We start from the raw sequence: 72,089 nt of genomic DNA on the forward strand, positions 1-72,089 counted from the left end.
ATAAAAGTACTTTATATAAAAATATACCGTTTTTTACTTTCTTCGGATAAAAAGGTTTGATTCTTTTTAAAATATAATAAAAGTTTTTCTTTATAAACTTTTAAAGTTTCGTAGTCGCCCATCGAATGAAGCAGAAGCTTTAATAATAATAATAATAAATAAATAAATCGTAAAAAATATAATAATTACAAGTCCTTCATAAATTATAATAAACGAAACAAATAATATAAAAAGAAATAATTTTATAATAAACTAAAAATATTAATAATATTTTATTTGCCCAAATTTTTAAAAGATTAGTAAATAATAATTATAATAAACGAAAAAAAAATAATAAATATTTTTTTAACTTCTTTAAGTTTTCTAATAATTAGTATTAATATAATAAAAGATAAAGAATATATTTATTATTGTTATAACCATTAACAATAATATTTTTTTATTTGCATAAGTATAAATATTATTATAATATAAATAAATTAAAAATGTAAAAAGTTTAATAATAATAATTTTATCAAATTGCTTAAATTTTTATTATAGAATAAAAAGCGTAATAATAATATATAAAAATAATAATAATAAAAAGAAAAAAATATATAATTAATATATTAATAATTGCAAAATATAAATTAGAATTGTAAAAAGTTTTATAATAATAACTTTAACTTTATTAATAATTTTATCAAATTGCTTAAATTTTTATTATACAAAACGTGTAATAATAATAATAATAACTTGAACTTCACTATGAACACTGAATCGTTTCAAAGCCGCCCAACCCATTACAATCATTTCTACGTCAACCAATGGATGATCTTCATCAAAAACTTCAACGCCAAATTGAAAGAACTAATAATAATAATAATAATATATTTAATAATAATAAACAGAAATCATATAACAGATAATAATTATTATTATTAAAAAAATAATAGTAATAAATTGATAAAGAAAAAACAACAATATTTATTAATATTATATATTATTTATAATTACTATTACATTTTATTATTTTGTATAAACTTTAATGTTATTATTTTTTTTGTTCATTATTAATTTTCAACAATATTTATAACTATTTTTTATGAACTTTTATGTAATAATGATATTTTTTGTTCATAATTAATTTTCCTGTAATATTTAATGCTATTCTTTATAGCTTTATTAATAATTTTTATTCATTATTAATTTTTCAATAACCTTTATTATTATTATTTTTATTAACATTTATGTAATATTATAATTTTATGTTATAACCAATTTTTCAAAAATTTAGACTATTCTTAAAATCTTTTATATAATAATAAAAATAGTTTATATAATTTTTATTATAGACCTTTTTTTATTATGTTAACTTTTATATTCTTCATTATGATTATAAACTTCTTTTTTTATTTATACCTTAATATTTTCTTACTTTTTATAATAAACTTTTCTTACAAACGTTTATATAATAATAAAATATTTAACTTTTTATTCGTTATAATTGACTTTTCTATATAACATTACTATTTTTGGTAAACTTTACATAATAAGAAAATATATATACTTTTTTATTTGTTACTATAAACTTTTCCAATTTATAAAGTACTTTTTTTATAAACTTTTATATATTAATGATAATATTTATATTTTTTTAATCACTATTAACTTTTCTATATCATTTATTACTATTTTTTTTATAAATAATTTTTTTAATATAATAATAATATATATTTTTTTGCTTGTTATAATTAACTTTTCTATATTAATTATTATTTTTATAGTTTATATATTATGAAATTTATTTACTTCTATTTATTATAATAAAACTTTATTTATAATCTTTATTATTTGTTATAATAACTTTTCTGAGTTATTTAATTTTAAAAAAATTTTATATGATTATTTATAATTTTATTTAATAATATTAACTTTTCTACATTATTTATTATTTTTTTTATAGTTTTTTTATTTTAATAATATTTACATTATTTTGATTATTATAATAACTTTCTTATATATAATAATAAAATTATTTTATTTTTTTTTATGCTATAAAAACTTTTCTATATTACTAATTATAATTTTTTATATTTTTTTTTATTACATTAAAATTTTTTTTCAAATATTTTTTAATTTATAACAAATTTTCTAAATTATTTATTTCCTATAAACTTTTTTTATAAAATAATATTTATAATTTCTCATTTAGTATAGACTTTTTTCTATGTACTTTATTACTACTTTTTATAACTTTTCTATAATATTAATAATGTTTATGTGTTTTTATTTGTTATTATTAATTTTTCTAAATTATTTATTACTATTATTTATAATATTCTAATACTATTATATTTTATTTCTCCTTATTCTTTTGTATTTTTTAATAAAATATTGAAAAGTTATATTTATATTTTGCTACTATAAACCTTTTATTTACAATTTTTTAAAAAAAATTTATAATAATAAAAATCTTAATAATAACCTTCTCATATTATTTTTTATGCTTTTCAAAATTTTTTATACTAAATATATTTTTTTATCGCGTTACTATTATATTTTTACTTATATATAATTTTTGATTACTACGCGTATATAAAAATTCACAAAATATAAAAATAAGCAAAAAGTTATAATAAAAATAAATAAGTAAAACATTTTATATCAAGAATTACTTGTCTAAATCTTCCACGTTGCGGTTTTTCTATACGAAACATGGGACCTTCATAGAAAAATCTTTTACTATAGTTTTTTTATATTAAAAAAAAAAATAAGAAAATTTTATTAAGTATAAAAAAGATGTCTATAGTCTTTATATATATAAAAATATATACAAAAAATGTAGTAAAAGTATAAAAAAGTAAAAAATATAAAGTTTTTTAAATTATAAGAAATATATAAAATTAAGAAAAAGTATAAGAAAAAGTCAAAAAAATTATACTTTTTGAATATATAATATAAATAGTTAGAAAAAAAAAGTTTTTTAAATTATAAAATATATACAAAAAATAAGTAAAGTATAAGAAAAAGTGAAAAGTCATACTTTTTGATGCATAATATAAATAGTTAGACAAAAAGTTTTTCAAATAAAAAATAAGTAGACGTATACGGAAAAGGAAAAATAATAAAACCTTTCTAATATATAATATAAAAAGTTATAAAATATATATAAATAATAAGTAAAAGTAAAAAAATTAAAAATTTGCTAATATAAAATATATGAAATGTAATAAAAATTTATTAAAAATATGTAAAAGTATATAAAAAAAATAATTTTCCAAATATAAAGTATAATAAAAGTAATAAAAAGTAAAAATAATAATATTTTTAATATAAACACAATAATAATAAACAATGAGTTTTTTGTATAATAAAAATTATATAAAAAATATATAATAGTATATAAAATATAAAAAATTATTTTTTTTCAATATTTTCTATTTAAAAAAGATAATAACAAGTAAAAAAAGTTTTATTATTGGTACTATAATAATAAATTAATAATAATAAAAGTTTCAGTATTTAATATTTTGAAAAAGTAATAAATAGTAAAAATATATATTTTTATTTTTATAACTAAAAATAATAAAAATTAAAATAAAAAAGTTCAAATATTAAAATTTTTTTAAACTAAAATTAATTATAAAAAATAATATATTTTATTACTAGTAATAAAAAAAGTATTAGAAGTATAATTTTATTTTATTTTTTAATAACAAAAGAAAAAGAAAAAAGTTATTATGTTAATACCGAAAATAAAAGTAAGAAAATAGTTCATATTTTTATTAATATTAATAATTTTTATAATATTGCATAATATATAATAATGAATTTATTTTATTAATAAAAAAATTAAAAAATTAAAAAAGTTCGTGAAATATTTTTTTTGTAATAATAAAAATAATAATAAACTAAAAAAAAAAGATATAAATTTTTATATAAAATAATATTATTATTATTTTTTATTAAATAAAAAAAGAGTAAAAAAGTTTGTGTTATTTAATATAATTATAATAATAAAACTAAAAAAAAAGTATAAGCTTTAATATTAAGTAATAATAGTAAAAAGAAAAAAAAAGAGTAAAATAAAGTTTATAATATTTCATCGATACCAAAAAAAAAGAGTTAATACTTTTATTTAATAATGAAAATAGAAAAAGTTTATAAATTTGAATATAAAATATGAATAAAAAAATTTTAATTTAATAAAAGAAAAAGAAAAAGTAAGTTTTTTAAAATTTTTTAATACCAAAAGATAAGAAATTAAATTATCAATAAATTTTAATTATTAATAAAAATAATAATAATTTTTTATTTAATAACAAAAAAAAAGATGGAAAAAGTTAATGTTTTTTTATACCAAAAAAAATTAATACAGCTATTATATTTTATTTAACAACAATAAAATTGGTAATAATAAAAGTATAAAAAATATTCCAAATATAAAATAATATAAAATATAATAAATAAATAAAAAAATAAAAATAAATATCACAAACTTGAATGATAATAATATATAAAAAAAACTCTTTAATAAAAGTATAAACTTGAAAATAATACAAAAATATAATAATAAAGAATATAGATATTAATATTAATTAAAAATAATATAAAATATAATAAAAAAATAGAACTAATATTGACCATAAAAAGAATTATCGTAAAACTTTTAAATAGCAAACAAAAATTCTTTAAAGTATATTAATATAAATATATAATAATATTAATAAAAATATAAAATATTATTCACATATTATTAAATATAATAATAATAATAAGTATAATTATTTAGTAATGAATAATAATTATTAAAAAACTTATAAAACATCCTTAAAAAAAATTGAAAATTTTACATAATAATAAATATAACAATAATAAAATATTATATATACATAATAAAAAATATAATAATAATGAAAAGTAAAATTTATTAATAATAGATTATTATTATAATAAATCTTTTAAAGTGTTGAAAAAAATTTTTACTTAAAAATTAACTTAAAATATAACAAAATATATAAATATTAAAAATAAACATTATAAATAAAAATAATAATATAAACTATAATTGTTTAATAATAAAAAATTTTAAAATTTATAAAACATTGAAAATTTAAATATAAATAATACAAAATTTTAAAACTTTTACCTAAAAATTAATTTAAAATATATTAAAAATATATAATAATAATTAAACATAAATAATATTAAAAATAATAAAAATAAAGTAATATTCAATATAAGAAATTTAAATAAATAATGCAAACTTGAATGAACAATGTATATTATAATATTTTTTTGATATATATTGAAACAATGAAATAAAATATAATACTAATAAAAATATTATAAATATAATAAAATAGTGAAAACAAGAAATAATAATTATTATAAAACTTTTAATATAAGAAGCAGAAAAAAATATTATAAATAAAAATTCTGAAATCTAAAATACTTTTTTTCTTTTATTATAAAAAAAAGTATGAAATCACAATAAAAAGTTTGTCACGACGTTATTTATGATTTTTTTTGAGAAAAAATATTTTTTAAAAAAAAGTAATAATTTTTTAGAAAAGCAGTACGCCGCTAGCGAGGCGGTGTAAACTGCTTAACAAAAAAAATATAAATATATTAATAATAATAATAATAAAATAATTATAATAATAGTTATAGTAGTAGGTAGCAATATTAAGAGTAAATAAATAATAATAGTACTTTAAGCGAATATTTGAGGGCGACTCACTAAGCAAAGCTCGTAAAATACCTTAAAAAACAATTTTTATTATAAAAGCGGAATGAAAAACGTTGAAAATTTTGTAAATAATAAAAATAATGCTGACGTTTGGCCCCAGACGAGGGCGGTGCAACAGGGCATATTTATAATAAATCCCACGCAAAAAATATACAAAAAAAATTGTTGTGTACAGCAATCATTTTAAAGGGAAAAATATAAAAATTTAACGAATAATAATAGTATAATAACTAACTAAATATATATATATATAGTAATACTATATATAAATTCTATTATAAATATATAAATATTACAATAAATAATTAGAAAAATAAATTTGTATTGCGTAAAAGCAACAAATGAAAGCACCGAAAAAATAAATAAAATAATGCAGCGTCCAATTACAAAAGGGATTCTAGCTAAATTATAGTTTATTATTATTATTAACTAGATAATAATAAAATTTTAACTTTATTACTTATAAATATAAAACATCAATTTATTTTCTATAGTAAAACAAATTTTTTTTATAAATATATTAATTAGAAACTTTATAATTTTTTTTAAAATTAATACTAATATTAATAAAAAATTTATATTACCTTTTAAAAATAATAATTCTTTAAAAAGTTTCACATAAACAAAAATATTTTTTCTACTAAAAAAAGTTATATTTAATAACCATACACAAAAAGTTTATATAAACTTGTGATAAAATAAAGAAAAATTATATAAAAAAGTAAAATAAAATTTTATACATAAAAATATTATTTACAATTATTATACTAATAGTTAATAATTTTGTAATATATTTAATAGAATATAAAAATGAATAAAAACTTTTATAAATACTTTTTTTAAAGTAAACTTTGATTATTTTATATAAGTAAATTATATAACTTTTTAATATTTGTATAAATAAAGTTATAAATAAGCACACCCTTTTCTATAAACTTTAATATTTATATAAAAAATACAACTTTATACATAAAAATATAAAAAAGTAAACTTTTATTTTCTTATTTAAGTAAATATCATAAGAACTTTTCAAAATTTGTATAAACTTTTTTATAAATACTTTATATTAAAAAAGGTAAAAATAGCAACCCTGTCCAAGTTTTTATACCAAAAAATAGTAAAAAAGTAAAAAAAAAAGTAAATTTTTAAGCGAAAACTCTAGAATTAATATAAAATAATAAAATATTTAATAAAAATACAATATATATATTTGAAGATAAAGCAAACTTAATAATATTTAATAAATAAAACAATAAAGAAATAGAAGTATATAAATTTATTTAAAAAAAAATAAAAGTTTTTATTTCCTAAAACCAAAAAATTTTTGTAAATAGTTTATTTAAAGTGAAAATAACGTTAAACTTGTAATATTTTTTATGAAACGAATATAAGAATAATAATGAAGTAATAAAAATAAAGGTAATAATATTACAATAAAAGACTAGCAGATGGCCGGAACATAATGCCACAAATTATTTTTATCTATACAAATTGATGCAATAAAACCCATTTCTGGCGCAATATAGAAATAATATTTTTTTAAAAATAAAATTTTTTTAAAGCTCACTAAAAAATTCTTTAAACATTTTATAATAAAAAAACTTATACTAAAAAATTTTTAACGTTTCATATAAACAAATAGCAAATAAAATATAATAAGAGCAGCCAATACAAGCGGTTCCTTCTGGTCGTAAGCAAATCATTTTGTTTTCATTATCAATCGACGGGAAGGAAAAAAGTTCTTTTTTAATTATATCGTCGTTGCCTAGCGACCTAAAAAGTTTTATGTAAGAAGTTTTATTGTTATTATTATATTATTATGATAACTTTAAAAATTATATTGTTTTCATTATAAACATTATACTAATATATAAATAATACCATTACTATTACTGTTAATAAGAGTTTTTATAAATTTTTTTTTTATAAACATTATTATAGTATAAATATTAATACTATGGTTTTTTATAGTTTTAATTATTATTATAAAAACAATCAATAAAAATTCTTGGAAATTAATTTTTCAAACATTTTCATAATTAATAATACCATAATTATATTAAAGTTACCCCTTTTATAATTATGATTATCAATAAAGTTTCTTATATATTTATAAAGCTTCTTATAAAGTTATAATAATAATTTTTCTTAATACTTTTTTTTATGAACATTATTAATATTATTTTGATAATAATTAATAATATATATATTCATTAATAGTAAAATACACCCATAAACATTTTATTACAACTATTATAGTTTTCTTTTATATAAAAGTTTTTCAAAATTACTATTACTAAGTTTAATAAAATAAAAATTTATAAAAATTTATAAAAATTATTGTTACATAAATTGTTTATTAAATATTAGTCTAAATAGACTATTATGATATTTATTAGTAGCAAGCCAATACTTGTTTATTAAAAATAAAATAATTTTAAAATATAAACAAATTTCTTTATAACAACTCTAATCATATTATTATTACTGTTTTGCATTTTTATTACCAGTATTATTATAAAATTCTCAACTTTCAGGGCAAACTTCCTCACTTTACTTATGATAAGCTGCAATAGACTCTTCTGGTTTATAATATTTTCTTTATATATTAATTCTTATCAAATTTACGTAGAAACTTTTTAATTTATAATAGCTTTATATAGTAAATAGTTTGGCAAGATGCTTTTTAAAAAGATGAGAATATACACAGATATCTGAATCCACTAAGCTTTATTTCATTTTATTTTATCTGGTTTACTATAAGTTTTTCAGTTATAAACTTTTAGCTAATCAAAAAAGCGCTAAATTTTTAAAGAAATAATATACTTAAATGAAGTTAAAAAAAATAAAGCAAAAAGCATTAAAGACCTTTCGAATAGTTCCCTTTTTTCTATAATGGGAGTAGCAATAGATTCGCAATTAAATTTAGAACAAACCGCTCTAGCCTAAAATTCGTAAGTAAACATTTTATTTTATAGTAAGTACAATAAAAGTAAGTATGGTTTTATAATAACCTTTTCTATAATCTCTTGATGTAGTATATAATCCTCTCCAAATAAATCGTAAGTACCTTTTATTCTCTAAAGAAAATAATTTGTTTATTAAGTTACTGAGTTTTTTTTAACTATAAAAACTTTATTCAATTTTTAACTGTCTTCTTTTATCTCTGTATTAGCTATTTTATAAAATAAAATCTACTAAGTAATTTTAGTTAAAAGGATATATATTTTACAGGTTACATATTTATTAGCTATTAAATTAAAATATATTTACGTGCATTAAATTATTAGTAAAAGTGCTAAACAACTATATTGTGAGTCGACCTCCGTTCTTCCTTTTTTATATAAATTAAAAGTTTCCTTAAGATTTTCATCAAAAGTTTGAGTAGTAAATTGAAAACTAAAAACTTTAATATTCTGTATATATATATAAAATTTGCTGTTACTAAAAAAAAAAAAAGCAAACTTCTGGCGTTTACTTTGTATTTTTTATAAAATAATTGAATGGTCGCTGTACTGATAGGAGCAAATATTGTCGTAATATTTTTCCAAGTCATCTATTAAAAAGCAAATAAAACGCTATTTTAAGTATTAGGAGTCGTCTTAGATTATAGATATAATGTAGTAAGAATTTGAGTTAAAAGAATCTACAGTGGATAAATAAAGTTAATAAAGTAAAATAAAGCTAAAAGTAAAAAATTAAAGTCACATTTATAATAGATATAAATACTTAAAGTTTAGTCATTCAAAGTTTAAAGAGACTTGAAAAAAAAAGTAAAAAAGACTTCGTAGAAAATATTTATAATTAAAAAACATAAAAGTATACTAGAGATACATACACGTTTTTTATATATATAAATATACGCCTTTAATGCGTAGTCTATAAAAAACGGGAACGTTAAACTTTTAAGGAAAGCTAAAAATTTTGCGAAATTCAATAGGGCTCGTGAGGGTCAGTATATTATAAAAATCATTTTTTCAATTTTTATAATATCATAGTATAATTTTAATAATAATAACTGCCATTGCTCCATTAAACATTTTAATTTCTACACAAATTTATAATTGTATGACTTTTACTTGCATATTCGATACCTACGAGAACTCGATTTTTACATTAAACAAAAATCATTTTATGTGCACAAAAAGAAAATAGAGTTACAATTTTTTTTTTTTCATAGTTTTTTCAGTATTTCTACTAAATTTAAGAATTAACGAAAAAATATTTAGTACAATGCATTTGTATATTTCCGGAAAACTAAGTAAGCCTGTAGCATAAATAAGAGTATTAAACTTTCTCTTAAAAAAGCATACTATTAGTTTGTAAAATAAATATTTTTTTAAACGTAAGTTGGTTTTTTTTCCTTACGCAACTCTACCAATGCGTAAAAAAACTGTCTACAACTTTTTTTTCACTACACTTTTATTGTAAAATTGTAGTTTTTACTTATTAAACCTGCTTCTTATCACTCTTTGCTATCTGCCTTCGACATACACAATTGCAAAAATTATTTTTTTATAAAACACTTAATTTTAGATTTTATAGTAGGATAAATTTTATTGTAAAAAATAAAAACTTAAATCAGTTCGTTATCCAATTATTAAAGCTACTTATACATATTCTTGAAAAGATTAATTTTTTTTTGTTTCCTGTTAAAATTTATATACCCTTTAAATTTGTGCACCTGTCTATCAATTTATTCTATTAAGGTATTCTAGCTACATATAACTCAATTTTACGAAATTTTATTAAATTAAGCTTGAAGTTTTGATAAAAGATTAGACAATTTCTGAACTGTTTCCTCTAAGTTATTTAAATTATAATCCATTTGAAGTTCGCCTTTGCTTGATTGAAATAAATAACTATTTAAATTATAATCCATAAATCCTATTGATGGATAAAAGTTATGTTATATACAGAAGTTTAAAAAAAAAAGTTATTTAACCATTATTATTTGTATCGGCGAAATCTGAGAAAGATTTCGTCCTAAGTTTGGGTTTTTCTTGTTGGAGAAGTCCCTACTCGCGGAAAATCAGTATTTTTTTTATTTCTTTAAAGAGAATACAATAGAGAAATTTATTGAGACAAAGCAAAGTCAATGTCGGCCAAACTAGCATCTTGTAAGTTTCCATTAAAAACTATTAGTTACTAATTTGTTTTACATGTCTAATACACAGTGACTTCGGTACAAGTATAAAACTAATTTACTTCCAGACTTAAACGTTTACCAAGTTAACCACATTATTAGAAATTTTCATAAAAGGGCCTTCGTCAATAAAAAATAGTTGAAAAGTAATAGCTATTAGCCTTCTTAGTAGAGATCGGTTAAGTTTTTTTCGCCTTGAAATACCTTTTTGAAACTGTAAATAGGTAGATGCATCTTTTAATTTATAGAGCGTTAATCCGAAAAGAATTACCTTTATTGTAAAAAGAGCATAAAATCTCGAAATGGCAGAGATCAAATTATGAAAGAGGCTTGACTTCTTATTGTATTATAAAAATAAAAGGATAACAGCAAAAAATTAATACAACAAAGTAGTAAATACTTATTTTTCAAAACTTATGGATCAGGTAAAAATAAAAGGTTACCATAGAGCGGGAGCTTAGCAATTTTAAAAACAATTAGAATTTACAGGAAAAAATGCTTATTTTTATTATTATATCGTAAATATAACTTTATTTCTTAATCTTTTTTTAGAATAAATAGCTATTCTTTAGTTATTTATAGAAAGGTTCACCCGCCACTGACTAGATACAAAAAAGAAACCTTTTATTAGCAGACCTCAATTGTTAGATGTAAAGGTAAAAAGTTTTAAATAGAAAAAAAAAATTTTTTTCGATTAACTTGAGAAACATAAAGAGTATCAAATTTCTTATTGTAGTTGGCAGCTACTTCTCACACAGAAGAAAATTTATAAAGACTACAATTTCGAATTATTATCAATAACCAACCTTTAATAAAAAGCATTCTGTTTTTAGTATATTGAAGTGTGATAAAAATTTTAAATAAAACAAGATAGTAAGTATGTACTTTAAATTACTTTAAAAAAAATTAAAAAAAAAACTTCTGTATTATGATTAACGACTACTTTTAACACAGAAAATCTTATTTTTTATTAAAAAAACTTCGATTTATTAATAATAACCACACTCTTTAACAAAAAGTATTTTTTTCGTAAACTATTGTATTAAGATATAAACTTTAATAAAGTATAATTTTATAATACTAAAATCAAAGTTATCAGTAAAACAATCATTTAATAATTTTTTTTAAAAAGCTATTAAAACTATTTCAACTTTTCAATGAGTAAATTAATTGCAAAAAACTTTGCTACTACTACTATCTTTTAATATATGTTAACATTATCAAATTCGAATACATACAATTTAGCTATTATTCTCATTCAATGTATTATACTAAGGGTTTTGAGGATCACCTTGATGCCTTAATCGGAATAGTTTTAGATAAGATGTATAGACGCCATAAATACGTTTAAAATTTTTCTTTAAATAAAGCAGAAAACCTAACTTATAGTATTGTAGTTTAACAGTTATAATAGATATTTTTCTGAGAAAGGTTAAAAGTAACCTTTTCACTGAAAAAATTAATTTTTAGTAATAAATTTTGAAGCTTGGACAAATTTACAAATTTTATATACTTATATTCTCTAACAATGTTAGATGCCCCCAAGTATAGAACGAGTTTTGTTCTCACAATTTTTCTACCTTTAATAAAAGTTGTTCTTTCTCCGGACTTTTACTTAATATTTTTAAAATTAACATTGCAACTTTTCGGTAGAGGAATGAAAACAGTATTCACCAACCGTCACGCGGACGGCGGTTTCTTGCCTCTACTCACGGTTAGTGTGCTTAGCTATTATTTTTCTTAATGGGATGGTATTTCTATAAAAAGTGTTACTACAATGGAGAGCTACGTTTTAAATAAATCACAAAGTTTTAGTGATAATGTTAGTTTAGCGAGTTCGGACGCCAGGCAACCCTTTACCTATATCACCTGCAACTTCTACGGTCGATCATGTTTATGGGAGCAGCACAATTTTTTAGTCATTTGTCCTTTTTGCGCTGCGTTGCACCTTTCAGCAAACGTTTGGAATTTAGCTGCAGTTACCGGCTTGGGATTGCGATGATAGAAAACAAGGTGGGTGCACACGGAAAATATGAGAAGAAATATACTTGCGGTGCGCCCACTAACAGCTGTCGTAGTGGCGATGGGACAGTGCCTACTAACACGCTGAAAACGTATATAGCTATAACATAAGCACTTTTAATAAACAGTAAAGCATACGATTAACAATATTTTTTAAGCAAAGTACAAGAAAAACACAATCTTTTGTGTTCTACAAGTATAATATCTTTAAGAAATACATTCCATTAAAAAGTACTTAGTTTTTGATAAAATAAAAATTTAAGCTAATACAAATCACAAACAAAAACAAAAATAAAAATTAAGAATAGCCAAACAGAATGACCACAGGAATGGGGTTATTGGATGAGAAAAATTAATTCTGTAAAAAAATATTAAATAATCACAAAACTAAAAAGCTCATTGGCCAAGATTTAGAAGTTCATTGGTCCACAGTACCCGAACTTTTAGTATATAAAGGAAGGGGTAACTAACTAATAAGTAGATCTCTTTAGTAGTTCTTCTTAATTTAATTTTATTAGTTTTAATAAGATCGGAAGAAATATAAAGTAGATACTCTTACTGGACAGAAAGATTACCTAATGAGACCAAATTTTTAAAATAACTAAAAAAAAATACTGTATATATAAATAGCCATATCGCTTTACGTCATAAGCATTCTTTAAGTTACCAGTTTTAACAAATATACAAAGATTTTTTGGACTAACTAATCACACTTCTTGAAGGTCAAGCTAGATGACTTGGGTGTGCAGCTTCAAGAGCAGACCTTCAAGCTACACTAAGTAAGTTGGACAACTGGGGAAAAAATACAAGGCAGAAAAACACACGATAAGGGGACAAAGCGTTTTTATTAAACAGCTGGTTTGACTAATTTTTATTAACGCATTAAAAACATTAATAGTGTTATTTTATTGTTCGTATGCAGCTAAATATCTTAAAAAATAACTATTTATTGGTGTCAAGTTTGGAGGTCAAAGGTTTCATTTTTTATTTATTTTAGTGTTCGTTACTTATTTTTTTTTTCACTACACCCCGGTGAATCATAGAAGCTGCTTATTCTTTGATATCCTTGCCGAAGTTGAGAGTTACCCTGGTATGGAGTCACATGCGTTAAAGAGAGCCTTTAAGCTCTTCAGAAGAGTTTTTTGACCGCTTTGCCTGCTAGCGGTTCATGTATTTACTTAACTTAGCTGCAGGTCGTTATATCCTCTATAGCATAACAAATAATTACCCTTTCCATTGCGCCGGAACGCCGAGTAGCCAGAGCAGCATCGATCAGCCGTAACCACTGTGGATGTATATTTTAGCATTTCACAAGATATACCACCAGATCTTGGTGCCTTTCTCCTCGTTAGCGCCTTGACGCGCGTGTATCGATAGACACTAGCAGCTCATTTATATTAATTTTAATATAAGCTCGGATTTTTGCTAAGCGCGTTAGTAATAGACAATAGAGTGCACTGGGCATCATCAAGATAAGGTAGAGAATGTCAGCCCACCTTTCTCGGCTAAAATATAGCCTTTTTGCAGTGGTGATCGTTAGTTATCAGAAGAGGTTTGCTGTTTCATCCACCTTCATCCCATTGGTCAACTTGGATTCGGACTGGTAATAAGTGTACTCCATCAACTTCTACTTTACGCAAAGATGCGCACTACAAAGCCATGACAACTCGGTTAAACGCTTTTAGCTCGCCGAAACTTGACGTGTAGTCATTGCGATGGTAAGATTTACGGCTATGACACATTCGCGCTCGAAAACAATAAAAGTGACATCCGGAAAAGTAGTGTGGAGCCTATTTACCTTTATAACAGATTGCTCCATTCAACTTGGGTACGTTACTTTTGATAGTTGCGGTAAACTTGACAGAGCAGACGTGGTAGCAGTTCCAGATATGGCCGGCAGGTTTGGAGGGGAGGAAAAGGGGCATACACCCAAGACCACTAGGCGATCCGATAAAGTTAATTAAGTGTCTAATGGTCAGTGTGATATTTCCTTTCACCTGAAAAGGTAATATCACGCCTTGTACAAGCAAGTTCTACTTTTTACTTTGTCATTTTAACTTTTATTAATGTTAATAGCATTAAAAGTTATACCCTTTATTTTATTTTGGCTTTGATTCGACAAATTATCACATAGAATCACCTGCTTATGTACGAATGAAGATATCGAGTCCTAACAGGCCTAGCCTACCGCTCCCGACTTCCTCAGTACACCCTGAGGAACGAGCACTCTAAGCTCTGTGGGCCTCAAGGAGGCAGCTATTATTAAATTGTAACTATTGTAAGCAACCCTTTAACAAACTGAACCTACTTATTTTGTGCGTAACTGCACGTGCACTATTATTTTTACACCAAACAAAATTTGAATTTAATTTTCTGTCCCAGCTGTTTTCTTTCTTGTTTCTTGTTTCTTGTTTATATGTAATCATTCTTTTTTTGTTAATAGCCATAGAGTAATGATTAAGGAGCTTATAAACTATAAGATAGGGTTAAGCCTGGATCCTTGACCTCTTGAACAATAACAAATTTCTTCCGTTAAGCAATGTCAGAAAAATTAAACTAAGATTTAATTTTTGTATATTTTTGTCCTTGAATTCTTTTTTATTATTATAAAAACTGGTGAGCAACACCGTTGTTTACTAGTTTATGCTTAACAGGATTTGTGATTATCTTAAAATGCAGTAACTTCTAGATTAGTAAACAAATTTTTTGAATTAAGATTTTATTGCAAAAGAAAATTTTTAAATTTAGAAAAACCGCTTATATGCAACCTTTTGCATCATAGTAATTAAAACTTCCCTATTGCAATATCTTGTTGTCTTTTATAGAAGGAAAAATTTAGTCTCCTTTCACTTTTTTCTTTCGTATTTACTTGTAATAGAGAGTTTTTGGTAACAAATTCCATTTTTTACAATAAATATATTAAATTATTGCTGCTGAAAGAGCATTTTGCCGAACTCAGCAACCCATTTGTAAAGCAAAACAAGTTCTGTTTTCCCTCTTGCTTTAATTTTTAATTTTTGATTTTTTTAGATTGATATATGAAGTGCGAAGTTAGGTTTTCTTAAAATGTAACGATTTTAAATTTTTGCTAACGTTTTTCCTTTAGCAATTATTTAAAAGTCTTGCCTTTCTACCAGAGATAGTAAGTAAAATATTTTTATTAAATCAATGTCCGTTTCGTCTTGTGATTCCCAAGTTGCCTGAATCACTTCCCGCAGATTTTTTAATTTTTTCGGATAATTTTGTTTCTCATTTCCTTTTTTTTATAATAAAGATTATAAGAGTACATCATGGCACGTTAAAGCAAGCTTGACAACAATTAGTTTTTCACGAATTTGTGAAGGTTCCCAAAGCGTTTGCTAAATTTTAAAAAATTGCTTACGGTACTAAATGGGGTATAAGCTTGAGAATGACAATAAATTAATAGGTAAGTAAAGTTAAAAATAAATAGGAAATTAAATATTATTAAAAATTTTACAAAAGTAAAACTTAGTAAATTTTATTAGTTTAGAACAGTAATAATAATAATCGCGCAAGAATCGAGAAAGTGAGCAAATTCGTGCTTTTGGGATTGTAAGAAGGATTAAAGAATATGAAACAAGAGCAACGCATAGAGAACAGAAGCTGGAAAACTTAAAATTACTTATAACATATTTAAAGAAATTATAAACGAGGCTAAACTTGCCAATTCTAGTACGTAATCGTTCGACGAAGTCATCTTTTATGTTTTTAATAATATTTCAATAGTAATATTAAAGAATTGTATAAAGATTGTCTCTACTCAGCAGAATAGCTATTCCACTTCTTCGGAAAGAATATGCTTATAATTATTAGAGTTAGAACTTTTAAAAAAAGGAGGACTACAAGCAGTTAAAGTTTTTTACAAATTAAAAGAGGATGACCACTGCCAAGAGCTTCTTATCAGCAATATTAGTAGTTCTTGCTAAGCTTCCGACGTTAATGTTAGGAGCTTTTATAAAATATTATCCCAGCCTACTTTAAAAAAATATCTTGTTACGCTTTTTCTTATAATGATACGGCAAAACTCTGTTTCAGGTAATCGGCATTAATAACAACTTTTCTAAAATGTAAATATTTATCACCTTGCCATAATTTACTTATTTATCATAATAAAAAACTTGTGATTCACTTTCCAAGCTTTACATTCTTTTTTATGTCACAAATTTAAAATTCAAGTAACTTTTTTAGAATAATTAGTTCTTATTTTAAGTGTTGTTCGGGTCTTATTCTGTCTTACCCTGCGAGGACTTACTTGTAGTTAGCTTTCTTTTACTTGTTAATTCTTTATTATAATTCTTGCGTTAAGGACGTATTATTTACAGGTTTTTTTCAATTTATTATAAAATTATACTTTTTTTTTGAAAACATATTGTAAGTATCATATTGTAAAACATCCTGAGCGAAAAAGAGGCTTGATAGAAGTATATATTCTGATATTTAAAGTTTATTATTTATAAACAGGTTAATATTTACTTCAACTTATTTTACGGTATCTTTAAAATATTTTATTTTGTAATAATACAGCGTTTTGCACTACAGGTGAGCCTAAAATATAAAATTTAACTTTTTGCTTACAGTAAATTGTTTATGGTGTCCCATAGAAAGTAAAATAGTTAACTATTTTAAATTTTTTAGTAAAATTTTACCTCTAAATTTTTTTTTAAAGCTTTATTCTTTTCATTTTACAAAATATTAAATTTTCTTTTAATGCTATATATAAAAGTTAACTTATTGAATAGCTTCGACAAGGGGTACTTTAGCAGAAGGTTTCGTACTTTAAAGCCTCTTAAACTCTTAAAAAAAAAAAAGAGGCACCTTTTTTTTTTTTTAATAAAAAACTTTTTACTTTGATCAAGCGTGGTATTATCGCTTTCTGCTTTAAAAAAAATTGTAGTGATCCTAGCATTAAAAAAAAATATATTTTAATACAAAAGGTCTAATAAGATTTTATTTCCGCATATAAAATCGTTAGTATTAAAAAAATCTTGTGTTTCCTAAAAGTTCAAATAAACATGAAAGACAGATAATAACAAAGTAGATTAAAAAAAAAATTAAAACAAACTGGAAAGGCTACTAACCTTTAACATTTAGCAAGAAGTGATTATTACACGCTCATTATTATAAAAAAAAAGTTTTGCAACCCTATTTTATTAAACCTTTATTTTAAAAATTACTTTTTATATGTATGTATAGAATAAAGTTATTTTTCCTTAAAAGTTAAAAATAAAAATTTTTTGAACGACAAATGTAAGTTACTGTCAGGTTCCTTTTTTTTAAACAACTTCGAAAATATAGATAAAATAAATTTCGGTTGTTTTGAAACTATATGAAATAGAAGTTAGATTATTATAGGTACAAATTGAGAGCCCAAATAAAATATGATTTTTATAATTTTTATAGTCATAATAGGCTACAGTAAAACCTCAAAACTATAAATGGAAGGCCATTTGCATTATTTTTTTACTGTAAAAAGTTTAAACAAAGTTAACGTAAACTGTTATGCACGTTTGTGGAAAAATATAACTAACGCTTGCGAGCAGGTGGACGTTTCCAAAAAAAAGAGGTTTTTTTTAAGAAAATAAAAAATTTCTGCCTTAAGTATTATTAACTAAAACGAAATTAGTATTAATAATTTATTAGAGAATCAAAAAATATGGTTTTTATATGATACCATATAAAGCATATTAATTTTAAGTATATATAAATATATAAAAATGCATTTAAAATTATAAAATTTTTCTTTTTTGGTGTGTGATTAATAGAAAGACATAATTCTTGTTCGTATATAAATAACATGACTAACGACATTTTTAAAACCGGCTATCAATTCCAAGCTGGTGATAAATTTAGGAGAGGTTTTTTGCTGCCTTCAGTGCAAAGGTTAGAATAACTGATCTTATAAAAAATAGTAAATAACTTTTAAGTAATAGTCCTAATACTTCAGCAAGAACTGCATTTAGTAAAAAAATTAGTAATTATTACAATAACAAAAGTAGTAGTACTAATCAGTTAAAAATAAGCATTAATAATTTTCATTGAGAAAAAAAGCAGTTATATTAGTACTTTTAATAACAGTTATGATAATAAAAAAGTAATAACAACAATAATAATACGTATGATAAAAATATTAATCCTGTTATAATTTATCCTACTTTTATTAGCATTTTGAAAATATTTTTGTATATAGTGGAACAGTTTTATTTAATTTGAATATGTACGAGCAATGCGATGATGAATTTTTGAAAACGACTTCATTTTGGGATGAAGGTTTATTTCCTGCCAAAATAAAATTTAAAAATATAAGTAATATAATTTTTTTAAATTAGGACAATTTAAGCGCGTTCCACGGAAAATGCTTCAAGGCATTGAAAATCTTGATCTCATTTCTCTTGTACTTTTTAAAAATTTTTGGTGTTTTCAAATTTTTAATAGTTTTATAAAAATAAAAAAGATGGTTAAAGAACGTGCTGAAGTAGAACTTTCTTATGCGCAATCTCTTGCAAAGTGGAGAGAAAGATGGATGGAAAATTTCGAAAAAAGCGGTGAATCCGGTAATTTTTTTTAATTTATATTTATATATTTTTTATGGGGTTTATAACATTTATTATGGAGGATCTTTAAAAACGGCATTAGTGGGCTGCCTCGATCAAGCACGAACAGCTTCTGAAATTCACTTGGAAGTGAGCAATTTGCTTATGGATCTTTCAAAAGATGGTGAATTTTTTTATCCATTTTTAATTTTTTTTAAAAAAAATTAATTTTTTTAGATCTTCCAAGATACAAGAGAAATTGTTATACCAAGGAATTTATTGGTTATAGAGAGCCTAAATTAGCCAATAAAGGTTCTTGTTTTTGTCAGTCCTATTAATTTATTAATTTTTTTAAACTGTATAAATTCTTGGAGTGATTTTTTGTTTAAATTTTTTTTAAAATTATTTCACTTCGTAATTTTTGCTTGTCTTATCAAAAAATATTTTTATACTTTTTTCAAAATTTTATTCCTTTAAAAAAAGGTAAGTAGTTTTTTTGCTGGACTTTTTAAATTTCTCATAATATTGTAATTATAGTTTTTCTAATTTTTTTTATATTTAAATATTTTTTGGAGAACATTAATTTCCTTTTTACGTTAAATTTTTCAATAATTATTAAACAGCTTTTCTTTTTCTCAATTTCTTTTCAATTTTTCTTTTAAGCACAAAAGCCGGAAAACAAATTTTAGTTTGAATTCAATTTTTTTTAATAAATTAAAATTTTTCAAACTTTTTTAAAGCGTAAAATCATAAAACAACTTTTTAGTCTTGAAATTTAAAATTTTTTGGATTTTGTTTTTATTTATATATAATCAAATTCAAATTTTTTAAATTTTTTTTAACGAAAAATTCGTAAAAAAAATTTTTAAAATAATATTTTAATTATATTTTAATACAATTTAAATTTTCTTTAGCTTTTTTCTAAAGCACGAAAGCTTTTGAAAAAATTACATCTGAGTATTAAGTTCTTTATTAATTTTATTTTATTTTTTTTATTTTCTCTAAGGTTTATAATAATTTTATTAAAAATTCTTTATAGCTTTTTTTAACGTAAAAATTCTTTGTAATAATTTAAAATTTAATTTCTTTCCATTATTTTTTTTTATTTAATATCAATTTTTTATAGCTTTTTCCAAAGCGCAAAAGCCGTGGGAAAAGTTATTAGAAAAAACGCATAAGAAACAGCTAAAGTACCACAAATTCTGTTGCCTCCAGTACGAAATTGCACAGCATCTCTCAGGACCGTTCGTCAGTGATTCACTAGATCGTAAAAAAGAAGCTGAGAATTTGGAAAAAGTTGTGATGGTTAATTTTTTTTTTTTAATTTTGAATTTTGTTAAAAAATTATTATTATTATTAGAAAAAAAGTACTGCTTGCGATAAGTATAATTCGGCATTAAAGAATTTAAGGAATTACGTTGAACGATATCAAAGTTTTATTATTATGGCTATAATTATTATTATTATTTTAAAATTATTTATTTATTATTGTTATTGTTACTATTATTAATATTATAAAAATTATAATTATAATTACTTCACTTATTAAAGTTATTCTCATTATTACTAATATTATTATTAGTATTGTTTTTACTTTATATTAATATTTTTATTACTTTTATCCAACTTTTATATTTATAATTATTTTTATTATTTTTTGTTATTTAACTATTTTTTTATAATTTTATTTTTTTTTAAATGTGTTATAGTTAATATTTAGTTATAATAACATTTTATAATTTATTATATTAATAATTGTTATATAATAATAATAATTTTTTTATTTTATAAATTTTTATATATTTAATAATATTAATAACTTAAATTATATCTCAATAATTATTATTATTATAACGTTTTAAATAAAAGGTTTATCATATATTAATAGAAATTAAAACTTTTTAATAAATGAAAATTTTTATATATTTAATAATAATAACTTTAGTTATATTTTAATAAAATTATTATTTTAACTTTTTATTGAATAAATCTTCAGTATATATTATAATACTAATAACTTTCATTTATTAAAATTATATATAGTTATTAATAACAGTAAATTAATTTATATTATAATAACATTTTTAATTATAACTTTTTATACAAAAAATTTTTCATATATTTATAATAATAACAACTTTTTTTATTTAGTTAAGTTTTTATATATTTATTAATAGCAATAACTTAATTTATATTATAAAAATAATTGTTATGGCAGCTTTATTTTTAATAAATTTGCATATATTAATAATAATTATAACTTTTATTATTCAGTAAATTTTTATATTTTACTTAATAATAATAACTTTAATTTTTTTTTTCGTTACTGTATTTAGCCGATATGATTGGAGAATACATGAAGTGTCAAGATTATGAGCTCAGCCGCCTCCACGTTATCAAGAAGACTCTTTTGAAATATATTTCTGTGCTTAATATAACTTTAAGGGCAAAGTAAAATAATAATAATAATAACAATAATAATTATAATAATTATATTTATCGAAAAAGAACAAAATAAATAATATAAAAAAAAATAGGAACACAAAAAATATTTATGGCACAATTAATATAATATAATAAAAATATTTTATTATGAGTGATGATTATTTAAACTAATGATAATATTAGTAATTAAAAAATTATCTATTAATTTTTAATAATAATTAATAATTTACTAATAATGTATATTAATATATATAATAAATAACTGATATTACTTATAATAAAGTTTTTATAAAAAATACTAAAGTAGAGTAAAGAAATAATTTAAATAATAGTTCTATTAATTATAATAATGTAAAAATAATATAGAAGAAATAATACTATATAAAGTTATAATAATAATAAATTATTGCATTCTTAATACTTGTGATGAAATTTTTATTTATAACGAGAAAATGAAGCATTGTAACGGTTTATATATAAAAAAAACTTAGGCAATAATAGTAAATAGCAAATAATAAAAAAGTTTTATAATATAAAAAAAAACTGTTATAATCAATAATAATAATAACTAATTATATTGTAATAGTAATAGAAGTATACAATAATTAATAGTAAATATTAATAGAAAAGTTTTATAATATAAAATTTTGTTAAAAAAATTAATAATTATATTGATTTTTTATAGTATATAATAATTATGAACATATAAATATAAAAAAAAAATTAAAATGATAATTTTTAGTAATAATGGAAGTATAAAATAATAAAATTTTGTAAAAAATAAGAAAACTATAATTGTAATAAAAAAGTTATTCAAAAATATAATAATAATTGTAATTTTGCAGAAAAATATTAATTATAATTAATAATAATAATAAAACTTTTTATAGTTATCACACGCAATATGAAGTTTTAACCTCCAAAGTGAGCGGATTGGACGCGGTTCAGGATTTGACCAATTACGACAGACAATTTGGGTCCATTATTATTGCTATTTTACTATTATTATCATTATTATCACTATTGTTAACAGTATTACTATTATTGTTATATATATAATAGTTATTATTTTTATTATTAAGTAGTATTCTCTTTATTTATTATTATAATTATTATAAATTTGTTATTTTTATATGTATATATTCTATATTTTACTAAGATAATAACTATTATTAAATGTATTATTTTTATAATAAATTATTATTTTTTATAACTCTTTATATATTAATATTATTATAAATTCATCAATATTACTATTAATTATTATTTTGTGTATTATTAATATTTTTATTATTATAATTACTAATATTAAAACTTTTACTATTTTTATAATTATATATCTATTTATTTTTATTATTTTTATATTATTATTCTTATTTTTTTTAAATATATTTATATTTTTATATTTATTAATATTAATATAATTGTTATTTTTTGAAAATTATTATAATACACTATTAGAGTTTATATTAATTTATTTATTAAAACTATATTGTTTTTATTGTATTTATATTATTATTATGAAATTATTGTTCAATTTTTTTTTATTGTTATCAATATTTTATTATTTTTTTTAATTTTTTTATAATTATTTTCATTATTTTTATATATTTTATCAAATAAAAAATTAATATATATATTCACTATTAGAATTTTTATATTTTAATATTTTTGTTAGATAAAAACTTTTTGATATTTTATTTTATTTTTTATATTATCTTTTTAAATATTATTATATAAAGTTTATACTTCGGTATTTATAAAATTTATTTTACGTTTTTTTAAATGTATTATATATATTTTTATTCAGAATTTTATAAAATTTTATAAACGTTTTTATAATAAAATTTATATAATAATATTAAAAATATATTAAAAAAAATATATATTTAACTTTCAAATTGAAAAAAAATAACTAATAATTTTTTTATATAAAGAAAACAATAATATTTACTTGTTAGTAAACTTTCTAGTTAATTATAAGTTTTTATTAATAAATAAACTTTTTCTACTCAAAAGTAAAAAGTAATTATAATTTTATTTTTTTTTGTAATAATTATTTATTAAATAATTTTTATCATTTTTATGTTTATTTTTTTTTGATTTTTTATAAAACAAATTTATTTTTTTATTTTTTCTATAATTATTTTTTAATGTTTTTTATTTAAGAATTTTTTTTAGTAAATTTGTACAAATTTATTATATATATATATATATATAAAGTTCGTAAATTAAAAATTTTTGTAACTTTTATTAAGTTTTTATGATAATCTAATTTTTTTAATATATTTTATATAACAAATTTTTATTTAATACTTTTTTATAACCTTTTGTATTTTCTGTAATAATTTATTATTTTTTTTATACTTTTCTTAACATAAAGCTAATAAGCCACAATTTTATAATTTTTTTTACGTTTTTTATTAATTTATATTTTATACTTTTTTATAGCTTGTTTTATTTTTCTGTTATAGTTTATTATTTTTCATATTTTTTACTAAATAACTTTTTTATATATTTATATAAATTTATTTTTTATAATACTTTTCTTATTAAATATACGAATTAAAATTTTATATTTTTTGTATTTTTATGATATTTTCTAATTCTTTTGTATTTTTTATGCAATAAATCTTGGTGACATACGTTAATAAAATTTTATATTTTTGTCCTATAAAATATTTTATTTATAACTTTGAATAATATTTTATACTTCTTAAATAACAATTTATATTTATATTTAATAATAAAATCTTATTTTATTAATAATTTTTTTTACGTTCTTTATTACTATTATTTTATATTTATTATATAAAATAACTTTTTTAAACACTTTTCTATAGTATTTTATATTTTTTGTCGCAAATTTTTTTTATTTTTACTTGAATAAAAGTTTATTCATTTTTTTATTAAGTAAATTTATATTTCATATTAATAAATTTTTACATTTTTATAATTTATTAAAATAATTTTTATTATTTTTTTATTTTTTAATAATTTTTTCCGTTTTTCATTATTATCTTTTTTATTGAATATTTTTTAACATTTTTATATTTATTTATTAAAGAAATCAATATTTTATTCTTTTTTATAATAATTTTTATCCTTTTTTTATGTTGATGTACTTTTATTTAAGGTATAATAAAAATATTTATCTGCTTTTTTCATAATTTATTTTTTTATAATTATTTTTATTAATATTTTAAAATTATATATAAAATTTTATTTCTATTTTTATTATATAATTTATTCTTATATATATTTTTATAATATTTTACACGTTTTATAGTATTTTATAATATTTTTATAAATTTAATTAAATACTCTTTATTTTTTTACTTATATAATTTTCTATATAAACTTTATACCTTTATATAATTAATTTATTAAAATTTAATAAAATATAATTTTTATAATTTTTGTATCGTTCATGAATAAATATTTATACTTTTAAATAATTTTTATACCAATTTATAATATTTTTATATATTAATTTATATTTTAGCTTAATATTTATTTTTTATTAAAACAATTATATATTATATTTATAAAAGAATCATAAAAATATATATTATCCAGCATCGGCATGTTGTTAAAGGTCCCTCTTTTTTTTGATTGGACGGTGGACATGGCCACTTCATCCTCGATCACTTTTCCTTATGAAGAGCGGCTCGTCTATAACGCGTCGCGCAGTGTATACGAAAATAAAAAGGCTCTTGATAATGTTTATTCCTGCGAAAAAAATATTGAAAGACAACCTTCTTATAATGTAATAATTATAAATATAACAATAAGGGTGGTAAAGATGATGTTAGTAAGTTTCAAGAGAATTAATAGTTATAATATTAAAAAGCATAATACTAACATTAGTCTATCTAGTATAATTATAGTGACGATAAAATAATGATAATACAATAAAGAGTGAAATTAATAATAATAAATACTAAAAAGAGTAATACTAATAATAGAAATAATATTATAAATAATTAAAATAATAATAATAATTTTTATATCAGAATATAAAAAATGCAGCCAGTATTTATAAAGCGACTGCCTCCTACAAAGCAGTTCGACCCTATGAATTGAGCTTAATTGAAAATGAAAGAGTTTTTGTGGTGGAGCAGAAAAATGATGGGTATTTTTTTATGAAGATAATATAATTAAAATACTTTAAGCAATTATTGTGAAAGTTGAAATAAAAGATATATATAATTTTATAATAAAATAATATTAATAATAATACCGCAAGCAAATATTAGAAAAGTTAAAATATTATGAATATTTCTATACTTTAAAAAATATAATTTATATATATAAAATAATCATTAAAATTTGTGAAATTATCAACAATTAAAATAATGAAAGGTATTTTTTTTTATGAGTTAAGTAAATATATAATAATTATTTATATTTTCAAGAAGCTAAATTTATTTTAAATACTAAATTAAATAAAAATATTATAAAAATATATACAATTATATTATTAGAAACGAGAATTTTTTTTTAACATTTGAAAAATATATTTTATTTTATTTAAGAAAATATTTTTATTAAAAAGGAACCAAAAATTAATCATTTGTTTCTTATTATATTTATAAAAATTTCTATAAAAAAAAAAAGAAAATAGTGAAAAAAATAAATAATTTTTTTAAAGTTACTAATTTATAAAAGTTTAATCTATAAAGTAATGAAACCGAATAAAAGTAGAACCAGAAATTAAAAAAAATAAAAATAAAAAATAGGGAAAATAATTTTTTTTTAAAATTTTTAAACCAAAAATGGATAAAAAAAAGATTTTAAAATTTTTTTAATAAATATAAATATAATCATTATTATTATAAATGTTTTTATATTCTCTTAAATAATATAAATTAAAATATATATTTTATAAATAATTATAAAAATATAGATTTTGTATGTTACGAAAACTAATAAAATATAATAATAATAATAATCCTGTAAATATTATTGTTACTAATATTAATAAATTTATTAATAATAAGCAAAAGTGAATTTTTATATAAAATTTACTAAAATTTATTAAAAACTATATATATATAATATTATTATTGTTTACATGTACTTTATTAAATAATAATAATAAGCAAAAGGTAAGTATTATTATTATGATAGTGTTATTATTCATATAAACTTTATTATAAAATAATATGCAAAAGTAAATATCTATAAAATTTATTAAAATTATTAAAATCGAAATAAATATATAATATTATTTTTATGTTAAGAATATTATTTAAAAAACAGTAACAAGTCAAAAATAATTATCATTATTATAATATTTAAATTTTTAAAAACATACTAAATTTATAATTTTTTTTAAAACTTTTTTTTGTTTATATAATTTTTATTATGTAATTTTTTTTTCTGTTATTATTTTTTGTGATAAATTTACTTTAATCCATTAAAAAAAATTTTTAAAGGTTGTTTTATTTATTACAAGTATTTATTTTCTTTTTACTTTTATGTAAAAAAAGTAATATAAACATTTATATATATATATATATATTAATTTATTTTTTTATTATATTTTTTAATTTTTATTTTTTTTAAAGGCAATTTACTTTTTTTTATTTTATAATTAATTTTAAATTAATTTTATTTTTTTCTGTTCAATATAATATTTTTTTTTCAACTTTTTTCTAATTTTTTCAGTAATAGTTATTCTGTTAATGATTTTCTTTAATTCAGTATATAGTTTTATGTTTATTAAATTATAATTTAAATTTTTTTTCTCATTAATAATAATTTTTTTTTATTTGCTTTTATTAAACCATTATGACTATTATTCAGTTTTTATTTGTCAATTATAATTGTTTTTTAATTTAAAATTTTTTTCTCATTAATAATTTTTGTCTTCAATTTTTTACTTTAATTGAATTATTATAACTGTTTATATTTTTATTTGTTAACTATTTTTTTATTTAATTTACTTATTAAATCAAACTTTTTTATTTTATACGTTAATTATTATTTAATGATTATATATATTTTTCCCGATTAATTATTTTTTGCCTTTTATATACTTTAATTAAGTTATTATAACTTTTTTTTTTGGTTTGATACGTTCCTTATAATTATTTTTTGACTCAAAAAAATTTTCTCATTAATTTACTTTAATCAAATTTTTATAACAATTCATAATTTTATTTATCAATTATAATCATTTTTGTAATTTTAAAATTTCCCCCGTTGTTTACATTAATCAAATCATTATAACTATTTTTTATTTATTATTATAATTAATTTTTAATTTAATTTTTTTTTTTTTCATTATTTATTGCCTTCAATTTAATTTAAAAAAATCATTACAACAATATTTTACTTTTAATAACTTTCATTAGATTTTTACTTTTATTTATTATTACAATTATTTTTTTTGATATTCTTTTTTTAACTTAAGATGGTGTCTTGCTGAAAACAATTTTGGAGATCGCGGCCTCGTCCCTTCCAGCATTCTCACTCGCTCGCAATCTTTGACATGAATTTTTTTTTGTCCTCAATTTAAATTTTACCTTTTTCCGATATAATAAAAAATTGTATATTTTCTCAAATAATTTGAGTTATTTTCTTTATTTATTGGAAAGTTAAATAAATTTCAAATTATAATAACTTTAATAAATATTAATTTATAAATTAATATGAAAATTATAAAGTTTTTAAATTAATGTTAGTATAGTAAGCATTAATTCATTAGAAATATTATAATTCATTTAAAATTTATTGGAGTTAATAAATTTTTTTAAAGTTATTATAATTTTACGAAAAATGTTTAAAATTTAAATATTAATAAACACGTAATTGAAAGACTACAAGTTATAATCTTGTTAATTTATATAAAGTAAATTGTTAAATAAAAAAATTCATAAAAATTAGCAAACAATATATAATTTTAACCGATAAAAATATAAAAACTATATAATTAACATTAATTTGAAAAAAAGCTTTTGTTAATACTTTAAATATTAAAATTTATAATAATTATAATAAATTATTAACTGAAATTTTTAAAGTAAAATTTAATAACTTTCTTTTAATGAACTTATTAAAAATTTTAAAGTTTTTGGAATTGAATTTGCTTTTGAAAATTTTTAGAATTCTCCGTATAAAAAGACAGAAAAATACCCCTTTTTACTATTTCCAAAAGCTTCGCTAATTTGTAGGCTATAAGGATTCTGTTAATTTACTGATCACTCATCAGCACGCGATTTATGAACTGAAACCACTTTAGTGAACGCACCAATTGCCGAAAAACCACTATATTATGGCGTCGTTTAGCGCAAGTGGAATTAACAATAGTCATTTTGTGTCAATTATAATGTAAAAGGGTACAAATTCTAAAGCGCACCATATATATATATATATATATATATAGTTTTTTTTTATAAAAGAGAAATTGGGGGAATTAGACTGGCGAAAAGCACTTCAACCGCCCGATCTGAGAAGTCAAATCTTCAGGAACTTGGTTAGTGCCGCGGTGGATGACCAAAAGGCGACTAAGCACGTGCTGCACTCCCGATCTAGAAAACCGGAACATTAGTATCCTCCCCCTGGAGATGTACAGGAACCTACCTGCCCTCGACTTACCGAGCACCCCCCAAAGGTCCAAAAAAAAAAACAAAAAAAAAAAACAGAGGTTTTTGTACTGCTTTTCGTCACTTCGCCTGGTTATTTTGGTTCGGCTTTTGGCTTTACGGTTAATAGGTTAATCTTTCTAGTAATCGATTAAATATTCTAGTTGTTAGTAAGCATCTAATTTAATAGGGATATATGTAAGAGATAAATTTTCTGATCTATCGGTGTTATCTCGTAAGCTTTCTTTAGGGTAGCTTTACACTTCTAATTTTTGTTACACATAGCTCAGTTGTTATGGTTGCACTTTCGATCTTTTTTATTATTGAGTTAAAGAAGTCTTTTTACTTCCCCTTTAGTATGTAGCAACTGTTAGAATGTTTTTGTCTTATATTATAAAAGGGTTCTGATTGCTGGTATTAGCTTGTATGCTTTCTTGTAGGGCAGTCTCACTCTTCTAGTTTATAACATGTTTGCACTTTTGATATTTTTCTTATGTGTTAACGAAATCTTTACTTCATCTTTGGAATGTAGCAATTGTAATAGAATCTCGCCTAAGCCAAGTTTTAACAATTACTTTAGTGAAAATTGTTTAAGTATACTTAAGTGAATACTAGGGCCTTGACTTATAGTTAAAAGAGTTATATATATTGTTTCAAACAAAATCCTTTTTAGAATTATTTAATTTGCTACGCAATTAAAAAGAATTATAAATTAGCCTATACCCATTTTACTTGAATACATAAATAAGAAAATTCATTAACAATTTCATAAGGAATAAACTAATTACAATTTTAATTTAGTTTTTTTTTATTACTTCACAGTCAAGATGATTTACGATTTAGTTTTTAACTAAATTCATTTTATATTTAAGAATTATAAAAGAGTTTAAATTATTAATAGTTTAATGTAATTTTAGATATTACTTTTTTTACTACTCAGTTATGATTACTTTTAAGTTTTTAGTTTAATTTAATCTACTTTTAAAAGTTATAATAAAATTGAAAATCTATTTAGCTTTAAAAAAATTTACTTATATCTAATATGGTAACTAAAATAAGGAAATATAAAATGAACTATAAAAAATAATAAAATATATATATTGAAAATGACTATACAAATACTATTAAATATAAAAATTAGAAAGATATTGATAATTTCAAATAATTTACTTTATTGTTATAAAAAATTATAATTAATCTTTTTTAAAAAAAAAATGTTCCAGAACTAAGAAAATTCAGTTTTGAAATAACTCCAGTAGATGTAAAATTAAAATTATAAAAATTAATAATTTTTTTTCTAGTTTAAGTGTATAAATTATCTTTAAAAATAATAAACGAATATTAGAAGTAAGAAATTTAATAATTTCCTTCTAGATTCAATTTTTACTATTTATTTGTTTTAAGCATTAGTCCTCTACCTCAAGGGGTACCACAGACCACCGCTGATAGCAAAGCTCTTGACCTAATTATAGGAAAACGTGGTTAACTTCAAGGGCTTCACTAAAGAACCTAAATCAAATCTAACAAATTTTGTCAGAAAAAAGTGTTATATAATAAATATTATGATAATTAATATAATTAATTTATTATGCATTATTCAGTATATACGCTTCAACTTAAAATTTATTACGCGAGACAATGGTATTATAGTTAAATAATTTTTTAAATATAAAAAGTTTAAATAGATACATATACTTTTAAGTGAATTAATTTTACTTTTCAATTACTTATACTTTTAGAAAATTTATTGTAAGCGCTTCATTTGAAAGTTAGCTAAGTCAGTCAAAATAAGTAAAATAAATAAAATTTTCAGAACACAGAAGACAAGTATATATAAAAAAAAATAAGGAAAATATAATTACTCGAAAACAACAGGAAGTAGAAACTTTTATGTTATCTTTATAATAATTGAATTATAATTCCTTATGACAAGGTGTTATTTAATATTTTCGCATAATTAAACGCTTATTAACAAAACAATCGTTAAGTCAATCCTATGGAATAGTCAGAAAGATAATTTTTTTGATTTTAAAGAAAACAACTTTGTAGTTGTACTCGTAAAACTCTTCTGTAAAAACCAAAGCGAAAACCAAAAGAAAATTTGCCCAGCATATAAATTTATAAAAATTTTTAAATTTCTATAGCAATTTTAAAAGAAAGTGGTTAAGCTTATAAACTTTAAGTAGTTGTAGTTAAAATTAATTTATTAGTCGAATAACGAAAAAAATGTAAAGCGCTTCATTGAAATACGCAATGAGCTGAAAAGTTTAAATCTTTAATTATATTTTTTATGTGCGCCATAAAGATTTAAATTAGAAATAATGTTAAGTTTAGTAATCTTTTTTTCAATAAAACTCAACAGGAATCACAATGATTGTTTTAAAATTATTTATAAATAAATTAAAATTAGCAGGGATCGCAATAAGTTAGTCTTATGATTGTGCTAACTCTACAGTAATCGCAGGGGGTCTCACCGATTTGCAAATTATTTTGTTGTCTTAATTTTAAATTAGTTAGAAGTTGAAGTTTAGTGTGATCTGTATTCTAAAATCTCATCAAACAAGTGTTTATAAATTTACGGTTTTTTTATTTAATAGAAAAGTAAAAAATTTAAAATTTAAGGGGTTTGAGAGACCTATTGCAACTACTGTCTGAATAAGAGGTGCAGTAACTATAGGATGAAATAACCTGCAAGCACTCTTCCCCTATAATGTAACGTATCAGTTACCCTCGGAATCACACCGACCCATTATAATTAAAGTAAAAATCTCATATATAATTATTCCACTAAATAATTTTTTTTGCAACGAAAATTTTTTTTTTTAATATGTTCTCTTAATATGTAATTTAGAAGTCTTTTTTATAAATGATGAGCAGATGCTGGGTAATATTGAGTGCAAACTGCTTGCTCTCGCAAATAATTTATATTAATAGGTTTTAACCGTATTCAGTCTCGGCAGGTCATCTCACAATAAACTAAGTAGATGTGAATAAAGGTAAAACAAAACTGTAACGTCGCGCTTAAAATGTATTGAGGGTCCTTTAAGAGCGGGGGTCTTTCCAAAGTTCGTATGTACATTCTTGATTTCACTGGTGGTTTGGAGACCTACTAAAACATTCAAAAGAAACTGAAGTTGCATTTCGAAAAAGAGTTTTAAGTCGTCCCAAACCCTGGCCACCATGAAGCGTATCGTTCCGTAGTCGCAGGAGCTCGTTTTGCTGCGTCTGCTTGAGTTCAATCGTCGACGCTTTTTCATAGGTCCAAGGGACAGACGCGTAGGCCATAACAGGGCGCACGCATACTTTATAAAGACTCATTTTAATGCCTAGGGATATTGCGCTTCTAGCGCACAGCAGCAGGTAGAAAGCGTGAATTGCTGCTTTAACCTTAGTCGTAAGGAACTCTACGTGTTACCTCCAAGTTAGTCGCTGATCGATGTCGAATGCTCAAATATTTGGCCTGAGAGCCTCATGGGCTTATAAGACCTTCGAGAACTTAGAGGTGGGGGTAGCGCGTTCATCATCTTCAGATGAGGATCGATTTGCTCTTATTCCATTAATGTTTACTTCCCACTGCCCTCGTTGGCAAAAAAATGTTTTTAAATAAGGCTGCAGGTGTTTCCATAATAATGAGTGAGGAGTCCTGTGGAGACGTATAAACTGCAGTGTAAATGGCATACAGTGCAACGCGGGGGGGGGGGGGATGTGAGGGTTCGCAGGGAATGGCAGAAGAGACTGAGAAATAAAAGGAATATTTACATAAAGAGCGCTATCCACATGCAAGGAGAGCCACGTTTATGCTATCCACGGGTCGTCCTGATCAGACTGTTATTCAGACTGCATAAAGTACTGCAGAAATCTGTAATAGTATATATGTATATACGGGGGAACTTTAAAGTTAACAGAAATTTATTGTTTGTCTTCAGAAATATGTAGAGCCTTTAAATTTTGTTCGGATGACTAATAAGTAGAATTACCACTAGACTGCCACCTTCGTGCTCTTGTTTATTCTATTTAAGATTATGTTTTCAATCACAGCCTGTCAATGCAATACCCCTCATAATGGAGGATGATGAAGGACCCCATTCTATCGTCCCCATAAAATTAATTTTACTGTATTAAAAAAAATTGTTTTACTATATTTTGCTTATGTCTTGGTTAAGGTACCCTAAAATTCACTAAGGGAAAACCTCGACCTCTTAAATGTATAAAAAAGCCAGTGAGGCTTAAGTTCCTGACTTCAAAGAAGTTTGCGATTTTTATGCTAAGCTAAATTTCAGTAAAGTACTGAAGGTAATTGAAAGTGGGATTATCAACATTTTCTTCATTCGTGATGCTGTTTCGTTATAAAGTTCGATTGCACAGACACATCATATCAGAAGTAAATACTTAGGTTTTCAAATCAAAAAACTCACAAACTTTATTGAAGTCACTATCGTCACAACTGTTACCTTTACCTTTCTCTTCTTTATACAATATCGTAAAACCTAAATTATATAGAAGACAAAGAAAAAGTTAAAAATGGCACCCCTTGGCCAAAGGAAGCACCTCTTAATATCCGCGCGAATTATTTTAAAGTGGGAGATTGGAGATTGCTATACGTTGTTGTTATGTATTTTTAAGTAATATTAAAATTAATTAGAGACGAACGTTATTTTAAAGAAAACGATAGGTATATTCAACCCAGTGAATGCCCTCCCCAATTAGACGATCCTGTTTATTTAATACTTAACCCCAAACCTTTAGAAGACTTAAAAATCTAGTGCTAGGATTAAAAACACCAAATAACGAAATATTAAACATAAAAAGCGGAGGAGCGGCATAGAACTGTTATGCTGCAGTCCTAATTTTTTGGGATTCAACTGAATATTGGCGAATATTAAATGACAAATCGCACGTAACGTCACAAATGCTAACTGTATTAGAAAGCGATTTGCTGCCCCTAAAGCCTTTCTTTATAAAAACCAAACTTAAAATAAGTATTAGCATTGGCACTTTATTGTAACTAAGCAATAACTTTAAGAACTAATTTTAAATTTGTTAAGAAAAATTAGTAACGTCTCAAACAAAAAAGCAATCAAGGGAAGCAGAAAAACCAAAAATAAATTTAATTACATCCTCACGACCTTTTTTTAACAATGCTTTTACGTATTAAAACGTGGACAAAATTAAAAAGAATTGAAATTAAAAATTATCACAAGGAATAGTTGGCGCAGCCAAAAAAAAAAAGTAATAAATAATGATAAATTTTAAGTAACCGGAAAAATCTGTGGCTTAAATAAAATAAGAAGCGCGAAAATCTATTTATTTTTTAAGAAAATTTTATAAGTCCAGAAAAATTGGGTTATTGCCAAAGTTAATCCACTTCCTCAATAACAGGTCCACCAGCTCCTTTGTCGCCGCCGCCCTGGAAGCTACTCATGTCCGGCATACCACCGGGCATACCACCAGGCATTCCACCGGGCATTCCGCCAGCAGCGCCATGAAGCTTCGTGAGTATTGGTGAGGCGACCTCCTCGAGTTCCTTACGCTTTTGTTCGATTTCTGACTTAGAGGCCTCCGAGCCGGCCGAGTCGAGCCAGGAGAGTACGCTGGAGGCTTTACTGTTAAGCGTTTCTTTGTCTTCAGAAGACAATTTGTCCGCCAGATTCTTATCATCAACGGTCGATTTGACTTGGTAGGCGTACGATTCGAGCGAGTTTTTAGCATTAATAACTTCCCTACGCTCGTCGTCTTCTTTCTTGAATTTCTCAGCCTCAGAGACCATGCGATCTATTTCCGCCTGCGACAGACGGCCCTTGTCATTGGTGATGGTGATCTTATTGCTTTTTCCAGTGGATTTATCAGAGGCGGACACGTTAAGGATGCCATCGGCGTCAATGTCAAACGTGACTTCGATTTGAGGAACACCACGCGGGGCAGGTGGGATGCCGGTAAGATCAAATTTGCCTAACAAGTGGTTGTCCTTTGTCATGGCCCGCTCGCCCTCGAATACTTGAATAAGTACGCCCGGTTGGTTGTCCGCATAAGTAGTGAAGGTTTGAGTCTGCTTCGTGGGAATAGTAGTCGAGCGCTTAATAAGTGGCGTCATTACACCACCCGCAGTTTCAATACCTGCCAAATAGAAAACATTTGCTAACAAAAACATCCCAAATATATAAGCACGTAGTTACCCAGGGACAAAGGAGCCACATCCAATAACAAAAGATCTTGAGTAGTTTCATCAGTATTTTTAGTGAGAATAGCGGCTTGCACAGCAGCGCCGTAAGCAACGGCCTCGTCGGGATTTATAGTTGCGCAGAGCTCTTTTCCATTAAAGAAGTCTCGAATTAAATTTCTAATCTTCGGGATACGCGTAGAGCCGCCGACAAGCACAATCTCATTGATGTCTCCCTTTCCAAGCTTGGCGTCTTCTAAAGCAGTCCGCACGGGATTAAGAGTGCTCTTAAAAATGTCGCTGCACAATTCTTCAAACTTTGATCGACTAACGGATTGTGAGAAATCGATACCTGCAATTATAATAAAAATGGATATAACAATATATAAAATTATAAGAAACCCTCATAAAGGGAGTCAATCTCAATGGTCGTCTGGGTGCTCGAAGAAAGACTTCGCTTGGCCCGCTCACATGCCGTACGCAAGCGACGGAGGGCCTTTGCATTAGAGCGCAAGTCTTTTCCGTGTTTCTTTCTAAACGTATCACAGGCATAATCAACTAGCCGATTATCAATGTCTTCCCCACCGAGATGAGTGTCACCTAAAAACGTACTTATTGTAAATAAAAAGAGTAAATAATAAGAATAAAAAAAAACCCGCAGTAGACTTCACTTCAAATATGCCTTCCTCAATCGTTAAAATAGAAACATCAAAAGTACCCCCGCCCATATCAAATATCAAAACGTTTTTTTCGCCTTTCTCAGCTCGCTTATCCAATCCGTATGCAATAGCAGCCGCTGTTGGCTCGTTGATGATACGGAGGACAGTCAGCCCGGCAATCTGCCCAGCATCTTTGGTGGCTTGCCTCTGAGAGTCGTTAAAATAAGCAGGAACAGTAATGACCGCCTTAGAAATAGAGTGACCTAAGCGGTTACAGAAGTTAGTCAGTTAACATTAGCCAATAATAAGGGCCCCCACCAATTCCGGTCTCGGCGATTTCCTTCATTTTCGTGAGGACCATTGCAGAAATCTCTTCAGGAGAAAATATTTTTTTTTCTCCTTTAAAAGTTACTTGAATCATCGGTTTGTCGTTTTTATTAATTACCTGCAGTGGAAAAAAAAATAAGCCATCGGGCTATTAACATAATAAAATATTTGCACCGTAAAAGAAAAGTGCTTGATATCACTCTGAACTACAGTGTCGCTAAAACGACGACCAATGAGACGCTTAGCATCAAAAACGGTGTTTTCGGGATTCATAGCAATCTGGCTTTTAGCAGCGTCTCCAATTAAACGTTCGCAATCGGTGAATGCAACATAGGACGGAGTTGTCCGATTGCCTTTAATTAAAAGAGTTTAGGTCCTTCGAAAGAAAACTGCTTTCCGTGGTGCAGACCTTGCTCATTAGTCAAGATATCAACTTTGCCATGACGGTAGATACCGACACAAGAATATGTCGTACCTTATAAAATTAAAGTTACACATTTAAAAACAGAGAAAATCCTAAACACTCAATCTACGACAATAGCAAACAGCTCCAGCAGTAATACAGAATAAAAAAACGTCAGTGCAAAAAGACTAATCACCTAGATCAATGCCTACAGCCTCAGCGCTCATAACGAAACTCGTAAAAAGCGAACAAGAAGAAAAATGAAACAGACGAACGGGGGGGGAAGGTACAACAAACCCTTTTATACTCGTATAATAGTGTGCATATTTAAAAAATTATTAATGTTCCCGAATCTTCTGGAATTGTTAATACTAATGAAATAAAGTTCTTGCCGCAAATTCTTCTAAAAAAGGTCAGTTTAATTTTTAATTGAAATCATGTTTTTTCTAAGCGTGTTTAAAAAAGATTCCCGAATTTTGTATTTGTTTTTGTCGGCTGGCAGGCTTTACTTGTTTTCACTGTCGTGCTTTTGCATAAGAAAGGATTGAGCGTGATGTACTATTGATAGCATATTCACTGCTTATTAATTTTATTTACGGGCAATAATCCTTTAAAGTTATGCGAGATCTTACTTTGTATTTCACTTTACCGTCATCCAATTGCTTTTTTACCCCACAAGATGTAATTTATTATATTTATGCTTCACTTAAGATTATGTTTGTGCTGCTTGGGACGGTCTACTTTTTTAAATGTATTTACATCGAAAAGCTATTTGGTATATTATTTGGAAATTTCTTAGCTTTAAAGGAGACTATTAATTGTTTTAGGTCCTTGAGATTTTTTTTCGAACTAGGCTTTTTGGTTACATTGTTTAAAGTTTACTCTTTTTTAATTTAATTTAAGCTGTCACACAGGATGTGGTTTTTAAACAAGTTTTTTAGAAAAAAATTTGTTTGCTCTTTTATTTTAAAAAACGAAGTAAATATGTCCTGGCGGTGGTAATGGTAAGTTTTGAAAGTAGCACGCTCGAATTTATAAGATACAGATTCTCGTAGTAAAGAACCTGCTTTTATTTACTTTGTTAGGAAAATTATAAGTTACTGAGCTTTATAGTCTTTTATTGTCTTTCACCTAGTAAGTTTTTTCTAAATAAAAGTTTATAATTCACTTAAACAAAGTAAAAAAGTATTGGCAATAACTATTTTATACTCTGAATTTATGGCCGAAGCCTATAACAAAGCATGTTTCGCGGATTGAAGTAGATAACATTTATAAGTAAGAACTACTGTTCTTTTTTACTTTCCCAACTTGGGCTTATTGTCTTTACTAAGTTAACATACTTCTGCATTGCTTCTCCCTTGGGAAGTCCTTTTTGAGAATTCCATGCCTCCCACTTGGCCTTTGCTTCAAACTGAATTAATTAAATGGAGTTATGTAACTTATAAATGTCCTCTATTATCATATCCATATCATATCACTTTTTATAGGTACCAGTTAAATACTTGTATAGCTTTTACCTGAAATGCGTAAGGTTTAGGTTGTGTGTTGTCACCCTGAGTTGCCTGCTTGTACAACCCATAATACAAAAGTTTTTCTTCCGGAGTAACTTCTTTAACTGGAGAATCACGAACAAACTGAACAGCCTCCTTAAACTTTTCTTCAATCGACATTGAATTTAAACAAAAAAACTAAGGTGTAATAAATTATATGAGGATTTTTACAAAAAAAAACTCCACTTTTTAGTCACGTGATTATTAAAATAGTTTTTTGCCCACACCACAGGTGGATTGTTATACATGCGAGACCCGGATGGTTTTTTTATTCATCGCTATTGCGATGTTTTTTCTTAAAATAAAAAAAAAAGTAGTTATTTTATAAAATATTATTATACTGTTTCTTTATAAAGAAGTTTAGCCTCTAACAACTGTTTATATAGTATTTGCCCGCTTCACTAGATTTAAATCTATAAATTTAAAATATTGTTTATAACGGCTGAAATTTTTTATATGAGAGTAAAGTTTTATAAATTTTTTAAAAAGTTAGCAGTAAATATGTTAATTTTTTAAATTACTATGTCTGAAGCTTGCTGTAATAATTTTATCTTTATAATTTTGTTTGACAGTGATTTTAATTAGATCTCCAAGCTAACTTATTGATATTATGTCTACTCTAGTGTTGCTTAAAATAACTTATTTACTATTTTTTTTTACCATTTGACAAATTATTTGAAATATCTATACATTAAAAATGTTTATAATCGTATATAAAATCGTTTTTATTAAAAAGTTATTAACTTATTGATAACTATTTAGATTTCGCTATACAGTCCAGACTTTTACTAACTTTTTACACCTCGGACTGCCTTATAAGTTCTTATTTAAAAACCTCAGTTTTTCTTTTAATCTAACTCCTAACAATATAATAAAAAGCTATATATGATTTCCTTAGTTACGTTGTGGACCAAAATTAAATTTTTAATACATTTATAACGTTAAAGCTATGCAATTATATCATATTTTTTTGTAAAACAAATTTAACTTGCTTGCGTTATTTTTTTAACGAAATGAACATAAAGCACTTTTTTAATATAGCATTAAGGAAAATTAACCTACTCAACATGTGAATAATGCACCAGGGCTAGTTTTAACTTTACAGCTAATACTCTTAATGTGACTGTTTGAAACAACACATACAAAAACACTCGAGGTCTTTTTGGAGGTTTGAAACTTTTGCGTCGGTGTTATAGCTTGCTTTTTTGTTATTTTTTACTAGTGATATTACTATAAAACTTTTATATAATTTTTGATATATAAAAGTTAGTTTGTCTTTAAGCTTGTTAACGTTATATTTATATTTATGATATTACTTTTTTGCTTAGTTTGGAGCTTTTAATATATTTGAGAACTGATTTACTTAGTTATGTTTATTATATTGTTATATTAATAACGAATAACAATTAAAATGTTTTTATGATCATAATGCTTTTTTAAATTCGTGATTACACTTCCCATATGTTTTAAATTTAATTAAAATACTTAAATATAATTTTTCTGATTATTAACTTTTATGTTGGTATTTCTTTACTACTTTTACATTTTACCATAGTTTGTTCTATAAAACTATTAGCAAGTAACTGTTTGCTTCCTTTTTTTTTTCTTTTTGGTCTCTTATTAAATATAACAAAAAAGAGATGTACGAAGACGTTATTCCTCCCGCTTATGAAACGGTTACGCAGATTCCAGCCTCAGCCTCTTATCAAACACCAATTGAAGGCATTCTTAGGGTAGGAGTTGCGTTAGTCCCGATGGGTCAACTCGAGAACGGCCCAACTGCGTTGTTATGTCCGCACTGCCATAAAGTTATTATAACTAACGTTGAATATAAATCTGGTTGTACCTCCAAGCTGGCTTGTTATCTTTGTTGCTTGGGGGCGTGCCCGATAATCGGCGTTATGCTTTTGTTCTCATCTTATTTATGGGATAAGGTTCATAGCTGCCCTGCTTGCGGTGTATACCTTGGGACTCGCATTCCTGTTTGAGTTAATTTTTTTAAAGTTTTTCTTTACTTACATTGGCTGGATTTATATATGGATCAGTTTGATAACTAATTAGATATTATGATTAAAGATTTGTTGAGATAGTTTTTCTTATATTGTGCGAATAGAGAAGAAATGTAAGGGAGCATGGCATTTTTGTTTATAAAAAGCGATTATCTTAGTTAATCATATTATTTAATAATACTAGCTTTTATTTATATTGCTAATTTTTGGTAGTTAAATAGTGTAAGCTTTTAAATTGAAGTCATTAATAGAAGTTTGGTCGGACAGCTTAATAAGAAAACCTTTTAAAACCTTAAAAAAAGATTACTAGTAAAACACCGGCAGGTTTCGCAATAGAAAGGGGAAAAAAAACGTTTTTACCTCGTAATGGACTACTTTACTTTTTTAAGCAGCTCTATAAAGTATTTGCTGGCTTATTTTGTTTTCTTGTTATTAGAAAAGCTTAGAAAATGAGCAAATAAAATTCAAAAAAGCGAAGTGATAAAGCACTTAAAAGTGGAAGAGAGCAAAGATCATTCTATAGTTATTGAAATCCAGTTAAGACTATTTGTTCTTTTCTTTCTGGACATAAACACACGACGATCTTATAAGAAAAGGACGAGACTTTTCATAACAATTAATTATAATAAAAAAATACTTTAAACGGTACGAATAAGTAGTTGGCTGGCTTTCTCTGATTATACAAATATTATGTGGTTTTTTCAACCGTGCCCAGATGTTCGATCTGGAGATCTTGGTGCAAGGCATCGTTGCGAACAAACCACGGCGCACCCGTTGTAAGGCATAGCTTGTTTTGTCTCACTTGAAGCGAAAGGGCTATAACCTTTGAGTCGTAGGCTCAGGCGTAAAATAGTGTTAATACCCAGTATGTATGCATTCATTCGCTCGACTATTAACAATCGAAGCATGGCAACCGTCGTCACGAACCTATATTGGTTTACTTTTTGTAGATGCTAGTTCTACATTAGTAGTAAGTTAATTAGTTATTAAGTCCTTAAAATTAGAGAAGAATATAAGTATCTCTCGTAATGTCTATTTTAATGATAGTATTGAAAATATATAATTATGTAAAGTGATACCATAGGGACCCGCGCCCTTACTGGATGAATTTAATGACTTAAATAACGATAATAAGACAACAACACTGATATTAAATATTAATGATACTTATCGAAGTGATGACATTATTATTATTATTAACATGGGTTTTAAACTCTAAGGAAGTGAAGGCCCCCCAGGTTACCTATAGCTAAGGTAGGTGTACTAATATGAACGTGTTTACAAGTTTTTACCAGAAACCAAAACGAAATTTAATTATCTTTATGTTTATATAACTAATAAGTAGCAGTCACCCTTACTTTTACTTCCCGTGCAAACCTTACAGCTATCGTGATCCTATCCGGGTTGCGTAATTATTTAAATGTTTGTTGTTTCTAGTTTTAACATTTATATAAAATCTTGTTTTTTATTATTTATTTAGTTTTCATTTCTATAAATTTTATATTTTTTTTCAAGGTAGCATATTAATTTTTTTTACCAGTTAAATTTTATAAACATCTTATTTACCGAATCAAACTGATTATCATACTTAACCAATTATATAATTACTTTTTTTACCAAAGTCCTGTAGGGGAGCGGCATATATATATACTAGGTAAGATCACTATTTAAAAGAGTACTATTTGCGTATAAACAGTTGAAACGTTTGGTAAGTTTGTACTTTTTTTTTTTTAATTTGTATAACGTCGGCCTTCAAACTAAGTTTGTAAAGGTATGTTCGATAACTACTGATTTTTATGTAACTCTAATATATATATTTTAAAGCTGATTGTAAATTCTAAACTTGTTATGAGTAATATCCCCGACATACTTTGAAAAAGAATTTTTTTACAAAAAAAAATGTTTTTTATTTTATACAATAATTTGTTTTGCTTTGATAATGCCTAGCTTCTGTAAATGTCAGTTTAACTTAGCTAAATACTTGTAAATATCCACTACTCCCTAAGGGGGCAAGTATGAACGATTAAACCGGAAAAATTCTGGTATCACTTCGGCTAACAATGACAATAACTTTAAAAAAAACCCCAAAGTTTATAATTTTCTTTTTTCTATTATAGTTCGCAGGAGTTAATTAATAAAACATTTTATAAGTTGTTGTGCTAAATTAAATGTAACACTTTTATTAACTGTTCAAAAATTCTTTAAGATATTTCTTGAACGAATTTGTTTACCAACGGGGTGCGAAATAATAACGGCATCCACTTTTTAGTCGAAATGACGTTTATAATTATTAATGGCTATAATTAAAATTCACCATAGGCGCCGTTAACTATTCGTACTATCAGCAAGTAAGACAATAGATGAAAAATATAATAAGTTATTAAAGCGTAAACACAACAACTTTTCTTCAAATTAAAAGGTATAGGGGCTAAGTATCTTATTAGCCAGCGTATATTACAAAATAATAAAAACAGGAATAAAAAACAAAAAAAAAATAACACTTCAAAGCAATAACTAAAATGACAATACCTATAACATTGCAACATACCGTGAGCACCATAAAAATGCAACTTATAAGTAGAATTTAATTAAACTTTGCGTCATCATACATTTTTAGGTTAGCATGGTTAAGCCACGTGATCTCTGTATGTTTAATAAAATTAGCAGTGTTAACCATTCATATGTAGTAATATATTATAAAACCAATAAAGTTTCACTAACTAAATACAGCAGGCCCACAAGGCGCCTCCAAGTAGAGACCAGTTGAGTAAAAAGGAACAAACCTTTATAAAGTGCGAGAATTCTTTAGATATGCATATAAATAGGCATCTATTTTTGTAACGATCCTAAGATTTAGGTTTTCTATAGAAAGTAAGCGTTCTCACTTGAATTCCTTGGGGTGTAAGGGTAGATAATGTAGTAGCAACAAAAAAAGTCAGCTAAGATGAAGGAAAGACACAAGTAAAATTTTAGAATAAATTTGGAGCTAAAGCGCAACTAAGTCCTGCTGTGCACAGGCGATAAAAGACTTAAATGAGATCTTGAAATAGAAATAAAACATGAAAACTGGATAGAGTAAAAAAAAGGGAACATCAAAAAGTAATCTAAAGGCGCTTTAATAAGTAAGAAAGCAACAATTTTAGTTCCTTACTTGAGGTGGTAAGCCTTACTAGCTGTAGCTGTTTACTTGCTAATTCGCAAAATAGGGGGGCATGCTAAGCGTTTTTGTTATATAGATATACCGTCGCAGACTTGCAGTTGCTCCATAAGAATAAAAAAAAGTCAGTATTTCTTATACAATGAAATTGGTTTTAAACATAAGCGTTATAAACGTGTTAGTACTTAGTACTTAAAATAAATAAGAATTTTGTTTACTAGAAAACTTGGAGAGGGGGGGATTAATTTGATTAAGTACTATTTTCAACCTTTTGTAGTCCTTCTAGTCCTGATATTTTATTACTGGTATTATGTATATTCCTTAATTGGTAAAGTTACCATATGCGAAATGTACCTAAGAAACTCTTCTATTCATTCACAATAAAAAACAAAAATAATTTGTCATCCTTCAATAGCTACTTTTTAACATGTATTTTTAAATTTTTAACTTCTGCCTGTTGTCAGAAATTGTTTAGTGAGTATCTCTTAAATATTGTCGATTAGGTCAAAGCTTTACTCAAACCCAAATTCATTGTTAAGTTACGACAAACTAATTGGGTATACATCTGTTTTAAGCGTTTCTCCCTTGATCTTAGCATATAATTTTCTTTTCAGCAGAATTTGACAGTTTTATGGGATATAAATGGTGTATAAATTAACGGGCTATATATAACTTTTTTTGTTTAAAAAATATATTATCTATATATATTTTACCGCTCCCATTGCGGACCTTATAACGGTAGCCCCAACACGGCCGACCACAGGCTTAAAGAAAACCTCCAAAAACACAAATTTTCATCTCTTTACAAATAGAACGCTTTGAAGCACATAAAATCCATTATAATTTAGGGGATTTCCATAATGCTAAAATGTCGCCTTTTCTTCAGATTATACTGTTGGTATATAATAGATGTTTAAATCTTTAGGACGCCTCACATAAATTAAACAGCATTAAAAATTTTTGATAAAAGTTAAAAAAATGAGCTTTACTTGTAACCTTGTTAAGTTACACAGAAGGAAAGAGTAAAATATAGAAATTATATATCTTAATTAATATAAATTTAATTTTGTAAAGCTTGACGATTATTTTTTTCCAATACTTTTAAAGAGTTCTCGGTTAAATCGAAATAAATATTTAGGATAAATTTAAAATGTAAAGTTAAAATAAACGTTTATGTTTGTATTTCTAGCATTGTGATTTGATAGTACTCGTTCTATATATTTTAACTATTTACAATGTTTTTTTTATTTAATATTATGAAAAAGTTTAAATTATTGAAAAGAAAATTTTTTTAACAGTATTACCAAAAGTTTCAGATGGCCAACTTTGTAAGTTTAAAAAGCTATTACATAGCACTATTATTCTATTTCATTCTTCACTTTGCTTTTATTGTTTTGTATTGTAAATAATTATTATTTTCAGTTATTTGTATCTATATTTGTCCGGACTATAATAAGTACTCCTTCAAACTATCAACCCCTTTTTATTTACTTCTTCGTTAACCTTCAACCGTTCTATAATACTTTACAGATTTTTTTATTCTGAACTTAAAACCTTTAAATACTTTTTAAGCTTCAAGTTTTCATACTGCTCTGAGAACTGAAATATATAGAAGTACGTTTCTACATGCATTGTAATATGTAAATTAATTAATGCATTAGTTTGTTCTTTTTTAGTTGTAAGATTAATTTTTAATTGTCATTTGTTGAAAATAAGCATTAAAAATTTATTACAGAAAGTACTTTGGTTTGAATTCGATAATATTTAAGTATATAAAAGGAACATCGGCCTTGAAGACGGGAATTTAGAGAGACACCGCTCTGCGAAAGTAATTTTATGTATGCAATTACGTGGAATCCGTTTTTACTACGTTAAAACTTTAGTAGTTCCTTCAGAGTTTTTAAGTTGAAATATTTTTAAATCTTATGAGATTTTTTATGAGTGGAGTTCCTCAACAAAACTGTAATTTTAAAGCTAAACAGTAATTAAAGAGTACCTTAAGGTTTCAATGACTTTGTGTTTCTTAATTTAAACAAATAAGAAAAGTTATAGAGGTTCAGCGTTTTGTACAAGGATTATTCACCGTTATGATTGCGGGCCACATTTTCTGTTAATTTTTTTATATTTAGTTAAGGAATTAACTTACGTTAGTCCAAAAACTTAATAATCTAGCTTTACTAAGGATGTACAAGCTCATATAAAAATGGAATAAGTTAATACCATCTTTATAATGGAACATGAGTTACCGACTAAAAGGAAAGTAAAGTGATAAAGTACTAAGTAAAAACACATATTAATAATGAAGATATTTACTAAAAAGAATAAATTTTCTCTAAGCCGAAGTGAAATATAATAAATTGAATTTTGACCCAGACCTATAAATTTCAAAAGGTATTTCTATGAGATTTGATATCCTCAAGAGTTCTTATTATAAATAAACTCAACACAAAGCTGGTCTCTGAATGCATCTGTTATATGTTAGGTTATTCCTGCATTACTGTAAAACTATTTCACCACCCATTCAACTGCTCAGGGATCTTTCCCCTAAAGCTTTCTTGTAATAACTTTGCTCCCTGTGAAATAATACATTTTATAAAACCTTCTCATTCACGCTATTAGTTTTATTGCTTGCATATATCTTAAAGATAGTTAGCACTTCGTTATCTGTTCAAAGGTGCTCTCCTCAATCTAAAGCCTATATTTACTTTAATTGCACTTCAGTATACATATGTTGACTGCTCAACTTTATGAAGTCCACTAGCTTATCAGTTCAATGCACTGCAAGTGATTATCGTTATGAGCTACTTTACTTTTCTTTTATACTCGTTAAATGCTACTCCCGCGAAAGCATACTTTTTTAAAACTCTTCTCCAATTCCTACATCGCTAGTCACCGGTAAATAGTTACGCATTCCATCCACAGATTAGTGGCAAGGATAACAAAGTTGTAGCGCGCTTTCTTCTTTTCCTTCTTTCTTTCACATTTGTTTTAGTTGTGAAAATAACCTCCCATTTATAACTAATTTTCATGGCACTGTTTAATGGTTATCATATATGGAAGTGGGACGGGTTCTGGCACGTGAAATCGATTGCAAATTAAAGATTAAAATTATTTCTCGGAATTAGATTCCAGTTCCTCAGCTGATCTTACCCTCCTCGTTAACAACGAACCACTTAATCTAGTTAATGTTGGTAACGGGTTCTGTCTTCCTTGACGTTCAAAGCATTTGATCAAGTTTGACATGAAGGTCTGCTGTACAAACTGCCCCAGTTATCCCTTCCATGTGGTCTTTACCACGCGCAGAAGTCATTTCAAACGACCGCGTCTTCAGCGCTCTTGGGGGGATTCACAGTCACGGCTGCGATCTCTAACAGCAGGGGTCGCTTCTTTCACCTCTTTTATTACAATATATTTGAGCGACGTGCCCTTTCCATCAAATCCATACACACCAACCTCCCTTTGCGCCGATGATAAGGTCCTTTACTCATTGGCGAGGTCTCCTGCCTTGTTATACAAGCATCTACATGGCTATCGTGGCCCCCTTGCTGACGGGTGCTGTAATTGGAAAGTTTCTATAGATGCGATGAATAGCAAAGCGCTTTAATTTCTAAGAAACGCGTCCCATTTTTGGAGCCCTTAACCTTCGATGGCGTGAAGATTCCGTGATGTTCTCATGAGAAATACTTGGGAGTCATCATTGACGACAAACTTTCCTGGCAGCCGCTCTTAGGCTATCTAGTGGTGAAGGTCAAGGTAACAACTAAGGCGCTTTATCCTTTACTACGCGGTAAGAGCAAGCTTTCCCTGCGAAACAAACGGCGAATGTATATATCTTAAGTTCAGCCAATGATGACATATGCGTCTGCTGCTAGGACATAAGACTGACTTACAGCTAGCATTGGCACTTCAAGTGAGATAGAATAAATTGCTGCGCATGATGACAAATGCGTCGTGGTTTGTGCAAATGAAGCTCTTTACCGGTACCCTTCAGCTGGACCCTTTAGACGTCGTCTTCGAAAGTAATGCCGATGTCCCTTACGACTGGCTAGCCAGGCAAACTAATCGCCTGCTGGGGCAGTGAGCTTATTTATGAGCCGCTCCCGTGAAGCGCGTAAGCGCTAATTGTTGTTTGTTGATGTCAAGAAAATAATGACACCTTGTCGATCGAAAGCTATTTTGTAATAAGTCTGCGATCACTCCTTATTGAGAGCTCGAATATTCGAAGTTTTTTGACTCAATCGAGAACTGGGAACTGCCATTTATAAAGAAATAAATAAAATAAACAATCAGTCCTCTCTTTTATTTTTTTTGTTTTTTAGCTTAAAGTCGAAAACAATGGATAGGCGAGGTTGTGACCCTAGCTTTGTGGGTCTAATGACCCTTGTTAACTTCCGTAAGGAATTGTTCACTGACCCAGAGGACTTCTATATTGTCTGTTAGCTCTCGTTAAACAACGCTTTTAATTCTTCCTTAACTCGGTTGTTTATCTTTTTAAAAATTTACTATAACCAAAACAGCAAGAGGTCTTATATCTTGCATTAATTTCAGCCTTCATTTAATTCATCTAATGAGGTTACGTTTACAAATTTATTCACTGCGTCTGTTGTTGTTTAGTGTAAACAGTCATTATTAATTACGTCTTTCAATACGTGGAGAATCATACTTCCTACGATTTCTTTGAAAATCGTTTTTTTTTATATTTAAATTCCCAGCTAGAAAGTAAGTTTTGTCCAAACTACATAAGCAACAAAACTGCAGTGGTTCAAAATTTTTTTAGAAAAAAATGCATAAGGCCAAAGATTTGTTTTATCCCTAGGCATAAACTCATGCATTAATTGGTCTGGGGTATTTACCCCTTCTTAAGTCGCATTCTAATAAGTATAATTTCTGTTTTTTTAATCTTAACGGTACTGCCGGCGCGATATGTATGGTTTAAAGAAGTGTTATAGTTTTCCCTTATGTAGGCACGTAGGAAATTTACATGTCTTTAAACCAAAGCAAGATTTTCTTTTATTACCCTCGAAAGGAAGAACCTGGTAATTATGAATTTTTTTCATATTACCTTCTTAAAGTACCAAACAGTGTTAGCTCACTTGATAATAACGACGAAGAACCAAAAAATTTGTAAAATGATTACCACAAGTTATATTGAGATTTGTATAATAATATGGTTTCTGTAAGTCTTGAAACCACGCTAGCAGCTTATCCATGGCCCCTTCGTTCACTTTTCTTGCCTACATGTGAAAAAACCATTTGGTAGATAAAAATTTTTGATGCCATACTTGTCTAGCTTAGCAGGCATGTATTGTCTACACGAATAATTACCATGAAAAAGTACTAATTGCTCATCAACAATTAAGTTACTACCAAAATGTAATTTTTTGAAATTGCTAAAGATTTAATGCCCCCCGCCCCCACCCCCAACAAAACTACGCATTGGAGCTAACTTATTTTTTTACTTGTCTGATAAACATTAAAAGAATTTTAAAACGATAAAGCCCCTTGTGGTATTAATATTTGGAGGACTGTAGATAAAGTTCCACAAAATTTTTTAACTTGTGTTGTTAATTTTTAAATTTTCTGCAGTAATTAAGTAGTTAAAAAAATGCTTGAGTTTTACAATATCGCAAAATTTCCACTGCCCTTTAAAATTATGAAGACTGAAAACCCGGAAAGCCTTTTTGCTTGGTAAATCAAATTAAAAGGTGGAAGAACAAGATGTGTTAAAGCCACTTTTAAAATAGTATGTGACCAAGTTTTTGTTATTGAGGTGGATTACAAGACCGTGTAGTTTTATCTTTGGTTACTATTTTTGTATCTAAGTCCATATCATTCACTTCGGACTTAGCGGTTACTTCATCTATTATAACTGAGGTCTCAGACACACGACCAGATTGTTCAGAATTTTTTTCTTCAATAATGTCAAGAGCGGCGGCCTCGTCATCACTTAGGTTATCTGATATAACCTCCAAGTTTTCATCTGAGATATACCGACCAGGAGCCATTCTAATAATGGAATAAATGATAACGCAATTCTCTTAAGTTTTGAATCAAAACTCATCTACCTAATTTAATTCCAGCTGTAGGTAAGTTTAGAAAACTTAATGATTTACTAATATGTAGACGTATGAAGTCATAGCATAAATATCAGCGCTCTCTAGTGCGCGAAAAGCGAGGGGGATGCTCCGGGCAGGTAAGCATCGAGTGAATGATTCAATAATTAAATCGTGCTTTGGCACTGTGCGTCTTTAGACTCATGTCATACTTTTAAAGATATAAAAACGTAATCTCTTATATATAATAACATTATGAGTCGGTAAAAGATCTACGTATAATTACAAAATAAGGTCCTGTCAGTTGACAATTACATAAAGCATCAAGTTTAATTTTCATATTATTAAAAAAGTAAAAAGTTCAATAAAAAGACTCATTTTTCTTATATAAGGCTTACCAAAACGTGCTTAAAAAATTTATTGATCTTAAGACGACGTAATGAACTCAAGTTTGGCTGAAGACTACAAAATTATGTATACTGTTGAGATTTTTCCTACCAATCTTAAAAAAAAAGGTTATAAAACTCTTGAACAAGAGGAAGGATTATTTGACATCCTTATCGAACATCTATCATTACAACATTTACAAAATCAACTTGCAGAAAGGTGAAGAGTATTATTCTTCATAAAAAGCAGGCTTACGAAACCATACACGCATCACATTGCCTCCAGGAAGTTGCCTAACCAATGAGATGTTTCCTGGAAAAAAAGTCATGGATTTGAACGCAATCAGCTTTTTCACTGACAAAGAACACCTTCAGGTGAGAAAACAACAACCCCCTACTTTTACATCAGAGATCCCTTTATAGAAAAAACAGGACACTTAAAAAAAAAAGTTAAGCTCAAAGCGAAAGCCAAACGTTTCTGAAAGGAATAGTGAAATTTTCCCGTACATGTTTTTTTTTAGGCACAGGAGTATATAGATCTTTTATTTCTGATAATAATTTTAAGGTTTCATAATTTTTAACCCTGAAAAGCACTTCATATTGGAAAAAATTTAAAAATTCTACAAAAATAATGAAATTGTTCAAGCAGAGTTTAGGTTCAACCCAAGGAATTTCTCGAAAACTCTAGGTTGTTATGAGCGGATTCATAGTGATTAAATAGAGCTATATAATAAAATCTTGCTTTGGTGAGAGCATTCTAAGTATATGATGGGCATCAAAACCATCTAAGTAATGTATGTTACCTCACTATAAATTTATTAAACAAAGGGCTACGTAATTTCTGTAAAAGCAAGGACTTTGGTTTTTATGATAATGTGGGAAGGGAGATGCAGAAGAATACTAAGGTCATAGGTCATGAATACAAGCTAACAGCATCACTTATGAATTTAAGAAAGTTTCGAGTTAGCCAAAGTTTTAATGGAAGAGCTTTTCAAAATGTAAACCGGATATTAAACCGTTACTGCGTGTGTCAATTGTCAAAACTTTGTTTTGTCAGAACAACATAAATAAAATTATAATACTTACGATCCCATGAGAATTTTTTCGTTAAATATATTCAAATCCAAAGTATTAGAAGAAGTTAAAGTTTTATTTGTGAACTTTAATGTCCATTGTATCCAAGCATTCAACACGTCATATTTCAGCTTAACTTTTATAAACGTTATCGTTTTTTAAACACTTATAAACCAGCCTTCTAAAGAGAGAAGTAATTCCGATGAGCCGAAGCGCACCTTTGTTTTCAACAGGAAGGGAAGGCGGAAATACTTAAAGACAGATAAAAAAGTTGAAAGCTTTAAGATCCGTAATAAGTGTCAAGCAGGAAAGTATTAAAATACAGCAAGATTTGACGAAGTACATTAAACCGATAGTTGCTGATAGACACCCAGATGGGTTATTAAAGCTCAGCGGGCTTAAGGATGACAGTCTCACCTCTTCCCCCAACAAAGTAAATAACTACAGCATTATAGCATCCGCTGAGAAGTAACGAAGATGGGTCAATGAAAAATAATAACCATTAACGGTGTTTTTTTGTCCCGTCAGACAAAAATACAAGGGTACTAAACCAATTGCCACACCCTAAACCCCGGCGTAAACTCGGGCGCACACAAAACTGTTGTGTGGGCCTCGCAGACAGTTTATGTTCCTTTAAGGCAGGTGTCACGAGACATATCATATATATATATTCAGGTATCTTTCGTTAACGTACACAAGTTGAGGAGTAGCTAAATTTGCACGGATTTTCACAATATCCCAACATACTCTTGAAGGCTTCTGACATTACGAACAGAGCATTATATTTTATTTACTTTCATATTAATTTAGAATATATTATAAATTTAATTTTTTTTTGAATATTTTATTGCTATTAAACATCAGTTTACTGTTATTTTTTATTTTAAAAGAATACTTAAAAAAGTTTATTATTAAATTTTATGTTTTTTAACTTTATTTAGTGAAAAAATTTATTATTTTCTTTATTTGGATTAATAATAATTCTGATATTTGAAGTTTTAATATAAACAATCCCTAATCTTTTGCTTTCCTTGAAGTCAATAATATTTTTTTAAAGAATGCTATAAAAGTATTTTCGCTTAAACTACGCTTAAATATTTATTTGTTTTCAAAAGTAATTTTAATAATAATCTAGCTTTTTTTAGATTTAAAAATAACATATTTCTAACGATTTAAAAATTTAAACTTTTTAATAATAAATGTTTTTAATAATATATTTTTGCTGTTTTTGCTAATTTTACAATTTTCTAAGAAATCTTTTACACTTTTTACTATGAAAGATTAAGAGTTATATTAATATTTTTTAACCTTTATAAAGTTAAATATTTTAACACTACCTTCTACTGAATGAAATTAAAGATTTTTTATTTAAAAAGGAAAACAGTAATATAAAGATCTTAAAAACTTCATCCTTTTCTATATTAAGATATTTTTATATTAATATTCTTAACGTTTTTTATAAAAATTAAGTTTTTTTTTTAATATAATGTGATACTCTTTTCAACTTTTACTTCGTAATTCCGAAATTTTTTGTTTTTTATTAAAATTTTTATAAACTTTTTACTTAGTGATAATAAATCTGTAAATATTTGTTTTTAAGTATTATAAAAAAGCAATTTTATGGACTTTATAAGTTTTTTAATTTTACTTTATTATAATAAGCATTTTAATATTTTAATATTTTGTTATATCAACTTTTAATAAAAAATTGTTTTTATAAACCCTTAGAGCTTTTACATTATAAATAATTATATAAATTCTGGTTAACTTTTTACTTTATAAATATAAGGGACATATTTTTCAAACTATTTAAATTTAATTTTGTATTTTAAAGTATAATATTTGTTAATATTAATATTTTTTAACTTATAATAAAAAAGTAAAGTTTTATGATGGCATAATAAATTTTTAATATTACTATACAAATTGGAAGTTTTATAAATAAATCTTTTAAACTTTTTCTTTTATAATATAAATTTTATTACCTTAGTACATAAACTTATAATAAAATTATAGATATATCCTTTACGTTTAAATAAAAAAAAAAATCTAAAAAAAACTTTTACTTGATTTATAAATAGGGGCATATTTTTTAGACATTTCAACTTTTTTTTTAACTTTTTATTTTATAATATTAAGTTTTATATTTAATATTGAATAAAAGTTAAAATAAAATTATATAAAAAACATTAAGTTTTTACTTTACAATAATAAAATAATTCGGGATTTTTATTCTATTAATTTAGGTCTTCGTTTCCTCTATTTAATATATAATATATATTTAAGTAAGACTAGAGATTCTCAATAGTTATTTATAAATAAAAAAGTTACCGTCTTAATTATAAAAATATATTTTATTTTTATTGACAATAAGAGAAGGACTCTTTTGTGTATTTCAAAGAAATAGTTTAGAGAATTAAAAAGATAATCTGAGGAGGACATTGTAGGACGCAAACGTTAAAAGAAAGTATTGAAGAATACAATAATACTTCAATTAAATATATAAATAATATATTTTTTGGAAGTGAATAAAAAATATTAAGTGAAGATATAACAAACACTAAAAGTTTTATATGGTAAATAACTAAAGATTACTATAAATTTATAAAATGGTTTTAAAAATGTACTAATAATTAAAGCGTTTATTTAATTTTAGCTATTGATAATAAAAGTTAACAAGTTTCTAAATTAATCTAAATAAGAGGTTTAGAATTTATTAATAAAACACTATTGTTTTTATCCTTTTTCGTTTTACTTTGGTAGAACAAGATTTTAGTATTTCTAGAATGTTCGTTAGTTTTGTTCTACCAAAGTGGAACTTTCTTCTTCCTTTAATGCATCATACAGATTTCCTTAGCTATCGTCATGTAAGTCTTATAGTTCTCCTTCAGATGTGTTTAGTGTCATACTGCAGTAGGCTGACAATTATCAGGCCCTTTTGAGGGGGTCGCATTCTCCTTCCTGTACGAGACCTTCCTCTAGTGATGTAAGCTTTATATTTCGCTCTACTAGTGTAACGGGTCTTCTCTTTTATTTTCTTACAAGAAAGGCCTTTTGTTTTAATAAAGAGTGTCAATAAAGCAAAAAATGATTGTATTAGAAGAATTTACTTGTATCAAGATACTTTCATTCCAGGTCTATCGAACAGTAGTCTAACTCTCTTGCTAACTTTTGTGGCCGCCTTGGGTTTACTCAGCTTGCTTTAAGGTTTTCCTTAATTAACGAAGCTTGCAAAATGAGCAAAGATATAAACAAGTCTTACCTGTCTTTTATACTATCCTTATCTTTATTCTTACTACTTACTAATGTACTAGGCTGGGTTCCTTTTGTCTATAGTCCGACTTTTCAATTAATTGTGACTTTAGGGACCTCTTTCTCTGTTTGGTTGAGCGTGGTAATCTTAGATTTCAGGCGCCAAGGGTTGGATTCTTGGCTAATTTTATTCCAGCCTCGACTCTTATGGTACTAGCTTGGTTAATGATCCGAAAGAGGTCATTAGTTATACTGCAAAGGGAATAAGCCTTCGTTTAAGATTATGCGGTAACGTTACTATCTGTCATCTCTTCCAAACCATTGTTTCATACTTTGTCAGAAGTTTGTATGAACATCCCAATCTTGTACTGACTCTAAGTTCGAGAATGTCAATGCTCCTGTTAGTATGTCTGTTTTATCTAGGATTTGGTATCAGAATGCGGGATAATGTTTTTACGGCTCTGACCTATTATTTATATTGCAGAAATTCGAACAGCCATTAACTTGAAACCCTAGTTTTATTTTTAAATAACTACTTAACCCTAGTAGTGACAACTGTGATCGAATGTAACCTAGTTACACAGCAGCGCCTCTAACTTTTGAGCAAACCATGCCCCATGTTTTAGAGGAGATGCTAGCTGACGATATGGGGTTAAAATAGCGTAGCTATGTCAAACCTTTGTCAACAGCTGTATTTAACGAAGGTCTGAGCAAAATTTTGTTATCTTAGTCTTCTGCACTCACTAGTTATAAAATTATTTTATAGTTCTATTTATAGGCCTAAACTCGTTGGAGATAACTAAGTAATAAAAGTTTGAAGACTTGGTGGACGGGTCCGTCATCCTGGCTTAGATAAAAGGCTCGTATTGACTTTTACTCTTGACTACTAGAAATCTATGAGTTTACTCTAAATTGTCTATATGAAAAAAAAAAAAATTGGAGGTTTAAACATCTTTGTATACTTTTATTAGATTAGTGACCCGACCCCTTCGTGCTCTCTTTTAGCCTAATAAATCGTAAAAAGACAAATAGTATTAGCTACTATACAGATTTTTATCACGCTAACAACGTCCCTCATTAATAGGCGAACATAAATAAAATAGTTTCCTTTTTTGGGCTTAGCGCTAGGCCATTTGTTTGCTAACACTAAGGACTATAAAAATGTACCTTGTTGGATACGAGTTCACGCCTAACTACTACATTAACGCTATCGTGTACGTTTCCTTGAGTCAGTGGACACTAAAAAGATATTTATGGCACTGCTTCTGAGAAGGAACCTCGCTTCTTTCTTGACTTACTAACTGTGCGGACGCATTTCAATAATCTTGGACACTGTAATAACCTTGATTGCATTGACTACCAATGCTTTAGTGACGAATTTTGGTCGGCTAGAATGCTATGGTCTTGTTTAATCCTCTGTCAATCCTGTGCAAATCCTTTGTCGTCCCTTAGGTCTGGCCTAAGAAAATTAACCAAGTTTGGGTACTGATACTATTTTGACCTGGAGGAATCATTTAGACGAATAAAGGACTCGAAAAACACGTTATAAACACGTTATAAGAGAATGGGAATTCAGATTCCTTCTAGTTACCTTCGCGTGGGCAACCTGGCCATTGTTTTAGTCACAGTGAGGTAAGCAATCAGTTCAGCCGTCCTTTGAAGATCCTGATTAGGCAACAGTGTAGGCCGACATATGAGTGGCAGGTTCATGTCGATTTCTGGCATTTGGTCATTAGCTATATCTCGCAGCTTTAGTAATAGTTCGTTACACTCTTTGACAGAGCGAGGTTTGCTTTATGTCCCTAGGCTGTCATCGTAAAGCGCAGAAAAAGATCGTGCCTTTGTAGACGCGCCTGCCGGGTACGTTATTCCTGGCGGTCTCAGGTAGGTAGAAATATTGAACGAGGGCAAGAGGTTGCCATCCGGAGATGGACTAGCGCATCGGTGCAGACTCATCTAGTATCGGTTCATGTCACCTTCTACTATCGAAAAGGCTTCCTATGATCTTTGGCTGATGTAGCCATCGAATGACCTATGGAACAACAAAACCTTTAGGTCATGATTATGATCCCTTCCTGTTACAAGCTCTGAAATGAGGTTCGGACGCTTCTGAAGGCTATAAGTAATGTCTGCAAGATTACTTGATAATCTACAGGTCGAAAGATCTGCTTTTAAAATTTGCAAAAACTACACAGCAGCTTAAGCCCAGAAGCAAGTGCTGAATTCCCCGTGGCATGCGGATCGGGCACATCGTCTCGAGCTAAAGTTAGCTAAGAGCTTGGTGAGGTTCAGGTCTTCACTGATGACTTTTGTTGTTTCAAATCTGTTCCAGTGGGTCAAGTAACCTTGAGCTTGAGCAGAAAAGAGCTTGCGCGAGGTGTACTAGAGTTGCATTCGGATTCTATTGGTTCTTACCGAAGCCAAAGATGAGCTGGCTGTTGAGTGAATTAAATGAAATGACTGGTAGCCAACCCTAACCGTAGAGAGACCTAAAAAAATTCCTGTTATCTTATGTGGCAACCCGTCATTGTACCTTAGTAAGTACAATAGGTTAATGTTACTTGTTTCCGGAAAAAAATTAACAACTCTATGAGCACTTGGATTGTTAAAATAGTATTATTAGCCAGTAAAATTATTAAAACAGTTATCTACACCCTAGAGACGTTCATCTATATTAGTTTATATTAACTGTTCTTGACCCCAAAGTTTGTCTTCTTCAGTTCTGTGGATACTAAAGACTGCATTTAAGCTTGGAAGTGTAAAAAACAATTTGTTTATTTGTCCGAGTAAGTGATAAAATTAGCAACACTTCGGTGTGTCAAACTAGCTTCTTTCTTAAATTTGTTGTTATAAATAAAATAGTAATTATATTTAGAAACAAGTTACAAATGATATGACGTAAATTAAAAAAATTACTTCCCCCCGCTTCTTACCCTTAGAAAAAAGGCATTGACAACTCGAATTAAAAACCCTGTATTTCTAATTTTTTAAATTCTTTTAAAACAAAATTATTCTTAAACAAAACAAATAAAGTTTAAACTTCGGCTTTTACCATAATTTTTTTTTATTTAATCCTTTATTTCTTTCTCTTTATTAACTTTTAAAGTAATAAAAGTTTGGATCGTTATTAACAATATACTATTCGCTACCGGACGCCAAGAGGTAAGGTTATCAATTTTTGCTTTTAAAAATTTATTTTTGGTTTATTTGTTAAATTGTTTACTTGCATGTATAACATTTATTAAAACCAACATGGAGATGTAGCTATTTATAGGAAGAAGAAATCCTATATATCATTTTAAAAATTTTTACTTTATTTTGATTATTATAGTATTAGTTAACTATATATGGATTTTATTTTAACTTCAATTTATATAAATAATAGTAAAAAAATATATTAATCCTCTAGAATTCGGCAAGATGTTTAGCTTCTCATGTTTTGCCCTGTGTTTCACAATTATTAGGCGCCTCAATGCAGTATCCTTACTAAATGATGAAAAGACTGGTATAATAATAAAGTGATTTTTAAAACTTTACCAATATTTTTATTTAGGTAACTTAGAATCTTTGAGACCAAGTAATGGATATTACACACTCGGTGAACCTATTCAAGCAACATTTAATAGACCTGTTGATTGTAAAGTTAGTTATCATGCAGTGCTGACAATCCCTAGTGTGAGAAAATCATATCGATATTATAATAATTATAATTCACTTGACCAAAGCTATCGGCAAGTATATAACAATTTGAGTTCGGAATGCAACCAAAATTACATCTCTTTCAAAATAAATTTTGCCATGAATTACCCTGTAATTCTAAATTTTATAAGATTATATAACCTATAAATATGTTTAAATATAGGAACTTATGGGGAAGAAAGCAAAAATGAGTTTATGTAACGTCCAAATAAAAGGAAAAGAAGAGAGTGAGAAGTGTATCAAGTGGGACTTTAAATTTATCTCTGTGGATATAAAAAACATACAATCTAAAGTTATGATGAATATTCAATCTAATAATAGCGAACAAATTGAAAAAGGAATAATTTTGGAACTAAGAGATAATACCGGGTGTCCTTCTGATTTAATATCATTAGACAAAGTTGAAAAGTTGGAAGGAAAATTGGGTAGTAGGAGAGATATAATAGTTACTTTTAAAATTAAGGCTAACGGAATCTACGAACCCTGGAAGTGTCTTCAACAGCTTAATAAAGTGTTTACAGGGGTTTCATTGCCAAGTGTGCGAAGAAGAAGAGATGAAACTCCCGCTGTACGCATGTATAGAAGGGGCTTCTGGGATTCAAGTTAACACAGTTAACATTGCAATAGGGATCTCGAACTAATTATAGACTATATATATATATATAGCTAAAAAAATATTAAAAAAAAGCCTGAGCTTTTTAAGCGATGTGGGTACATAACCTTATTTTATACATAAAATCAGAAAATAGCAAGTTTTTTAATACTTTTACTAATTTGTAATTAGGGCGCAAGACCTGGGAGGAGAACGGAGAAAAAGGTAAACAGTAACTAACAACAAAGCGCAAACGTTAAAATTTTATTTGGAAAAATTTACCACCTACCTTGAAAGTTACTAATATTTTTATATACTAATTTAGTTAAAGCCCTTGCGGCTGAAGTTGCTAAGAAGGGGGTGGAGGCAGGTCGGATACACAAACATCCCATTTTAATATATTTAGCATATTAGAGTTAGCATACAAGCCGTAATAATGTATAATTATAGGAAAAGCTCTAGCAGCTAACTTGATTGGTAAGGGGGTGGAGAAGCTTAAGCAACTTGAATATTTGGATATCCCTGAAGTTCGTGATGCTCTTGACGCTATAAAGGAACTGAGTGACTCTGCGCTAGCACCGGGTTAAATCTTTATGGAATATAAAAGTTAAATTATCAATTTAACTAATTATAACTGCTGTTTGTTTATAGATAAGAAGGGCACCAATACAGTGGATAACGCCGTGTCCAAAAGTAGCTGATATATCTTTTTACTTAAATATTTGTATCACGACCGTATCCTATTAGTGGTATCAACGGGACCAATTAACGACGAAGGAAATTCTTTTAATGAGCACTATACGAACTACGGTACAATAATTTTTATAGTGATAGTGCAAGTAAGGCCAACGTAGTATAGTAATAGTGAAGATAAATAAAGTATTGCGAAAAGTTGAGTAAAGCAAGGGCTTTGATAATTTTAGCAAGTCATAAAGCTTAGACACGCGCTAAATTTCTCAAAAATTCAGTATTATCAGGGGTATGATGGAAACCACCTCTCTTAACTTATAGGATGATTCCATAACTAAAAAAAATTTGTTATATCCCATTTTTTATTTTTCTGAGTTAACTAAGATAAAATTACTGCTATAGAAAATAATTATCTAATGGAAAATTTTCCTGACATTTATGAACTATTTCAATACGTTCCAGCTGAAACATATGAGTATTCTACCCCGGAGAGTGGTCTTTAGTCGTTTACTTGTTGTATTTCTATATTATATAAAGAAAACACCTATATTTACTTAGAACAAATTTTCGATACGGATCTAGCTGAAAATTTGCAGGTTCACGGCGCAGAAGTCTTAGCTCTATGAGGTGGTTTACCTGTTCTTTTTCTTCAAGAATTAATAATAAATTCAATAGTGCTTATATATTTTCAAATTTTTAATATGTATAAAAAAAAAATAAGTCTTTATTCTCTTTTTTATTTTGTTAAGACCGACAATATATTATGCTGCACAGTTAAGTCAAATATATCTTTTTAACCGAACGATACGAAAACTGTAATTAAGTTAGCAGTCAATAAATATCCCTTTTATGGTGTTTACAGCACAAACTATTCATTCACTAAGTGCTGAAGATGGACGTAGAGCTGAGACACCAATACTCAACATAATCACTTTTAGGATTGCACTCAGTGTTGCTATCATATTGCAAGATCTATGTACATATGAACAAAATTTTCAAAGCTTTAATAAGGTTACTATAACTTTAAAACAGAATATTTCTTTAGAAATTATTATAAAATGCCTGCAAGCAAAATAGTGTGTGCGCAGTGAAACGGTGGAAAAATAAATATAATTGTTAAATAGCCCAAACTTATATTTTAAATTACAATAAAAAGTTTCTTGATGAATTAGAACATAAAAAAAATAGAGTGGAAATGTACATATCCTCTAGAGGAACTTATTTCTCTTAATCAAAACTAGTTAACTTTAAAAAAAAACTGCTCCTAATTTTAACAGTTATAAAATTTTATAATATAATATAAATATGTGAATTGCTGAGGTAACTTATCCTGTAGTAGCACGACTTTGTACCAGGGCATATAGCTTCTTAGAATATCGGTATTACCTACGTGGTCTAATATAATTAAACTTGTTTTTAAATGTTTCACAGTTAAAAGACTTTAATGGCTGAACTTAAAAAAACAATAGTTAACTACGCTAGCACAAAAATATTGTATATATAACTAAGTGGACACCCTGGAAGCCTCTAAATTTTAGAAATAGAGCACTGTTCCTTAGGTTTTTTAATTATATCTTTAAATAAAAAAAAGAAAAAACTAATTACGATTAAAATTTTAAGCTATTTTATAGGGACGAAAACTATATTATATTAGTTTAAAAAATTAGTTTTAAAGTTTATGGTAGATTACCTAAAACATCCAATCAAAGTATTATTTACAACTAATGGTAAAAATGCTTTTTTAACAAATATATACACTCGTTCAAAATTAGTTCTGTTTTTAATTTTTTCGTGAAAATTCTATAATGCACTAATAAGTTATGTTGATCCCTCACATGTATATAAGTTTAGATTGAGATCTATTTAATGTAGTTTCTATTAGAGGAATAGATTTCTTACTTAAGGTTTTATCGCTTTTTAAAGTTTAAGAAGCGATTTAAAAGATTATTACGTGTTCTTCCTCCGTGCAAAATTGTTTTAATCTCTATTCGAAATTTCCATGATCACTCCAACATAGGGGTTTTTCTTAAAACCGTTTGAGGGGCAATAAAGGATAGCTTATTTAGAGACCTTAATTTAATGATGCGTAAACTTTAAATAGAGAAAGAAAATGATGTAAAATGTCTTTTAGAACAAGGGCAAGCCTTATACTGAGATCGCTCGTAAATGTAGTGTCAGTAAGGCCACAATATCCCGGATCAAAGCTCACTATAATCCAGATCGACCTTGCAGTGAACCTGGGCGTCCAAAGGTCTTGAAAAACCGTGATGTAGCTAGACTTGTACGACAAGTGACATTGGGTGCGATTGAATCTGCACATAAAGCTTCAAAAATCATTGGAACAACATTAGATCAACCAGTTTCAAGATCGACCGTATTGAGAGCATTACATCCTGCTGGTCTCGATGCGAAAAAAAAGTTATTTAAACCCACTTTGACAGGCCTTCACAAGCGACTTAGCTTTGAGTTGCAAAGAAGAACGAAAATTTGAACCATCTCTGACTGGAAAAAAAGTAATTTTTTCGGACGAGACCAGAACGAATCGATATGGTGGTTCAGATGCTATTAGGTGGCATTGGAAGAGGTCCGGCGATAATCGAATACTTGTTCACCAGGTGGTGCAAATGTATAAACATGGAAGAGGCTCGATTATGATTTGGTCCTGTATAACATCAAAGGGGGTCGCATATTTGGGAAAAGTGACAGGGGGCATCACCGCAGGCACCCATTTAGACATTATTAAGAATGACCTAGCCAGGAGATGCGTTTGGTATGGCTTTGTCTTGGTGAAATGGTTTTTCAGCAGGATAATGCCCCATGCCACTCTGCACTGTCGGCGCGACCATGTCTTCAATTACAGTCGTTCCAAGTGCTAAACTGGTCTCTGCAATCTCCTAATCTCAATCCCACTGAGCATGCACGGGGAATCTTGAAGAGAAAATTTGGAAACATACGAATCAACTCCTGCTAACTTGGACGAGTTCTGGGCAATGTACAATTAAAATGGAAAAATTTAACACCGGATCAATGCTACCATCTGGTTGCCAGTATGCTAAAAAGAATACAAGCAGTGATTCTGGAAAAAGGGGCTATATTAATTATTAAAAACTCGTTTATTAAATTAAATTCTTTCTAAGTGAAAAATTGTTTCTATAACCCTTCCACATTACAAGCTCATATCTTTTCGACTATTAAACCAATTAAAGGCCAAGTATTAACAAAATGTAGCTAGAACAAAGAAGTTTACTGTGTATTAATTTTAAAGTAATCCATTACGTTATTAAAAAGTTATTCTATATTAAATGAAAAAATGCACTTATTAATTCATGCATAGTGTGGAACTACAGCAGATGAGCCAGAAACAGTTTATAAAACTTATTTAATAATAATAAACTTGTATAAATTCACTTTATTATTAATTTTACTTACTAAAATCTTATAATTTTCCTTTTTTTTTTGTTTGTAGGGATGTTGTACACGTAACCACCAAACCAGAAAGATGCGAGTTTGCGCGACAATGCTCTAACCACTACTGAGCTACGGTGACAACCACATTTTCGCTCAATAAAGTACGTATACAACTTTCGTGAAAAATCTATATGCTCAACCCTCCAAAATACCCTAACCTTAACCTAAACTTTGACCTCAATAGTACAGCCCAAAGATTATATTAATTATATTATTCTAAACCAACTTGGGCAAGTAAGTCGTGAACTTTTATTCACAGTGTGAGACATTCTATGACTAAAGCAAGTGCTCTACGCTACTATATTGCAGCAACTATAATAAAAGATAGTCAGGTGCGTGTACTGTTGGTGCTGTTAAAAATATTTTGCTAAGATAGAATGACTTTTAATGAGGTTATAGGTAGGCATTTTTCCTCCTCCCACAACAAATGTTTAGGTTAATTGGCAAAATTACATTTCTTCAATTAGTTTGTAAGACTAAAGATTAATCGCCGGACAAAATTTAAAAAAATTTTATTTAGGCATTTTACCTTGCGCGTGCTTCCTATATACAACCTTGCTAGGCCGCGTTATTCGCAAAAATTATTTAACAGGTTGAAAAGATTAAGACACTACTAATAATGCTTCTTTATATAAAGAAGTAACTCAAAACAAATATGGCAATACCAGCGCACAGTTCCTGTGAAACTAAGTAAAGTTCAGGTTAGTGTAATGGAAGGTCATTATTAACAATATGATTTTTTTAATTCATGCCTAGAGCAAACCCTTTTTGCGCAACAACGACGCTTGTGTATTGTGTAGCCAATTAATTAAAAAACGTGTCTACCAGCTGTGCTTACAACTCTCTAAAAACCGAGTCCTCGTGCTATAACAAGCTGCTGCGCATTTTGACGGGTGCGCTTTCCTTAATGCACAGAGATGTTTTATGTTTAAGTCTCCAAAAGAGACGCTACATATCGTCTCAACGCAAGTTAATTTCCCCTAGGAACAGTTAATCGAGTGTATGTTTTCAATACTGTTAAGCGAGCTTTATTACGGCCCAAATAGAGTGGTGCACGCTATTACTGTTAGCGAACACATTTGGAGTCTCTGCTAGATTAGGATTAAACTTAGGGCTTATGGATAAAAAAAATTACGAATTAAAACTTTTTCCTGTATAAATTAAAAAGTTGATTGTGTGCTATAGCCAACTTAACGTATTTTTTATTCTAGATAAATTCCATTTTGAAAATATCAAATATAAAAACAACAAAAAAGAAAATAGAAAAAAATAGGCTTAAATCAATGCAATGAAAAAAAAATAAAAGCTTCTTAATATATTAAAGATAATATTTTATAAAAAATTAATAGAAAAAGGAAATTTACTATGAAAATGAAATTTACCACACAATATTTATTATTAACTTTAAATAAAAGAAAAGATAGTTGCTGTCCTGCGCCTTTTCAAAGCACCTCGTATTTGGAGAAAAGTTTTAAGCCGCCCTGAATTATATTTTTCTGCTAAAGTGTATAAGTCATTCAGTAGCGCCGCGCCGCACCAGATCCATCATAATAGTGTTGGTGTAAAAGCACAATTGATTTTAGTTCTGCAGAGAAATTTTATAAAACAAATTAGTCCGCTTTAGTTTTAATCACTTTTGTACTAAATAAAAAGGATATTTGTAAATTCTATAAAAGTTTCAACTTTTATTTAATGTATATATATAAATGTTACTTAATAAAGATATATTTATTAGTAAATAATCACTTGCTATGAGGAACTATAACTATATTAGAAAAGGAATCTGTATGATCATCGTGAGGTTCGAATGCAAGACGCAGACTTATCAGTATTTCACTTTCTTATGGTGATAGCATAATTATTGAAATTCATAAATTAAGTTGATATAAAAGGATATAAAAATTGATTGAAGTATAAAATTGATATTCAAATATTACTGCAGTAGTAATATAAGCATTACTACTGTATAATTTTTATCAAAATATATTGAATACAAAAAAAGATTTGAAAGTTAGAGAATTCGAAAAAAAAATAATATTTTCGCAAATGCAATTATTATTATGCAATACTTTCTAATAATCCTCAAAGCCCATTAAAATAAAAAAAATACCTTTGCTTTACTAAGATATAAATATATATAAACTTTTATGAAGTACACACTAAAGCAAATCTTTATTTAAACTAACCTTTTAGAAGAAGCTAATTTAGAAAATTCTTCGGAAACAATGCTTAAGCTAAACTTTGTTTGACAGTCTATTATACCAATTAAAAAATTTTTTTTTATTTAATTTTTTTTTTTTTAGAAATTAGAAAACAGTAAAACTACTTACGCCAACTATTTTTCAGCTGTAAAAAAGTTGGTGAAAATATTCAACACCAGACAGAGATATAAAACGAAAACGTAACTGACCCATCGAAACTAAATACTCTTAAGATTTTTAAAGATATGAAAAAAGTTATTAAAATAATCATATATACGTAAGTGATCGTGTACAGAAGTCAGTTCTGAGATTTTGGGAGAAGTGAAGGAAGAAGTTATTAAGTCATGGTACTTTTAAAATCTTTCAATGCTAGCGCTCCGACGCTTACCTCTAGAACAGATAGAATTGGAAAAAAGGGAATCTCCAAATTCAAGCATCGTTTAATTACAATTCTTGACTAAGGAATCAATTTAGTAAATTTACTATTCAATTACTACGACAGTAGTTTTTAATATTTTTTAAAGGAAAAACTTCTCTGTAATTATTGAATATATCAAAGTCTTTAGTTTGATTAAAACTAATTGTTGTTATACAACAATCAAGTGCTGATCCGAGCAGTTCCCTTTTTAGTCTACTTTCAACTATCTCGATAATAAAGCCAAAATCTTCAATGAAATGCACATGGAGGCCAAACCCTCATACTTGACCATAACAACTGCCCTTTTATTTATTTATTTATGAAGTTGGCATACCACACTCAAGAATATATGCCCTTCTTACTGCCCAATCCTTATCCCCTTTGTTGTAAAGGGTTGAAGATTACGCCCCAGAAGTAGAAAAAGTAAACCTTTTACATTCATCTGTTGATAGAGCACAAATTAATTACATTCTTATTATTATTCATTTAATACCTATTAAAATTATTAATATTATTGATAGTAGTAAAGAAGGTGATTATCATAAGTATTCAGTTTGTTAACTAAATTGGGACAGGTGTTTAAGTTTCCTATATTTGGTATACCACCGAGTAATATAAGTTATTATCGTCGATAGTAATTTGCTAGAGTGGTTGTTGGCCTTCTCTAAGCATTTTATTGCGTTTTTTCAGTCATTTCTGTGACAAATACAAGCTTAGTCTCTGTGCATATGCAAATTCCTTATAAACTACGGGGTATAGGTTTCCTTAACGTCAAATTGAAAACACTTTCCTGTTTAACCTTACTGCTAGACTTAGAAGTATTCGTACAGATTTAATATTGGCTAGGCTAAAAGTATCGAGGTAGTCGTCTCCGTATACTTGCGTGTATTTTTTAGCATAGATGCGCTCCTTGCATCGATCATTGGTGCCATCAATCATTTTTCACTTAGAAGACCCACTTGCAGCCTAATCTTCTTGCGTCCAGCTGGTAGAGAAGCAGGTTCCCTAGTTCGAATTTTTTATGGTAACCAAGTTCATGCTAAATGGGCTTTATCCATTGATCTTTAACCATGCCATCCAGGGTTTCACGATATGTTTTGGGTTACGGTACCTTCCTGGCATGCGTAGTAAGGGCAGAGGATTGAAGCTCAGTATTATAGGTGCATTGGGTAGTATCCTCAAGTCTAGTTCGTTTGATCCGTCTCTTGAGTACACTAGCTCGGTGTGCGGTAATTCATCTACTTCTGCGTTTCGAACCCTCAGCTGTACTGGGAGTTTGAGCTTTTCAGAAGGTATAGTAGTTTCGCCGGGTGCATTCCCATGTATTTAGGATGAGTATTGACCGTAGTGGTGGCGCCTCCCGGGCTTGCCGAAGGGGAGGATATGTTCATCGGTAGTATATCCTCAGCGCTGAGTTTTGGTACTGTGTCCGATCCCTGTATATCCCGAAACGTACAATACTTGCCATGTCAAGTGTTACTGACCCAGTAGGTACAGTATCCGGGGTTGCAGATGGATTCGGTGCTTATTTGTATACAAAGGGCTTATCAATGGGTACCTCTCAACTGCTTAGTAGTTTAGAAGCTTTGGGCCCCAGATTTAACGGCAGTATCTCTCCGGATCCAGACCGATGAACCTTTAATGCCCCTGCCCGAAGGTTCCGCGCGGAGTATAGCTTCATAGCGTAAACTTTTGTTCCAAAAAGGTGAAAACTTCCACTTCCGTTTTTCGTGGTTGTATTAATTGATAAGCAGTAGAGTGGACGTTACAACTGATGCTCATACATATCTTATTTTGCGCACTGAAAAATAGAGCTTTCCCCCAGAGGTACTTCGGGTAAACCAGAATCATATAATATAGCTCTCGCCATGTAAAATGCTGAATGCTTGTTTCTTTCAGCATTTCCGTAGCACTATTGAGAATGGGGTGGATCACAGATAACAGTGGTGCCTCTAGAGGTTAATCAGTCACCGAGTCCTCGGGTCCTTTGCATTGTCGCAATATGAAGTTACCTTATCGTTTTAATGGGACGTATTACACCGTTGACGTGATCAGGTTTATACTTAAAAGCATCACTCTTTTGTCTCCGAAGATACGAAAAAACTTATAAAAAGATACCACTTTTTATAATATAGGACATTTTCAATCTAATATCGCAGATATGGGTTTTAAGTTTTAAACTTTAAATATATATCTATGAGTAAGACTCTAGGGAATGTACCGTAGCTTCCATGAGCAAGACATAGAGAGACGAAAAGGCACGTATAAAGAGGGAACTCTATCTTACAACCAACACATAGAGCACACCGTAAGCTGCAGGAGTATTTGGTCTTAAACTATCGAGGTATACACTATTTCATAAACCAGTGTAGCTTTTAACGAGGTTTCATGCGGCAAGTTCACTCGTCGTCCTTTAGCTTTTTGGCAACACTCACAGACAATAGCTTTATTTGTGTCCGTGTTATTTAAACTTTTCGTCGTATTGTTCTTGAACATGCACATTAGCGAACGCTTCCAAGTTTTTCCAAGGCGCCGGAGCCAAAGATCCATGGTAACGTCAGTATACGCATAAGGTGAGAAATTTCTCGTATTTTACGCAAGAAGCACACAGTTGGCAGTCTGCTGGGGAGAGCCTCTGATCTTGAGCACTTTGTACAAAAGAACATATCTAGAAATTCCGTAAAAGACCCAGCACACGCCATTGGATTCTCCTTTTCTCCTTCTCTCTTTTATCTCGTGTTCCATCCCAGCGGCAAGCACGGTATTCATATTATCAACCTAAATAGCCATTTTAAGTTTCTTTATCAAGGATCGCCGTACCAGCGCCCTAAAAAGAAGGCTTAGGTTGGGAGTGTATATATCAATGACGCTTGGAGTATTAGTCGGGTACACCGCTAAAAATAGGGGACCAACGTGTCCTCGTCGCTAATAAAGTCCCCATTGGACAATGTAGAATACTGTGATGTCTATAACCCTCATTATGTTTGGGTAGTCCTATACACATGGGCGGCCTGAGAGTGTCTCATGCGTTACAATTACTTCTTCAGGTAGGATCGTATTGAGTCCATTTTTCTCGCATACTGTAAAAGATGTGATTTCCATGCTTTACAGGGTTACCGGTGGTAAGTACGTATATAGCTCAGCTTGATCACCAGGAGAGAGCTTAAGGAGACTGCTAGCATGGGCGTACTGTTTTTCGAGCACTGCAGTGTGAGTTGTATTGGGCTCAATTCCTTTGCAAAGCCTAATAGCATTCCTTTAGTGGCCAGTGCAAGGGACCTTGCCTTCCAGGCTTGGAGCTATCAAGTTCATCCAAGTATGTATATACCAAAAATTCAGGAGCAGTTTCCGCGGGAAACTTGGACAGGGCTCCTAGAGAGTAACTCTAGAGGGGCATGGGCTTCTGGGGCGTACAACTCTAAGGAAGGCAGGGGCTTGAAAAAAGAGGGGACTTGAAAAATATTTTTTATATTACTTAAAAAATTGTTATTATTATGCGACACGTTAAATTTATATTCCAATAAAAAAGTAAATATTGCTTATAATAATATTTATGTTACAAATTGTATGTAGATTTATTAAGGGACCTTTTTGGAAACGCCATGAAAAATATACCTTCGCGTTCTTTCTGGGCGTTGAAAAACTTGCCTTTCCTGTAAATTTTCTTGTTTAAATAATATTATGTGAGCTCCTTCCAGTATTTTTGTTGCATTTAAACGTGAATATCTGAAAAGCATTTTTTAAATTTTGTTATACATTTTTCTAATAAAGCGGTTATATTTACTTATAGTTACTTAATGCTCCTTCAAGTTTGTTTGTTTTTAAATCTTTATATTATAAGCTGTGAAGCTATTTTATTTTTCGCTACTGTTTACTGTATCGCTTAACTCATTTTGAAGCAGTTGACTTGTAGCAAGTGTTCCACTTGTTATTAAGTATTTTTTATAATTTTTTTTAAATAACCAATCAGAGATTAATGCAAAATCCGTTTGACTGAGATTGCGCCCGGCGCATTACGTTCCCCTTAAAAAAAATACTATGTAAATTTTATATTTGCTTACAAGTAGGCCGAGTTTACGACTTTTTATTATTATTCTTCCGATTTTACTAGTGATATACTCGAATGAGGGATTTCTTTGTTGTCCGCAGGTTCACTAAAAAAGTTTACGTTATATAAATGATTACCTCACTTATAACGAAGAGAAAGAAAACTTTAACTAATTTGATAAGAATAAGTGATATTTGTGGAGTAAACCGGAAACTTTAGCGCCTTCTTTGCTGGTGTTGATAATAGTGAAAAAGAGTTTGACTCGCCTTTACCTACTGCTTTAAATGCTTTGAGCAACTGTTAAAAGTAAAGTTCATAAGCAAATCACTAAAAAAAGGGGATTCTCAGTGGATATTAAACTTCGCCGAGCTCATATCACGCTCAATTGTTTTTGGTTGTACTATTTTTTTCTGTACGACTTGTGAAAGTCGAAATTATTAAATAAAATTAATTGTGTATATTATTATACTTGTACTTCGTGCTATAAAGAAGTTATTTACTTCCAAACATTATTTTTAGGACTCATTTTATCGTCGAAAAGTCACTATATCTCTTTAATACGGATTGCAGTTTAGTATTGGCTTTATAAAGTTCAGACTACTGCAAGTATCTATCCTTTCTTACTGCTCACCCCTTGCACAATATCTCTATTATAGAATCTTTGGTGTTTAACTTTGAAATAATAACAAAATATCTTCATTCTTGGCTTTATCAATACACCGAAGCAGCAGTAATCTCAACGCAATAAGCTTATATTAAAGTTCTACTTCAACTAAATAATTTATAGGACTGGTTTGCTACGGGCTTGATTTTTAATGTTTAGTAAAAAGTAATATGTGTGAGCACATGAACTTCTGAGTATAACCTTCGCTAGAGCGTTAAGTAGTAATCCCATTCTAGTGGATACTATCCTTCAGTGGCTATCCTCTGTTATACTCGAAAAAAGTCAGAAACGATGTAAGTTGGGGATAAGAATCCAAACAATGAATCTTATTTTCTCCAATTAAAAACAACTATTCCCGACTTGTACGTAAATGAAACCATATAAAATGCAAGTAAACAGCTTTTTCGCCTATCCGATAAATTATAACACATGTCCACAACTTATTCTCAACCCAGTTAATTGTAAAAAATATGCTTTTTAGATTGGGAGGTTGTTTGCATGCTAGAATAAGTTTTGAGTTAGAGATTTGTTCTAGTTCATCTGAACAGATGATATAACGTAAAAATCTCTCTTTAATACCATATAAGTTATGTATGGATCTAAAGATAACAACGTCTTTTTTGTTTCTGAGGAGGTGGTATAAAGTTTTTCTAAAACTTCTTTATCGGTACGAACCATTAAAGGTTTTAGGAAGTTACTATTATGGCCTTTTTTAAGGAGTCTTTCGTAGAAATTTTCAGTAAGAATTCAAAAATTCTCTTCAAACGCACATAAATCTTGTTCCCGCGAGTTATAGTCGTTATAAGATTTTTTATAGTACTAGGGGAGGGGTTTACTGTTAGAGGTTAATAAAGATATAAGTTGAGTTCCTTTTCATTAGCTGTATGAATAATTCTATTATTATCTTTCCAAATATATAAATTTAGAAAGAAAGTGGAATTGTTTTTGTTTATCTCTAAAGTCCAGCTTAGCTTAGTACAATGTGAAATATGGCTGATAAAGTCCGAAAGTTGAACCTTTTTTTTTACCCATATGAGCATGTATCATCCATATTTCTTTTATATAACTTTATATAAGGAGAGAATTTATGAACTTTAAAGCTTCATAATACACCGAATATGAAGTAACCAAGACTGGAGGCAGCGAATTACCCATAGGATTCCCCGTTTAGTTCTTGGTATAACATAACATTAAAGACATTATTATGTAATAAAAGGTGGATCGCTTCATAGTATGTACAAAAAAATTTTGGCCTGGGGGCCCTTTTAGAAAGAATGCTACAGAGATCTATCAATTTTATATTGGAATACTCCTTGTATAAAGCGGTTCTATAATGTCTTTACTTACTAGTTTGATATCTTTCAATAAAGCTAAAAGGTTCTCAGAATTCTTTATAGAAACGTTTTTCTTGTCCAGTCCTCTTGTCGATTTGGATGTGGCCTGTGCACCTCTACTTTTTACTACGGATTTGCTATAAATAACTTACTTATTTATATGTTTTATTACTACAACGAAAACTTTAATTACTACTCTATTTTAATATATAAACTAAGCCTAAACCAATACTCTTTATATATATCTGTTTTATTCAATTAACTTATTTATATTAATTTTTAATTTTTACTATATCACTTTATTTACTTATATATATTGCTTAACATGTCTCTTGTTTCTTCTGGTGAAGATCCCGCGGCTTACATCACTGAGATACTAGCCATAAATGAAAAGCTTAAAAAAGAATTAAAAATAGCGCAAAACAGAATTCACGAGCTAGAATCTGTTCCCTTTACAG

General features: G+C 27.1%; 3 protein-coding genes and 4 long non-coding RNA genes across 14 annotated transcripts; 5 read left to right on the top strand and 2 right to left on the bottom strand.

Moving 5' to 3' along the window:
* Window positions 1-10,582: 10,582 nt before the first annotated feature.
* On the bottom strand, window positions 10,583-11,206 carry LOC135122292 (uncharacterized). The gene is made up of 4 exons (XR_010279316.1): window positions 11,152-11,206; window positions 10,963-11,094; window positions 10,680-10,752; window positions 10,583-10,621 (listed from the first exon to the last, which is right to left on the bottom strand). It is a non-coding gene; the product is annotated as an uncharacterized LOC135122292 (long non-coding RNA).
* A 7,535-nt stretch (window positions 11,207-18,741) lies between these two features.
* Window positions 18,742-28,420, top strand: LOC135122295 (protein kinase C and casein kinase substrate in neurons protein 2-like). Its single transcript, XM_064046489.1, has 13 exons — window positions 18,742-18,803; window positions 19,111-19,190; window positions 19,250-19,314; window positions 19,375-19,474; window positions 19,536-19,637; window positions 19,691-19,765; window positions 20,580-20,758; window positions 20,814-20,886; window positions 21,790-21,904; window positions 22,789-22,875; window positions 25,478-25,667; window positions 25,915-26,033; window positions 28,320-28,420. The coding sequence occupies exons 2-13, from the start codon at window positions 19,136-19,138 to the stop codon at window positions 28,399-28,401; spliced, it is 1,242 nt and encodes a 413-aa protein (XP_063902559.1). The 5' UTR covers window positions 18,742-18,803; window positions 19,111-19,135; the 3' UTR covers window positions 28,402-28,420.
* Window positions 28,421-34,779: 6,359 nt separating this feature from the next.
* Window positions 34,780-37,310, bottom strand: LOC135122293 (heat shock cognate 71 kDa protein-like). The gene is made up of 8 exons (XM_064046488.1): window positions 37,233-37,310; window positions 37,043-37,108; window positions 36,808-36,986; window positions 36,625-36,751; window positions 36,303-36,569; window positions 36,050-36,247; window positions 35,664-35,999; window positions 34,780-35,604 (listed from the first exon to the last, which is right to left on the bottom strand). The coding sequence occupies exons 1-8, from the start codon at window positions 37,261-37,263 to the stop codon at window positions 34,847-34,849; spliced, it is 1,962 nt and encodes a 653-aa protein (XP_063902558.1). The 5' UTR covers window positions 37,264-37,310; the 3' UTR covers window positions 34,780-34,846.
* A 433-nt stretch (window positions 37,311-37,743) lies between these two features.
* LOC135122294 (uncharacterized) lies at window positions 37,744-38,865 on the top strand. 3 transcript variants are annotated; one of them, XR_010279319.1, is made up of 6 exons: window positions 37,744-37,811; window positions 37,864-37,897; window positions 37,951-38,311; window positions 38,368-38,470; window positions 38,524-38,729; window positions 38,800-38,865. It is a non-coding gene; the product is annotated as an uncharacterized LOC135122294 (long non-coding RNA). The 3 variants fall into 3 exon arrangements; XR_010279317.1 differs by having other exon boundaries at window positions 38,368-38,465; XR_010279318.1 differs by having other exon boundaries at window positions 38,368-38,465; window positions 38,819-38,844.
* A 14,904-nt stretch (window positions 38,866-53,769) lies between these two features.
* Window positions 53,770-55,395, top strand: LOC135122296 (uncharacterized). 6 transcript variants are annotated; one of them, XR_010279322.1, is made up of 8 exons: window positions 53,770-53,841; window positions 54,157-54,251; window positions 54,401-54,520; window positions 54,580-54,659; window positions 54,714-54,805; window positions 54,861-54,946; window positions 55,002-55,221; window positions 55,284-55,395. It is a non-coding gene; the product is annotated as an uncharacterized LOC135122296 (long non-coding RNA). The 6 variants fall into 6 exon arrangements; XR_010279323.1 differs by lacking the exon at window positions 53,770-53,841 and adding an exon at window positions 54,043-54,132 and having other exon boundaries at window positions 54,183-54,251; XR_010279321.1 differs by lacking the exon at window positions 53,770-53,841 and having other exon boundaries at window positions 54,043-54,251; window positions 54,858-54,946.
* A 3,868-nt stretch (window positions 55,396-59,263) lies between these two features.
* On the top strand, window positions 59,264-60,112 carry LOC135122291 (uncharacterized). Its single transcript, XR_010279315.1, has 5 exons — window positions 59,264-59,390; window positions 59,460-59,501; window positions 59,556-59,618; window positions 59,901-59,993; window positions 60,057-60,112. It is a non-coding gene; the product is annotated as an uncharacterized LOC135122291 (long non-coding RNA).
* A 278-nt stretch (window positions 60,113-60,390) lies between these two features.
* Window positions 60,391-62,374, top strand: LOC135122298 (uncharacterized). The gene is made up of 3 exons (XM_064046490.1): window positions 60,391-60,396; window positions 61,630-61,872; window positions 61,940-62,374. The coding sequence occupies exons 1-3, from the start codon at window positions 60,391-60,393 to the stop codon at window positions 62,372-62,374; spliced, it is 684 nt and encodes a 227-aa protein (XP_063902560.1).
* Window positions 62,375-72,089: the final 9,715 nt, after the last annotated feature.

This window comes from Zophobas morio, unplaced genomic scaffold (assembly GCF_036711695.1).
Source record: "Zophobas morio isolate AGI-343-1 ecotype UQ-CSIRO unplaced genomic scaffold, CSIRO_AGI_Zmor_V1 ptg001073l, whole genome shotgun sequence".
Taxonomy (NCBI): Eukaryota; Metazoa; Arthropoda; class Insecta; order Coleoptera; family Tenebrionidae; genus Zophobas; species Zophobas morio.

Excerpts from the sequence above, each read along its gene's own strand:
- LOC135122293 (XM_064046488.1), bottom strand. The coding sequence starts at position 37,263 with ATGAGCGCTGAGGCTGTAGGCATTGATCTAG. Across the intron at positions 36,570-36,624 it reads AATCGCCGAGACCGGAATTG|GTCACTCTATTTCTAAGGCG; the intron begins GTGGGGGCCCTT and ends GTAACCGCTTAG. Across the intron at positions 36,000-36,049 it reads GATTGACTCCCTTTATGAGG|GTATCGATTTCTCACAATCC; the intron begins GTTTCTTATAAT and ends TTATAATTGCAG.
- LOC135122298 (XM_064046490.1), top strand. Across the intron at positions 61,873-61,939 it reads AACCAGTTTCAAGATCGACC|GCCTTCACAAGCGACTTAGC; the intron begins GTATTGAGAGCA and ends CCACTTTGACAG.
- LOC135122295 (XM_064046489.1), top strand. The coding sequence starts at position 19,136 with ATGTACGAGCAATGCGATGATGAATTTTTGAAAACGACTTCATTTTGG. Across the intron at positions 20,759-20,813 it reads ATTTGGAAAAAGTTGTGATG|AAAAAAAGTACTGCTTGCGA; the intron begins GTTAATTTTTTT and ends TATTATTATTAG. Across the intron at positions 21,905-22,788 it reads AATATAACTTTAAGGGCAAA|TTATCACACGCAATATGAAG; the intron begins GTAAAATAATAA and ends AACTTTTTATAG.